This window comes from Ochotona curzoniae, unplaced genomic scaffold, assembly GCF_017591425.1.
Source record: "Ochotona curzoniae isolate NIBS_2020 unplaced genomic scaffold, NIBS_Ocur_1.0 scaffold_274, whole genome shotgun sequence".
NCBI lineage: Eukaryota > Metazoa > Chordata > Mammalia > Lagomorpha > Ochotonidae > Ochotona > Ochotona curzoniae.
Window position 1 is genome coordinate 4,484,217 of NW_024467101.1, and position 69,554 is coordinate 4,553,770.

The window sequence follows — 69,554 nt, forward strand, 5'->3', positions numbered from 1 at the left end:
AGGTGACACCTCCCTCATGGTCACCTCTCCCCTTTGCCACACCCCCCAGAGGATGGCATGATGTTGCAACTGGAGCAGTCCATGATGCACTGCTCCAGCTGTGTGCATCTACAGGGGAGACAGAGAGTGTGAGAGGTGCAGGGAAGGAGGGAGAAGGCCTCAGAGACCCTGCCAGGCTCACCATGGGGACTCATGCTCTGGGAGAGAGAGAGAAAAGGAAATAGAGAGACAGAGAGCAAGTGAGAGAGCAGGCAAGGAAGGGGGAGAGAGAAGGTCAGGCTTTACCACCTGGAGTGCCCCAGGCAGTGTGCCCGTGAGATGGAGTGGGAGGGCTGGGGCGTGGAGGAAAGAAGACCACTCAGCAGGGAGCTGCCCATTCAACAGGTGGCCAGGACTCAGGACAGGAAGGACATCCTCTTCCTCCCCAGGACCTGGTTCTGGGCCACTTTGGAGGGAAAGTGGTGCAGGAGCCCCTCTCCCTGGGGACTGTCCTCCGGTCTCAGGGGCTTCTCCGCTTGTTCCTGTGAAAGTGCACCTGCAGGCAGGGTGGAGCCAGGCATGGGCACCCACACTGGGGTGAGTACGAGGGGGTGTGCCTGCTCTGGAGGGGCCCAGGTCTTCAGCTGTGAGGGGGCATGGACCACAACACTGGCTCTCCAGGAGAGGGAAGTCTAGACATTATCCAAAATTGGAATGGCGTGTCACCGTGGCAACATGTGGGGAAGGCCAGGAAGGAGGATGGGAGGGGGCAGCCGGGCTGTGCCCCATAGCTGCATGGGGCAGCTGCTCGCTTTGGGAGGTTCCAGGGAGGCAATAGCAGAAGCAGCTGGCAGTGGAGAAGCCCTAGGGCAGGCAGGGATGGGAGGAGCTGCAGAGGCACCAGAAGGTGGACAACTCAGCCCAGGTGGGAACTTTATATTTTAAAATAAAAATAAACATGTTTGAGGGGTCGGTGCTATGGCTATTGTCAGCAGTGCTGACATCCTATATGGATGCTGGTTCATGTCCCAGCTGCTCCACTTCCCTTCCAGCTCCCTGCTTGTGGCCTGGAAAAGCAGTAGAAGATGGCCCAAGTGGTTGGGCCCCTGCACCAACAGGGGAGACCCGGAAGAAGTGCCTGGCTGCTAGCTTTGACCTGGTGCAGCCCCCTGGGCATCGCAGCCATTTGGAGAGTGAACCAGCAGATGGAAGATATTTTTATCTCTCCTTTTCTATATGTCTGTCTTTCCAATAAAAATGACCCCATTGCCCTAAGTCACCCTGAATAACGTCTTGACCTCCCAGCTGTGAATTCAGCTCCTTTCCTTGGAAATGCCTTAAATTAGGGTGTTTTGTTGTGAATTTGGGTGGACCACGCTGAAAATCCAACCCCAGGCTGGGCAAGGACGCTAGTTTTAGCCAGGAACCAGCTCTCAGGGCCCTGTGACCTTTCCAATGGCACCCCACCCCTCCCAGCTCTCCCACCACACTGAGATCTGCGGCTGAAGCCTGGAGGGAGGCTGAGCTGCTCCCCCCACCCCTCCCCACCATGAACCTGTGGTGGTGCCCAGCCCAAGCATGCCCATCCCCCACCCTGGCTCGACCTTGGGGGTCCAGGCAGGACTCCTTGGGGGTCCAGGCAGGAAGGTAGGAAGGCGCTATCAGAGACAGGCGCGAGGGACCAGCGTTTCAACCGGTAGGGGGAGCTGGGCAGCGGAGAAGCAGGTTGCAATGGCAGTCCCAGGGCAGCGGCCACCAGTGGACAGGTGGAAGGCCAGCACCAGGGCGAATGGGACGCAGGGGCCTGCGGGAGAGGTAGAGGCAGGGTACCAGGCAGCCTGCGGTGGCGACTCCAACCACCCAACGCCTGTGTATGAAAACCCAGGGCTTCGACCAGTGGTCCCAGCATCGCTCCGCCTGCCCGCCTGGCCGCTCCGGGGGTTGTCAGCTTCTCAGGTCTGGGGCTCTTTGTGCCAACGTGAACTGGTTCCAGGCCCACACCTCCCTCGCTCGCTCACTCTCTCGCTCCCCCTCCAATTCCCCAAGGCCCAGGCCCTAGCCAAGCAGCAGAGAGCTTATTATCCCAAGGCAGGAGGCTGCAGTTAATTGGGACTTCAGGCTTTTAAGGTGGAGCGGGCACTGGGGCGCATCCAGCTTAAGCAGCCACTGCTGGGACTTCAGGAAGGTTGAGCGCCTAGTCCAACTAGGGGCTCCCCCCCTCTACTGGGGGTCGGGTGGGAGCTGGGGGCATCTTCTTGAACCCTGAGCACTTCTAGAAGCGGGGGGGGGGGGGGGGGGGGCGGAGAATGTCCGCTGCTGACTCGAAGGCTTTGTCTCTGCCTTGCCAGGATCCCCATCCGTGCGTCTGTGGAGGGGTCTCGCCTCTTGGATGTCCAGTAGGGAGGTACACCAGAGCTGCATGCGCCAATAGCAGAGGGAAGGACAGGATGCACCCTTGGAGAGCTCCCCCAGCTGGACTCCAGGCTAGGCGGGGCAGGCTTTGGAAGGGTGACCCTCAGGAGGCCAGAGGCCAGGGTCCGTGGCGTCCTGGAGGTAGGACGCAGCCTCGTGGTGGGACTCTGGGTGCCTGACCACCAGCAGGTGACCGGTGCTGGCGGCTGGACTCCGCGGCTCTCTGCTGCCCTCTCCTGGTGCCTTGTTCTCTGCAGGCCCATCCACCTGCTAGGCGGCTGGTGCCAGGCGCAGGTAGAACGCCCTTTAAGTGGTGTGAAGCACCCAGAGGCTGCACTGACCCCCATGTCCAGCTTTGCGCCGCCTGCAGCTCCCGGTGGACTGTCTCTGGCTGGAAGTGTGGGGGATCCTGGAAAGGGAGGCTCACAGGGGCTGAGCGGTGGTGGGGTAGGGGGTGTCTGGGGAGGGCTCGGACACAGCACGCCTGTGAACCCCCTGCCCACCCCCTGCCCTGGTGACCTCTCCGTAGCTGTGGCTCTCTATCCCAGGTCTTTTATGGGTGGTGATGGGGGCGGAGCTTCTGAAGAGGGGCATGGGGGAGGGTCACCTCTGTGGCTTGCCTGCTTCCCTCCCCCTCCTACCATGAGGTTAGACACCCAGGCTGAGAGCAAAGGCCCTTAGCCATAGGTTCCTACGTGTGTCGTGGGCGTGAAAAAAATGGCTTCCGTGCATCTCAACGTCTTTAGAAGTCTCTGTGAGGTTAGGTGCAGGGGGTTAAGCCTCTGCCTTTGGCATTGGCATTCTGTATGGGTGCCAGTTTGAGTCCTGGCTGCTCCACTTTTCATCCAACTCCCTGCTTGTGGCCTAGGAAAGCAGTAGAGGATGACTCGAAGCTGAGGCCAGCTCAGTTCTAGCCGTTGTGGTCATTTGTGGCGTGAACCAGCAGATGGAAGATCTTTGTCTCTTTGCATCTCTCCTTCACTCTCAGACTTTCAAATAATTAAAGCAAAAATTGTAAACAAAGGAAAGAACCACAGTTTGAGTTACCCCTGAGGTGGGCAACCTTCACTCTACAACCCAGGCTCAGCCCGTGGGAAGGGCTGGGGACCCTGGGACATTCTCTGGCTTTCTCTGTGTCAGCCCCCTTCAGCCGGCAGTGTCTGGCAGGATCTCAGTGAACTGTCCCCCTCCCCACCGGGTGCAGGGTGGGATACAGCCTCAGAGTGGCCCACCCCTGTGTCAGTCACACACCTGGCTCTTTATTGCTCACTCCCACCTGTATGCCCACATGCAGGTTTCCACCTTGTCTAGAAGCCCTGAAGATGCCGCCGCCCTTGACAGCGGTGTCTGCCGCAGCCCAGAACCGGATCCCACCCTGCAGGTGGCCTGGTCCAGCTGTGAGTGACAGCTCCGGGGGACAGGCTGTCAACGCTTCTGTGTGCACAGTGGCGGCTTCTCCAGCTGGCACAGCAGGATGCCAGCCCAGGAACCGACGTGCAGAGTCTGGAGGTCAAGGCCAGCACTGATCAGCAGGGAGCGCAGACGACAGTGCTGGGCTGTGATGAGGCAGGAAGTTCAAGGCTGTGGACAGAAAACTGGGGCAGGTGCACCGGGATGGGGGGAGCAGGCCCACATGCCTCCTTTGTCAGAATCTGTTCACAGGAGCCCACATCCCATGTGAGTGCTGCTTCAAGTCTCAGCTGTTCTACTTCCCATCCAGCTCCCTGCCTGTGGCCTGGGAAAGCAGTTGAGGATGGGCCAAAGCCTTGGGACCCTGCACTCCACTTGGGAGATCTGGAAGAAGCTCCTGGCTTCTGGTTTCAGATCTGCTTGGCTCCAGCTGTTGTGGCCATTTGGGGAGTGAAGCAAAACATGGAAGACCTTTTTTTTTTTCCTCTGTAATTCTGCCTTTTCAATAAAAACAAATAAATCTTTAAAAAAAGAATTTGCTTGCAGAGGGGTGCCTGGGCAGCTGTTGTCCACCTGGCTTTGGGTTCCCTCCCCTACTCAGGGTTGTTCCTAGGGAGGAGGTGGAGCCTGGGGCAGCTCCATCCAGGCCCTGCCTGGGAGGCCACCATCAGGTCCCAGAGGGCCTGGCCTGTGGAGCAGAAACCTCACCACCCACGCCTAACTCTTACTTATTTGAAAGACAAAATTACAGAAAGAAGGAGGTGAGAATCTTCCATGCAGTGGTCATCCCCCAGTGGGGTACGGATTGGACCCAGAAGCCAGGAGCTCCACCCCGGTCTCCCAGGAGGATGCAGGGTCCAAGCACTCGGCTATCCTCCAATGCCTTTGTATTAGCATGAGCTGGATCGGAAGAGGAGCAGCCGGGATTCGAATGAGATGCGAGCATTGCGAGTGGCAGTTTAACCCACTCTGCCCCAGCACTGGTTCTCTGAAGTGCCCACACATGTGTGGGAGGTAGAACGTGCCCCCATGCTGCCTGTCCCACACTTCCATCCCCAGCAGAAACTGTGCTCGGCACCCCTGATTCAGGTGCGGGGACTGATATGAGCTCACAGGAAAGGAGCCTCCCGGGCGCGGGGCGTGGCCTCGAGCGGAGGGGCGTGGCCTCAACAGTGGGGGCGGGGCCGCGGCACGTATTTAAACGACCGCCGCGCGTGGGGTGGAGCCTCCCTGGGAGGGCGTGGCCTCAGAGTGGGGCGTGGCCTCAACAGAGGGGCGGAGCCGCGGCGCGTATTTAAACGGCGGCCGCCGGGGGAGTGGGAGGGAGGGGCGTGGCCCCAGAGTGGGGCGTGTCCTCGGCAGAGGGGCGGGGCCGCGGCGTGTATTTAAACGGCCGTCCTCGCGCGCGGGGTGGAGCCTCCCGGGAAGTGGGCGGGAGGGAAGGGCGGGGTCGCGGCGGGAATTTAAGCCGGGCGGGCGCTCCGGGCGGTTCTGTCATGGCTCTGCGGCGTGTGTGCTCCGTGCTGCGCCCCGGCGTCCCACGCCTCGCCCCGCTGTCCACCGCGCCCGCGGCCCGCGAACAGCCCGCCGCGGGGCCGGGGCCGGGGCCGGGGGTCGTGCCGAGCTGCGGGGAGGCCCAGGCCGTGCAGCGGCCGGTGCCCGCCGTGGATTTCGGCAACGCTCAGGAGGCGTACCGGAGCCGGCGCAGCTGGGAGCTGGTGCGCAGTCTGTTGGTGCTGCGCCTGTGCGCGTCCCCCGCGCTGCTGGCGCGCCACGAGCAGGTGCGCGGGGCGGGCGGGGGGCCGAAGCCGCGCGCGGGTCCGGGGGCGCCCGAGCATCACCCCCAGCCGCAGGGTGTCGGGGAGAGGGCAGCGATTCTCGCATTCCTGGCGAGTTTTCCAGCCTTGCCTGTGACTTATCAACCATTAACCAAAGATGCGGCCACTTTGGAGAGAGACCGGTGTGAAACCCAGCACCTCTCATTCCGTCCCTTGGGCACAGCTACGGAGAGTGACTTCAGAGTTCCCCCCAAAGTCCTCACTAGACATGCCTCATAAGGGCCGCCCTGAGCCATGCTGGGGCGGGGTGGGGATGGCAGAATGGGGAAGTGGCTCCTGTACCCATCTAGAACCTGGATCCTGAGAGGGCTTCCCCGAAGGTAAATGCACTCCTAAGCATCCACTCCCACCCCCCAGAGCTGGAGAATCTCCATGCAGGCATGGTGGGTTTCTCACCTGGTGAGTTTGGTGTCCCCCCTCGTCCCTCAGGAGAGCAGACGCGTGCGGCTGAGGCAGGTGGGAAGTTGAGGGCGACATGTGCCAGATCAGAGGCAGGTGTGAGCGAGAATCCACTTGGGAAGGGGGTGGTAGAAACAGGTCATGGAGGAAGGGAAGAGAGGGGCGTGGCGGTGTCTGTGGCAGCAGACGATGGTGTCCTGGCATGAAACTTCAGCTGGCTGTGGGAGAGCCCAGGCCAGCTGGGAGAAAGGGCAGGAGCTGGTGAGGGAAAGGAAGTGACGAAACCTCAAGAAGAACTCCAGCATCTAAGGGGAGCAGGGAAAGAAGCAGGCAGGAGGCAGGGAGGGAGGGAGGGAGGGGATGGTCGCCCACGGGGACCCAGTCCCTGAAGCCAGTGCCCAGGGAGGGGCAGTGGTGGCTGCTTGGGTAGGACAGGGAGGAAGGCCGGTTTCAGGATTTCTGAGGAGGCCGCAGAGCTGGGGTGTGGAGCTCCTGTGCCCTGCATTCTAACTGGGGGTGGGGGGTTGACCTGGCAGCTCTGCTGTTCCCTCTGGCGCCAGCTCAGGGGCAGACAATGGGGTGCATGGGCATTGCTGTGGGCTCCCCCCAAGACAACTCTGGATCCTAGGGAAGGGAACTCCTTCGCAGGGTGGGAGTCTCGCTGGTGCTGGTGGGCTTCTGTGCCTGGTGCTGGAGGGGATGAGGCAGAGGTGGGCTGGCCCTTGGTGATGTGTGCCCACCAGGTACCCAGGCCTGCGGGGGGAGGGTGAGAAGGCCTCCTGTGCAACTGGCTCTTTGGGCTGCAGGAGCTGAGGCCAGGGCCGGCACTCAGCCCAGTTCCCACTGGCCAGGGAGGCCCAGGTTCCCATGGCAATGGCTTCGGAGCTGGGAGAGGGACAAGCCAGTGCTCCCCACAGGCAGTCATCCGCAATCAAACAGTGCAACCTTTGTCTGTTACTAGAGCAGGATTTTTTTTTTTTAATTTGTTTATTTGAAAGTTAGTGTTAGAGAGGGAAGGAGGTCTTTTTTCCAGTGGTCAGGGGTTCAGTTCCCAGATTTTTATTGGAAAGGAGAAGACAGAGAAGGAGAAACAAAGATCTTCTCTCTGCTGGTTCACTCCCCAAGTGACCACAATGGCTAGAGCTGAGCTGATCCAAAGCCAGGAGCTTCCTCCATATCTTGCATGCGAGTGCGGGCACCTAAATGCTTTGGGCCATCCTCTGCTGCTTTCCCAGGGCACAAGCAGGGAGTTGGTTGGGAAGTAGAGCAGCGAGAACACAAATTGGCTCCCATATGGAATCCCAGCACTTGCAAGGCAAGGATTTAGCCACTAGGCCATTGTGCCAGGCCCGATTTTATCTTTTATTTGGGAGAGAATGAGACAGGTAGAGCCACCTTCTGTTGATTCACTCTGCAAATATTCCCCACAGCTGAGGCTGGGCCACGCCGAGGCAGGCACTCCAGCGCCTGAGCCCTCGCTGGAATTGGGGGCATAGTCAGTCAAGGTGAAAAGGTCCCGGCGCTGTGGTGCAGCACGTTAACCTGACACCTGTGATACTGGCATCCATATGGGCTCTGGTCTGAGTGCTGGCTACTCTGCTTCCCATCCAGCAAAGGCCTCGGCCACTCCCTGCCTCTCCCTCAGAGCCACCTCCCTTGGGAGAGCTTCCGCCCCACCCCACCCTTCCTCCTGTGTTTGCTGGCAGCTGTGGTGGCTGTGGCAGAATTAGATAAAGCCATGTGGAGCAGGGAGCTAGGCAGGAGGGCCATGGAAGGCTGTCCCTTGCAGTTTGTTGCTTGTGGTTCTCCCAGAGCTAAAATGGTCCGGAATTTCTTTCCCCCAAGCGCTGTGCTAGTTTTCTGGGAGCAAACCAACACTACGCTGCTTAACCTTGGTGGTTTTGTTGTTTTTTGTTTGTTTGTTTGTTTTGTTTTGTTTTGTTTTTGTCATTTCGCTTTAAAAAAGAGAGAGAGAGAGAGGAAGAGGAGATAGATCTTCCATCCCCTGTTTTACTCCTAAAGGGCCAGAGCAGTCAGGACTGGGCCTAGCCAAAGCCAGGAGCCACAGCTCCATCATGGTCTCCCACATGGGTGCTGAAGACACTGTCTGCCGCTTTTCCAAGTGCATTAGCAGGGAACTTGAACAGGGAGTGGTGCTCCAATCTGGGATGTCTCAAGCTGTGGCTTAACGTGCTGAGCCACAACCCTGGTCTCCCTGGGTGATCTCTGGGATGTTCCAAGACCCCTTCCCTCCAGTTGCCCTTGCACACTGCCCCCTTCCCCGGGGGTGGGTTGGGGATCAGGGCTGCTGGATCTGCCCTTCTCCTTGCCATCCCTGACTCTACTTTGGGATGGGCTGGCTCATCCCAGATGTCAGCATGTTCCTCTTCTGTTTTTTTTTTTTTTCTTTTTCCAAATTATTAAGAAAACAAAAAGCAATTTATTTATTTGGCAGTCAGAGTTACAGAGAAAGAAGGAGAGATGGCAAGAAAAAAGTTTCATTCACTGGTTCACTCCCTAGATGGTTGTAACAGTTGGGCCAAGCTGAAGCCAGGAGCTTCTTCTGGGTGTCCCATGTGGGTGCAGGAGGGTCCACGCACTTGGACACTCCTCTGCTGCTGCTTTTTCAGCAGCATTAGCAGGAAGCTGGGCTGGAAGAGAACAGTCAGGACTTGAATCGATGCCTTTATGGGATGCCAGTGTTGCAGGTGGAAGCTTGACATGCTGTGCCACAATGCCTGCTCCTCACCTTCTAGTTTTTATAGCATAAAAAAAAAATGAAGTTCACAGAGGCGATACAAAGGCACAGCCCTGCCCCTGGTGGCAGCCCTGCCCCTGGTGGCATCCCAGGGCTGTGCAGATGTGGTTCAGAGCCAGCTCGTGGGTATTCCCCTGTGCTCCCAGCACAGGCTGTGGGGACTGTGTCCACTGTGGCTCAGGACATTGGCATCAACACAGGTGGACATTTGGGAGGTGGCAGTCATAGTGGTGGTAATTTTCTGGGGGGGTGAGGGATAGTGGTACAGCTGACCAGCCCTCGGCAGCCCCTCCTGTTGGCCTTATGCTGCTCTGGGAGCAAGTATTCCCCTCGCAGGCCCTTGTGCACCGTTTTGGCTCCTGCTCCAGACTCTGCTTGCTCCAGCTGAACCTGACCCTGTTTAGGTTCTAGTATAAATCTTATGGGCTGATGCACGGTTAAAGGGACTTGGAATAAAAACAAACCAAGGGCCCAGCACAGTAGCCTAGCAGCTAAAGTCCTCGCCTTGCACACTCTGGGATCCCAGATGGGCATGGTTCTAATCCCGGCAGCCCCACTTCCCTGCTTGTGGCCTGGGAAAGTAGTTGAGGATGGCCCAAAGCCCTGGGACCCTGTACCCATGTGGGAGACCCAGAAGAGGCTCCTAGTTCCTGACTTTGGATCAGCACAACTGCAGCTAATTTGACCGCTTGAGGAGTGAATCAACAGATGGAAGATATTCCTCCTTGCCTCTCCTCCTCTCTGTATATATCTAACTTTCCAATAAAAATAAAATAAATCTTAAAAAATGACAAGCAAGCAAACAAACAAAAAACAGGAAAATATATCTGATCTTTCTCTTTGCCCTGACAGCTGCTGCACATGGCTAGGAAGTTACTGGGGCAGAAGGTGTTTGACAAGCTCATGAAGATGACCTTCTACGGGCAGTTCGTGGCCGGCGAGGACCAGGAGTCCATTCGGCCCCTGATCCAGCACAACCGGGCCTTTGGCGTAGGCTCCATCCTGGACTACGGTGTGGAAGAGGACTTGAGCCATGAGGAGGCAGAGCGCCAGGAGATGGAGTGAGACTGGGGGTGGGGAACATGAGCCTGGGCAGCCCACCTGCTGGCCTCCACCCTGGTGGGTGCTGGTGTGTGCCCGAGTCGGGTAGAAGCAGGGGATGGGAGCATCCAGCCCCGTGCCTGGTTTTACATGGTTTATGGTCCAGTGATGGGGTTCACGATGCAAGTGTTTTTGCAACATGATAGAAAATCCACATTGCTGTTGAGTTGGGTGCCCCCCAGGGCCGGTCCCTGTACATACATGTTGGTGAGCCCTGACTGGCTGGGCAGGTCCTACCACTCCACGCTCCTTGCCTACATGGTTTCTTAATCTGCATGTGGCTCTGTCTGGCCTCCTGCCCAGATGCCATGGAGATGGCAGTTGAGTGCTCTCCTTAAATTACTGCCCTGGGCAGCCCGTAGAGCACACAGGGTCCCAGGCCCCACACAGTGTAGTGCTCTGCTTCCCAGAGCACTGATTGGGGCTTGAAGGGCAGGTCAGGGCAAGGCTAAGTCCTGGGTGCTGTTGTCAGGAAGGCTGGCATGCTTTCAGGAGGAGGAGGAGGACCCTGTGACAGCAGTTAGTCCCAAGGCACCCTGTCAGGTCCTCTGTGTTTGCACTGCCCTGCCCCCTAGAGAAAGGCAGGTCACATGAGGCCACCGCCTGGGAACGGAATGTCTCCTCTTGTTTCCACTTGCTTGCCAGCCCAGTTGCTGCTGATTGGCTGGGGAGAGCCCAGCCTCTGCCCTGTGATTGGCTGTTCGGGAGGCGGAGTGTCCTGGCCCACTGGGAACCTCTAGCCAAAGGAGGTGGGGGCACTTGGTGGCAACCTTTGATGAGGCTGTTTGTGGAATATCCGTGTGCTCTAGGGCCTCCAGCCAGGCTGGCTGAGGGTGGAGCTGGTGGCCTGTATCCTGTCAGGCTGCAGGAGCCCCTCCCTTGGGCTCTGGGTTGGGAGGAGTTGCCCCTCCCTATTGGCTAAGGTTCACACCATCTCGTGCCCGGGCAGGTGTTGTGGCCTGGGGCCCAGCTCTGCCCACAGGGTGGCCTGCCACTGCTATTTGCCCCGGGTGGTGCCTGGACTTGTAAGAACCCCTCCCAAATTCTGTGCCATTCAGGGGCCTGCTGCTCACCAGGCATTCCTGGACGGAGGCGACTGGCTTGCAGGTTTCCTGCGCAGTGTGGGAACAGGGATCTACTTGGGTGTCTCCCTGGTGGGATGGGGTGGATGGACCTCTGTCTTTCTGACTTACCCTTCTGGCCACCAGACCTGTCGCCTGAGGCCACTGCCCCCAAATGAAGAAAGCCCTGGGGTTGGTCTTATAGCCTCCCTGTAGCCTCACTATGAGCAGGTGCAGGCAGGATGGAGGCAGCCACAGCAGGAGGCACAGGCAGCGTGGCCGCTGGGAGGAATGATTTCCAAGGACACTTTGGGACATGCACAGGCCTTGGGGGAGGGAGTAATCCCCCACTCCAACCCCAGAAGAGGAGCCCAGGGGGTCTCCCAGGGACAGGGGCCTGGGGATGTCTGTCCTATGAGTGTGAGAGAACACCAGCTCCCAGGTAGGGCGGCTGGCAGGTGTCTGTCTCAGCTGTGCAGCTCCTGGGCTGCCTGGGGCCTGGGACAGGTGTCTCCTGGGTGAGCCTGGGTTGCCTGGAGCCTGGGATAGGTATGCATATTTCTCCAGGGAGAGTTCCAGCAAAGGCAGCACATGTGTGCTGCTGGCTCAGTCCCCCTGCTTGTCTGGGAGAAAGTGTGTCCAGAGGCCCTTTGGGAGAAAGCTGTCCGGGCCTCATGAAATGTGTGTCACCTAGGCCGGAAGCTGTGCATGTCATGAGCAGAACCAGTTCTTCCCGTCTAGGGTCACTCAGAGGCCACAGCTGCCAATCCTGGCTCCGTGCGCTTCTGCCTGGGGTAGCAATGAGGCCACCTCCTCTGGCTCTTAGGTGGTCTCCTTTAGGTGCCTTTTTCCTGGAACTGGCCCTGCAGGTGCCACATCAGGGGCCTCAGGGGTGCCCAGTCCCTGGGAGTCTGGAGCTCATGTGTGGGGCAGCACAATGTTCCCCCTTCTCTCCTTGTCACAGCCATTGACCTGAGCCATGGCTGCCTGCCCACTGAGCTCCCAACCCTGGGGGGGTGTGGGTGGGAGGGGATGGTGGCCTTGTGGGCAGCGATGCCACTTAGAGGAGCTCCCCCTTGGCCGCTCAGGGGGCTGGTGGGGGCTGTGACTACTGGCTCATGACCTGGACCAGGGATTGCCCAGGGATGGGAAGGGGTGGACACACTCTGGCAGGTGATTTCTTGATCCCGGACTTGTTTCGCGAGCCAGGAGGGCCAACAGGCAGCACTGGGTCCACTGGTGTGGGAGGCATCCCAAGCACACCTGCCATCTGCCTTTTCCTTAGTCCCAGGGGCCAGAGCTTTCCTATGGGTTCCAGCTGTGGCTGGCTATAGAAGTCTTCACCGGCATCCCATATCTGGGAGCTCAGCTTTGATCCCTGCCTGTGGACCGACTTGGCTTTCTGTTTACACGCACCCTGGCAGGTAGCAAGTTATGGCTCAGGTTCTTGGGCTCCTGCCTCCTGCGTAGGAAACCGGGATGCAGTTCTGAGCTCCTGGCTTTGGTCCAGCACAGCCAGCACCTCCCCTGGTCCTAGTCATTGTGGGCATCCCTGGGGAGTGAACCAACGCATTGGCAGCTACTTTTTCTTTTGAAAGATTTATTTTACTTTTATTTGAAAGGCAGAGTTACGCAGAGGGCAAGATACAGATCTTTCATCTGCTGGTTCACTTCCCCTAAATGGTGGCAACAGCCAGGGCTGGGCTGCTCCGAAGCCAGGATCTAGGAACCGGTACTGTGTCTCCCAAGTGGATGCAGGGACCAAAGGACTTGAGTCTTCCTCTGCTGCATCCACAGGTACATTAGCAGGGAACAGCTGGGATACGAACAAGAGCCCTTGTGTGATGTTGCTGCTGCAGGACGAGGCTTAGCCTGTTACAACATGGCGCCCACCCCACCTTTCTGCCTTCCCAGAAGGAAATTTAAATGAGAAAACTCAAGGAGACTTCCAAATCCCAAGTCACATGGGAGACCGCTTGGGCCAGAGGGTTAGCAGGGAGTGATTGGTGGATCCTTTTCTCTGAATCCATCCCAGATGGAATAGCGCAGCAGTAGGCTCTGCCATGAGGATTGGTGGGTGGGTGGGGGGTGCTAGGTCTCTGCAGAGAGGTGAAGCAGGGGTGAGGCAGGGGTGAGGCAGCAGATAGGGACCAAGCAGAGAATCCCCCAGTAGGGAGAGTCACAACAAAACCAAATTGTCGTTTAAAAATGGCCTGCCAAGTAGCCCCAGGGGGGAGGAGGAGAGAGAGGTAACACAGGAGGGGCAGGGCCTTCATCACCTGCCTAGGAACCGTGGAGGTGAGGCAGCAGCCAGGGGCAGCTGGCAGGGGGAGAGGGGAAGAGGAGGAGGTGGTGGGGGTGGGGAGAAGCTGAGGGCTAGGGGGAAAGACCCTGTCTGCTGAGTGTCTTGTCTCTTCGGGGCGGAGTCCAGGGTAGAAGGTGCTGTATGCTCCAGGCTGTTCTGAGAACTCTGACACTCCTTACCTGTACTGGGGGCACTCTGTCTAAAACTCCCAACTCCCCAGGCCTGAGCAGGGGCTGGTTCCCACCCAGGCCAACCTTTTGGAATGGGCTGTCAGGTTCAGGGTCAGGTCCCTGTATCTCCAGGGCACCTGCAGCAATTGCGGTGACCCTGACCATGGTCTCTTCCTTCTGTCCACAGGTCCTGCACCTCAGAGGCAGAGAAGGATGGCAGTGGTGAGTGTCAGGGTTGAGTCCCCACTCTTAGGCACATCCCAGTGGCCCAGGGGAGGCTTGTTGTTTGGGGACACAAACCTTGAGGTAAGGGTTGGTGGCCAGGACTCCTCTCTGTGCACAGGGCTTCCAGCCCACCCTGTCCCCTGACTCTCTGGCAACACCTGCCAATGCCTTGGCTTGGGGATAGTTCCTGCTTCTTTCTATGACCTATCCTTTGGACCAAGTCCATTCTGCAGGTGCTGAGGGCTCGGGGCCACACACTGGGGGACAGGAGGGTGGCTCTAGAGCGGAGATCTGCAGGGCAGCACAGGACAGGCACCTGGGCCCCTCAGGCCTCATGGTGGTTTACCCTACGAGCCCATCCCCAGGGCAGCAGGGCTCTGGACATGAACTTGGGTGCACAGCAGTAGCCAGAGGCAGCACTCTGTGGATCCATATTCAGGCTGCATCTACCTTTCCAGGTACAAGCAAGAGGGAAAAGCAATACCAGGTTCACCCGGCCTTTGGCGACCGCAGGGATGGGGTCATCTGTGCCCGCACCTACTTCTATGCCAACGAGGCCAAGTGTGACAGCCACATGGAGACCTTCCTGCGCTGCATCGAAGCCTCAGGTGGGCCCTGTGTGCTGGCTGCACCTGCCAGGGCCAGCCCATGTGTGTGCAGGCAGATGCTGGTGTGGGAGGGAGGGGCCACAGCCCAGGTTGCACAGGGTTTGTCCACCTCCAGCTGCTTCCCGCAAAGGTGCCATCTCAGCTGGCCACTCTCACCCTAGGCACTATACTTTCTCCCAGGTGCCAAGTTGGGCATGGGTGGGCTGAGTAGCCCCCAGTATCATGCCCTGTCCCCTGCTGGCTCCTCCCTGCTACTGGGGTCCAGGGCCAGGTCAGGAAGTTGGTGCCACAGTCTCTGTGATGGTGTGCAAGTTAGCCAGGGGACCTCTCAAGCAGCAGCATCCTTCAGAACACACCCGGCAGAGCTGTCCAGGACGGTGGTTCTGATGTGGCAGTGGAGGCTTTTAAGCTCAGGGAGTGAGTTAATATGTAGTAACTGCTTGCTAGGTGTGGGAGTAGGGCACTGGGAGGGGCTGGCCAGTTCCTGGCTGCCAAGGCGAAGGGGCAGTTTCTTAGGACCCTGTGGACTTACAGGAGGAAAGGGGCAACAGAAGGGCCCTATGTGGCCAGCCTGCACGTGTCTAGGTGTCTGTTTTGGAGCCCACACATGGGAGACAACAGATTAGGAGAAGAGCTGGGAGGCACAGGGCAACCCTTGGAGTTGCCCAGCTGCAGGCAGGTCTGGCTGGGGTCTTCCTGACAGCAAACCTCCCGCTTCATGGGGGTTTCTGAAGGGGACCCAGCTTTGGGTCCAGCAGTGGGAGGCACTGGGGCTGCCATGTTCCCTGCTCAACCTGGCCCACGTCTCCTGAGAGGCCCTGCTGGCTCTTCCTCATGACAGGTGGGGCCAGCGATGATGGCTTCTCAGCCATTAAGCTTACTGCATTGGGGAGACCCCAATTTCTGGTAAGTTCTGGAACCTTTTGCCGAGGGGGTAGGATGGGGAGCAAGGGGGCTCTACCAAGGCCTCAGGGCTGCCCTCGCTGAAAGGGTATATGTCTGTGTGTCCGTGAGTTGGAGGCTGCCGTGATGGGGCAGGGATTGGTTATGTCCTTGGAGCCCACCCCCATCCTGGGTGAGGTGGGGCTGTTTGTGGGGTCCAGGCATCAGACCCGTGGCTCAGGCCCCACGTTTGTAGCTGCAGTTCTCAGATGTGCTGACCAAGTGGAGGCGGTTCTTCCACCAAATGGCCGCAGAACAAGGGCAGGCCGGGCGCGCTGCCATGGACACGAAGCTGGAGGTGGCTGCGCTACAGGTGGGGCTGTGCTGTCCTCCCTTCTTCCCTACAGGTGCCAGAGGGCAGGAGCCTGGAGCAGGGCGGGTGGTGGGGCTTGGAGAGGAGTTAGCTGTCTGAGGCTGGTTGGGGGCTGGCAGCCTTGGGAGTCACCGAGGAGGAGGGAGGTGGGAGGTTGTGGAGCAGCAGCAGGAGGAGGGAATACAAGTAGGGGGAGGAAGAGGGAGCAGAGGAGGAGGAGGGAGCGGTTATCCGGAGAGTGCTGACAGGGCTCTGAGGCCTGGGCAGCAGGGGCAGGTTGGAGCTGGCTCCTCAGGGCACACAGGGGGGATGGAGATAGCCACTAGGGTGGAAACAGGAGCCAGGAGCAGATGTTTGTCCTTGCTTGCTGCCACTGGGGCTGGCAGAGGTTGACACTGACCCAGCGCCTTCTGGCCCATCCAGGAAAGTGTCGCGAAGATGGGCATCGCGTCCCGGGCAGAGATTGAAGACTGGTTTACACCAGAGACCCTGGGTGTGTCAGGGTAAGAGCTGCCTTGCCTGGGCTGGAGCAGAGGGTGGCACTGCTGGGCCCGAGGCTTGGCCACTGCTGGTCCCAGCAGAGCCCCACGGGGTCATCTGGGTCCCTTCTCAGCTGTCCTGATTGTGAGGAATCATGGGAACTACCTCCCTATGTGTACAGGGGAGGGGTCTCTGTGGAACGGCCACCTGCTGTCTCTGAGTCCAACTTGGCTATGGTGTTCTCAGCAGAGTTTGAGGGAGCAAGAGACAGAGAACTCTTCTACCTGATGGTTCACCCCCTAAATATCCACAGTGGCTGAGGCTGGTGCATGCTAATGGTGGAGTCTGGAACTCCATCCAGGTCTCCCATGTAGGTGACAGGGACCCCACGTTGCACCATGACACCAGCCCCCATGCTTGCTTTTGATATTTGTTTTAAAGATTTATTTTACTTGAAGGTCAGAACTAGAGGAAGAGACAGATCTTCCACCTCTGCTGTTCACTTCCCAAATAGGCCAGAGCTGAGCTGAGCCAAAGCCAGGAGCCTAGAGCTTCTTCTGGGTCTCCCACGTGGGTACAAGGATGCCAAGGACTTGGGTCATCCCTCTGCTGTTCTGCCAGGCACATCAGCAGGGTGCTGGATCAGATGTGGAGCAGTCAGGACTTGCACTGGCACCCGTAGGGGATGCCAACCTCCCAGGTGGAGGCTTAGCTTGCCACACCACTGCACTGGCCTCAGATTTTGGTATTTGTAAATGCACTGAAGTGAAGCACCTTGGTGGCCACTGTGGCATGTGGGTTTGGGGCTACCTCTTGGGCAATGGACTGGTGTAGGCCAGGGCCTCCCAGTGTGTGGGCAGTGCTGCCACGCTGCTGATGCATGTGTTCCTCAGCACTGTGGACCTGCTGAACTGGAGCAGTCTCATCGACAGCAGGACTCGGCTCTCCAAGCACCTGGTGGTCCCCAACGTGCAGGTAATGCTCCGCTCCCCTCATTTCCTCCTCTGCAAGTCCTGGTTCTGAGAGCTGGGTTTACATGGGTGATTCCTGCTGTCCCTCTTGGGGACCCCATGTGGTCCATAGGGGATAGCATCCACAGAGTGTCCAGGCTGAGCCTTGCATGGGGCTTTGAGGACCCCAAGGAGAGGGTACTGGGAGAGCTGTCCCCCAACCAAGCTGTGTATCAGATCACCCCCAAACCTAGGCCTGGGATGGCTCTGAGTTGACTGGGTGCCTGTGTGTTGCACTCAGGGTAACCCTGCCTGTCATACAGCTGTCTGAGGGGTGCTTGGAGGGGTGTTGCTGAATGCCCATGGGTTCCCAGGGCAAGCTTCCATCCCCAAGACGAGAGCCAGGAGGGTGCCGAGCCAGGGCTGTCTTGCATGGGCAGTGAGCTCCCAGGGTGGCAGGAGCTGGCTAGCCACAAGGTTCCAGATAGGGCATCAATACATGGGGCTGTGTCCAGCCAGCCTGGGGCAGGGTGTGTGTGTGTGTGTGTGTGTGATGTGTGTGTGATGTATGTGGAGTGAGTGAAGGGCATCAGGGAGGGGATCCTCCTGTCCCTGTGGGAGGGGAATGAGTGTGGGTGCTCATGGGCTGGGGGCATCCATGATGATGAGACAGCTGGGGTGTCCCAGGGCTCTGTAGTACAACTTTGACCGCATGTTCCCCCATCTCCCACCACAGACAGGCCAGCTGGAGCCCCTGCTGTCTCGGTTCACAGAGGCGGAGGAAATGCAGATGACCCGGCTGCTGCAGAGGATGGACGTGCTGGCCAAGGTGGGGGACGGGTAGTTTTGTGGGATTCCCCCCCGGGGATGGCACCAAGCATGGGTACCTGTCCTGGCATGAGTCAGCAGCCTCTGTCTGTGTCTCTCAGAGAGCCGTGGAACTGGGCGTGCGGCTGATGGTGGACGCTGAACAGTCCTACTTCCAGCCGGCCATTAGCCGCCTAACGCTGGAGATGCAGCGCAAGTTCAACGTGGAGAAACCACTCATCTTCAACACCTACCAGTGCTACCTCAAGGTGGGGCTGGCTTGCTGCAAGGCTTCCTGTGGGCCCCACCTGGAGGCCCTGGGAGTGGGGAGACACCCCCCCCACCTGAGCCAAGGTGGGGGAGACTGATGGGACAAACAGAGCAGGGAGTGGGCCATCACTCTGCAGGAAGCCCCACTTCCAGTACCCCCTGTGGGTTCTGGCCATCCAGCCCTCAGTGCCTTCCAAGCTGTATGCTGGGTGGACACAGATGGACCAGAGGGGTGCGGGGTGTCCAGGCAGGTGCCTGAGTGTGCACATCTCCCTGTCAGTTGCTTCCTGGTGACCCCAAGAACTCAGTGACTACTGTCCCCAGGCTACGCACACACAGGGGGCAGCTACTGTCTTCCTTGCCTTCAGTATTCCATGGGGACAGAAGTCAAGAGCCCCATCCTTCAGCCATCGCTGTGTCCCAAGCTCCCCAAGCTGCCTCTCACCTGGCGGCTGCCATCTGGCCTTAGTGTTCCCCTGCAACCGTGCCGGATCACAGGATCATGGGATCCTGATGGTTGTCCTGGTTCAGCTGGGCTCTGTCCCTGCAGGATGCTTACGACAATGTGACCCTGGACGTGGAGCTGGCCCGCCGAGAGGGCTGGTGTTTTGGGGCCAAGCTGGTGCGTGGTGCTTACATGGCCCAGGAGCGAGCCCGTGCCGCGGAGGTCGGCTACGAGGATCCCATCAACCCCACATATGAGGCTACCAATGCCATGTACCACAGGTGTGCCTTCATGTTTCCTGGGAAGGGACCTGGAGAGGGACTCGGGACCCACTGTGCTGGAGTCAGATTCCCCTCCTCTCTGCTCTGGGGTCCAGAACTCTGGCAGGAGTGGGAGGTGGGTGTGTCAAGGCTGAAACTATATATACTTGAAACAGAGAGGGAGGGGAGATGGAGAACTCTTCCATCTGTTGGCTCACTGAAGCCAGAAACCTAGAACTCCATCTGGGTCTCCCACAGAGGTGGCAGGGACCCAAGTACTGAGCCCATCCTTTGCTGCTTTCCCAGGAGCATTAACAGGGAGCTGGCTTGGAAATGGAGCAGGCAGGACTCGAACCAGCACTCATATGGAATGTTGGTGCTCAGGCAGTGGCTTAAGTACTGTACCACAATGCCAGCTGCCGGTTTTGTTTTTGTTTTGTTTTGGTAAACCTAGAACAGAACAATAATAAAAACAAACAAAATTGGCCAAGTTTGACTCCTGTGGACACTTACGGGTGTGCCCAAGCCCTGAATGACCACTCCTTCCAGCTGTTTAAGTCACGCAGCATGGAATCTAGTGGTCATGTACCTGCTTTTTAGGCTCTGCTAGTCTTGGTGATTTTTTTTTTTAATATATTATCTTTATTTTAAATTTAATTTTAAAATTTTACTTTTTTAAAAAATTTATTATCATTTTATGATATAGTTCCATAGGCCCTAAGATTGATGTTTTGTTTTTTGAAGATGTATTTATTTTTATTGCAAAGTCATATATATATATATATATAAAGAGGAGGAGAGACAGAGAGGAAGATCTTCCATTTGTTGATTTCACTCCCCAAGTGACCGAAACGGCTGGAGCTGTGTCAGTCAGAAGTCAGGAGCTCTTCAGGTCTCCCACACGGGTTACAGGGTCCCAAGGCTTTGGGCTGTCCTCATTTGCTTTCCCAGGCCACAAGCAGGGAGCTGGATGGGAAGTGGAGTGGCCCGGCATAGGAACCGGCCCGCCCCCGTGATGATATTTTTATGTAGACTGCCTGTGCACACTCTGCTGAAAGGAGTGTGTGTGTGTGTGTGTGTGTGTGTGTGTGTGTGTGTGCCCGTGCGCCTTTCTCTTCCCTCACTGGTCCCAGCTCCCCTCCTGGCGGCAGCAGCAGCATTAAAGAGCCCCTGAGTGTCGACCGCCCCATCAGCTTTTACTGCGCTTTGCCCTTGAACGTCTCCCTTGTCATCAGTGGTGTTAGCTCAGCAGCCAGCATGGCGGTGTGTGCAAGGTCACCCGCACCTATCAGCAGCCTGTGTCGGGGGACATCCGGGGTTACTTGCACAGGGACCCTTCCTGTGCTGAACGGTTTTCTGGCATCTAGGGTGCAGCTCTTAAACATCCAGCTGAGCCTGCCCGAGTGTCCTCAACTGGTGGCAGTGCTGGGAGCACTGCCAGTTCCCTGGAGCACACAGTAGGCAAGCCCCACCAGAGACCTTCAGGAACTTTTTTTGTTTTTGTTTTTTTGAGAGCCTACACACACACACACACACACACACACACACACACGAGCATTTTCATGCACTAGCTCACTCCCCACACAATGACTGAGGCTGTGCTAGGGCAAAGCTGGGAGCTGGCACCTCCAACTAGGTCTCCCACGTGGGCGGCGGCAGGGTGTGCACTGGCAGAAAGCTGGTGTTGGGAGCCACAGCTGGGACTTGGAGGCTGTATCCGCTGCTGTCTTAGGCAGCAGCCCAAGTGCCTGGCTAGCTTTCTCGGCTTTCCTCACAACACACTGTCGGCTGTCTTCCCAGGGAACCGAAGCTGTCACCAGGGATGTGGGCCCCCTGTGGAGTGACAGCAGATCTGATTGTGGGATGGCAGCTGCCTGGTTCCAGCCGCTGCTTGCTGTTTTTTCGGCTGTTGATCTTTCTTAGGCACAAGGTTCTGACGGGGGTGGGTGTGGAGACGGCTGCGTTTCCGGCCCCTGATGCGCTGGAGGGGAGAGCAGTGGACTCATGCATTTTCTCCCCAGGTGCCTCAATTACGTCCTGGAGGAACTGAAGCACAACCCCAGGGCTGAGGTGATGGTGGCCTCCCACAACGAGGACACTGTGCGCTTCACGCTGCGCAGGTAGGCGCTGACCCCCACCCCAGCCGCAGCTGGAGCAGCTGTGGCCTTGGGGCGCAGGTGCTCGGGCTGAAGAACAGTTGCTGCGGCTTTAGCGCCCCTCTGCGGCGGGCCCCCGCTGCAATGCAGCAGCACAGCAGCTGTTGGCAGGACTGAAAATGAATCCTTATTGACGTTTCAAAGGCGGGGGGGACCTCATTAGGCGATTTCAACAGCTTATTGATGTGGGTAGACACGGCGTCAAGTCTCAGACTCCCACCCCCACACGAGACGCCTCCAGCGCACGGTCTCGCTTTATAAGCAATTTCCTGGAACATTTCAAAAAGCATTTTGGAATTTAATATTGTCTGTTTCTGCCTTAAATGTTTGTCCCGTGGAGCACGACTCTGGCAGAATCCTAACAAGTGTGATGCGAGAGAGGGAGTGGGAGGTTCTTCAGTGTTGCAGGAGTCCCCCCCACATACTTCCCCACCTCAGGCCCTGGTCCCTCCCCCCCACCCCCAGCCCCTTGATTCCAGGGGAGGCGGGGTGCAGGTGTGGCAGAGGGTTCAGGTCTGAGGCTCAGCGGCAGGTAGGAGGCTGGGAATGACAAGGTGGGAGCCTTCAGCATCTCAGACCCCCAGGGGGAAGTGTCCAGAGAGCTGGCCTGACACAACTGCACCTGCCCATGCCAAGATCTAAGCAGAGTGCCTCACACGCAGTGTGAACCATGTGTGCAAATTATTTTCTTGATCACATGCTTTTAACTTCAATGCGTTGTTTGTTTGTTTTTAAATGTTCTTACATTTTTATTTGAAAGGCAAGAGTTACAGAGACGGGGTGGTGGGGGTTGGGTAGAGAACCTTTCTGCTGCCAGTTCATTCCCCAGAGTTGTAACAGCTGGGGCTGGGGCAGGCCACAGCTGGAACCTGGGGACTCCATCTGAGTCTCCTGAATAAGTGCGAGGCCCTGAGGACTTGGAGCCATTTTCTGCTGCTTCCCCAGGCACATTAGCAGGCAGCTAGATCAGAAGCAAAACATCTGGTGCCCATATGGGATCCCAGCATTCCAGATGGTTGCCCCTTGATAATGCATTTGAATTACCCCATGTGCACAGAATATAAAGTGTCGTAGAAAAGCGATGTGTTGGCTTGCATGCTCATTCCACATAAAAGTCCCAACACCTTAGCCACAGCCTCCGTTGGAGTGTGGCTGCCTGCTGAGGCCTGGAGCTGCTGCAGCTGGCACACAGGAGCTCTGGGGAAGGATGCCACCTTGCAGCCCCCCAATGCTCCCCTGGGGGAGAGCCACCTCCTGGGAGCAACAGGGCAGCCCAGCAGGAAGATGCCTGGCTGTGGGGTATAGGAGAGGGGACAGGGGCTGGTGTGTGGACGGTGGGGTAGTGAGCTGAGGCAGGAGCCATGCCCTGCCCTGGATTGGGGTGGAATAGCATCCTAAGGTTGGCTTTCGCCTGTTTGGCCTCACTGTTTCACAGGATGGAGGAGCTGGGCCTGCACCCTGCTGACCGCCAGGTGTACTTTGGGCAACTGCTGGGCATGTGTGACCAGATCAGCTTCCCCCTGGGTAAGATGGGCCTCCCGGGTCGGGAGGGTGGGCAGGTACACCCTGGCTAGGTCAGGGACTCACGGCTGCGTGGGCCCTGTATATGTAGGCCAGGCGGGCTTCCCCGTGTACAAATACGTGCCCTATGGCCCTGTGATGGAAGTGCTGCCCTACCTGTCCCGTCGCGCCCTGGAGAACAGTGGCATCATGAAGGGCGCCCAGCGAGAGCGGCAGCTGCTCTGGCAGGAGCTCTGTCGGCGGCTCCGCACCCGCAGCCTCCTGTACTGCCCGGCCTAGAGCCCACGCCCAGGCACTCCGACCCCTCGGCCTGTGGAGTTTCAGCCTGGGTGCACTCCGGCCATCACTGTGCTGCACATGGATTCCAGGATTCTACACCCAAGACTCCCAGACCTGCTGAAGGCAGGGCTGGCTGCGCCAGAGGTCCCCAGTTCTGTTAATATGGGCCAAGTCTGATGCCTGCCTGAGCTGATGAGAGCTGTGCCTCCACCAATCCCCACATAATCCTGCCAGGCTCTGAGCCACAAAGCCCAAGGCAGGGGTACCCCACGAGGCCTGGGAGTGTACAGGCAGCTTGGTGGGAGGAGCCCACCTGCTCAATAAACCACTTTCCACCAGTTGCAAGGTCTCTGGGCCAGTTTGGGGGCCCTCACATGGGGTCAGCTCTGGCAGTGGAGGGAGGGGCTTGTGGACTCAGACCCGCACCATCAAGGTGCTCCTAGTGCTAAAGCCTGGCTCCTGGGGTGCCCTGCTTGGACCCCCGGAGTCCCACCTGTTTCCTCCTGCTCTGGTAGGTTTCTGCTTTCTCTGGCCCCCTGTGGAGCAGAGTTGGGTGAGGTCCTCAGCCAGCCAGGGCCAGGTCTCTGTCCCGTGCCGGGCTGCAGATGGAATGCTGCCCTCTGCTGGCTGCGGCTCAGCTGCACAGCTGTCACACCGGCCACGCACACGCCTTGCCCAGGCGCCTTTATTTCTCTGGGTCCCATGGAACCTGGGCCGGGAGCCCTTCCCAGGCAGTGACTGCAGCTGCTGGTGGAGGGAGCCGAGGACAGCAGCAGCAGCAGCAGCATGCAGCCTGGGGCTTGCAGAAGGTCGCAATAGTCCCGTGGAGAGAGAAGTGCTAGGGCCTCTGGGTCCCCTCTCTACTGAGTCGTGGGGTAGGTGGCGGCTGTGTCTCCTCTTCATGACACCGTCTTTGCATTTGGACACCACTTCCACACACAGGTGGGGGACACGCGCAGGCCTGTCACGGGCGGCTGGGCCTCAGAAGGAGAGCTCTGTGACTGAACGCTGCCTCTGGTGCAGGTGGGGCAGGGCTGCCTTCTCAGGTGTGCTGGGCAGGGGGCGTGCCCTGTCACAGGCCCCCCTTCCCCACGTGGCAGCCCCTCTGCTGTAGCTTCCGGATGAGCTCCAAGAGGTTCATCTGCAGCGTCAGCTCCTGTGAGTTAGGGGCACCCTGTGAGGCCTGGCCTCCTGTCACCCTTTTCTAGGGCTGGACACTGGCCCCAGACAGTGAGGCCATGGAGCCCACTTTTTCAGACAGGAAGCCTGGCCAGGGCCTGCCAGGAGGAAGAGGCCCCCTTCTCCATAGCCCTTAATCCAGGCCTGGGGCAGGAATCTCCCCAAGTGGAATCAAGGGACTGGGGACAGCCGGGCTGCGGGCAGGTCTGGCCAGGGAGCTGACCTGTGGGTTGGTGGTCACGTAGAAGCCGGCTACCCCTGCCTTCTCGAGCGTGCTCTGCTGGTCAGCCACCTTCCGGTCCAGCTCCAGCACAATCTTCCTGTCCATCGCCCGCTGCTCCTCCCGGATCCGATGCTCCACTGCCTGCCAGGGGAGGGAGCACCAGGACAGCTCTGGGCTCAGCTCGCCCTCAGCCTCCCCAGCCCCTTCCCACCACCTTCTTCCAGTCCCATCACCCATCCCCAGCAGCACCTGCTCACCCAGCCCTGAAGAAGGGTACCCTGCAGCCCCCTGGGAGAGCCACATGCTGGGACTCCCCGGGCTTCCATAAGTACCCCTTGCCCCAGGCTGAGGCCTGTGGCCACCAGCTCCCAATTCACTCAGGGCCCTTCAGCAGAGCTGGGTGGTACCTGCAGGAGGCACCAGGCCTGGGCACTGTCCCTGTACCCACCTACCTCCAGCTCACGCTGCTGGGCTGCCTGCAGTACTGGCAGGTTGTGTGGGCGGCAGGCCTGCTGGGCCTCCTGGTGCTTCTGCCGCAGGGCTTGTCTGAGCACTGGTGGGAGACGAGGAGAAAGGGGGCCCAGTCTGTACTGCACCCCTCAGCGCCTGCCCCTGGGGCCCACTACACAGCAGCCAAGCCAAAGGAGTCAACAGCCCTGTCTCATGACTGCCCCCCAACACCCTGGAGGCAGGTGGACACTGCCACCTGGTGGCTTCTGGTTCGGATGGCCAACACGGGCCAGTCTCAGGTGACATCATGCTGCGCAAGGACTAGAAAAGGTGGCAGAGGAGAGGGACCACCGTGCCAGGACACAGGCCTCTCCGCTCACTGGTTGAGAGCGGAGAGCTCCCACGGCTGCCCAACTCCAGCCCCAAGTGTGGCAAAGTCCAAGGTGTCGTGAGCCCACCGTCTGTGGCTCACCCTTTGGCCAGTGGGCAAAACTCCATGGCTGCTGGGCTGTAAATGAGGCAATGGGCATGGAGTGGGAGGGATGACAACACATGGCATGAGGACCTTGGGACCACCAGCCACAAGCATGCGCAGACCCATCACATTACCTCCCAGGAGGAGCCCTCATCTCCTGGGTGGTGGGGGGACAGGAAGCGGGGTGCTGTTCCACTCAACCTTTTCCTGTCCCACTCAACCTCTCCCTGTCCCATTTCTTGGCTTGCTGCACACACCTCACTGATCAGAAGCCAAGCACCAGGGACTTGAACTGGTGCCTGCTGGGATGCCGGAGATACAGGCAGAGGCTTAACTTGCTATGCTACGGTGCTGGCCCCAGAGGCAAACATTTGCAACAAGAGATGAGCAAATCAAAAATGGAATGCCCATGAAGAGGATAACCCAGCTCTCCCCAGCGTAACAGAGCCACGTGGCAGCATTTCAGCAGAGAAGATCTGACAGCTGTCTGGCGCAACTGAGAGAAGCACCCGAACATCGGGGCGGAAGGACACCACCCGGGGCTGCACATCTTTGGGGGGGACCTGGGGGAAGCCCTCTCTGCACAAATGCCTGGCCTGCATCGCACAGGGTTTCCACCTTGGCTGCCACACACAGAGGAGGAACAGGTCAAGTGACCGCACGATGGATGTGGAGGCAGGGATGTTCCCCCCCCCCCCCGGAAGCTCCTGCACGCTGCTCCGCAAGCGGCCACAACAGACCAGGTCACAAGGGGTCAGGGCAGGAGGGCTGCTCCGTTTCCAGGAGGGTCATGGGGGCCAGTACCCTGTCCCAGAGAGATGGCTCCGCTAAAGGCTGCGAGCCGGGGGGTCATGACCAGGGGAGGAGCATGCCCCCACTTCAGCTACACCACAGATGCCAACAGTGCCGGAATGCTGGGGTGCTGTGGGTTCCTGCGCACTGAAGGAACATAAGGAACTTAAGCGGATCTGGGGTGGGAGAGTGCAAGCACACCTGATGCGCTATCCTGGGGCTGGAAAAATGAGGCAGAAATGACGGGAATCAGGTGGTGCGAGCGCGGGTGCATGGATACCCGCGCCTTCGCACCTGGCGGGAACCTCTTAACGCGCACAGCTGCTGCGGAGTGTAGGGGCGGACCCCGTGCCCAGGAGCTGTCAAGGGCCGTGGCCCCGGGGGGGGGGGGGACCAAGCCCCAGGCCTTGTCGCCTGGAAGGCGATGGGCGCGCGGGAGGGGCCCGGGTAAAGGGTTTCTGATGGTGGGGAGAGAGAATACACACACAATTAGCCAGACGCATTGGTCACCAGAGGTCCGCGCTCTGGGGCGGGCCGCACTTAGGGACGCCGCCCAGGAAAGGGTCCGCCCCGCGCAGGGGCCCCGTCCGCCCCCCGCACCGTACCCCGGTGCTCGTTCTGAAGCCGCAGGCGCTGGTTGTACAGGCTCTTCTCAGTGAGGTGCTGGATCTCCAGGAGCCCCTGCACAATCTCGAACACGGTGCCGTCCAGCAGCGCGAGGGCCAGGTCGCTCAGCGTAGTGTAGGACAGGCGCTGCTGGAAGGAGCTGCGGGCATCGGGTGGGCACGGGAGGTGAGCGCGGCGGGGCCCGGGGCTGTCCTAGCCGCCGCCTCGCTCGCCCCCCAACCACACACACCTGGGCAGCTCCTTGACGAGGCTCTGCAGCGCGGACAGGAGCTGATAGTGCCGCTCCTGCTGCCGAGCCCCGTCCGCCGCCTCCTCCAAGGCGCCCGAGTAGCGATCCATGGCGCCCGCGCAGCCCCGCTTCCACAACAGTCCGGGGCGCGGCGCGTCCCGCCCCTTCCGTGCGCCCCGAGCGCGCCGTGCGTCGCTCCCTGACGCCAGCCCTAAGGGGCGGCGCGCCCGGCTTCCGCCCTGCTCCTCGGCGCGGAGGTTCCTGGGAGAATCCTGCGTGGTCAGGGACCACGAACCCGCGCGAGCGCGAACTGAAGGGTTACGGAAAGGGAGGGCGTGGGGCCGGGCGGTACCGGCTGGGAGGCCCCTTGGCCTCTGTCCTTTGTAGGGCGCTCCTCAGGGCTTAGAAATATGGCTGTGCTGGTCGGGGTGGGGACACTGGGAGCCCGCTGGGGCTGGGCGCCATGAAGGCACCTCCCTAAGAATTCTGTCTGGGTCCAGCTTGCTCCGGTGCCCTGCTGTCCATCCACGTGAGGCCTAGGTGTGAACGCCTACCCTCAGCCTTTCTTGTCTGACCTGAAGCAGCTTCCCCAAGCAAGCAAGCATATGGACAGGGTGTCCTCTTGCGTGGGGAGGTCCCTCGGTCACCTCCGGGGTCACGAAGGGCAGGCCTGGTCTGGAAAGAGGGAATTCTGATCCCCTGGAGCCGCAGCAATGGGTGGTACAGGCACCGTCTCCCTGGGAGGGGTGCACAGACCCTACATGTGGACGTGGTGAGGCAGCCAGCCACGTGTCCTGCATGCGAAAGCCTGTCCTTAGTGCCAGCTAGCTCTGTTGACACATCTGGCAGTTTAGACTTTCCTTGGAAATGAACATTTGGGTGCAATGTGTATTTATGGTGCAGACAATGCTAGCTTTTACTTAACTTTCTGAGTTCCCCGGGGGCACACTCAGATTGGGGCAGATGTTAGAATCCCACTGACAACAGTGTCTCGTCAGGGACAGACCTCAAGACAATATTGGGCAGTATTTTTTCACAGTCAACTGCAGTAAAAATGAAAATATTTTCTAATTAAAAGACTACATTATACAGGTGGATTAAGACTCAACAAACGCAGAATAACCTCAAGTGTTAGAAGGGACAGTTTCAGTTCTGGCTTTACCACCTGACAGAAGCAATGACTTCAGTGGGTCGTTTTCAAGACATTTTCAAACTATGTCTTCTCCTGCTCTAAAGAAGCCTCTCTTTAAGAATTGTCTCAGGCCCCGAGTGATAATCTAGTGGCTAAAATCCACGCCCTGCATGAACCAGCATCCCATATGGGTGCTGGTTCTAATCCTGGCAGCTCTACTTCCCATCCAGCTCCCTGCTTGTGGCATGGGAAAGCCTTGGGACCCTGCACCCACATGGGAGATCTGGAAGAAGCTCCTGGCTTCTGGCTTCAGATCAGCTCATCTCTGGCCATTGCGGCCACTTGGGGAGTGAAGCAGTGTGTCGCTGACCCACAGCGATGGACTTGGTGCACGGAGCCAGTAATAACACGCGTGGACCCTGACTGATGGTCAAAAGCCGGAAGTTTATTAGGGGCATCAGACTTTATACACTGAGAGTCTGTATGGGATAAGAGAGGAAGTATTGAGCTCATCAACAAAACCCATCAATTGTTTCCATACTCTTGATTGGAATTCCTTTTGTTTTGTATATTCCACCAGGTGTTCTCATTTACATGCTGTTTACTCAACTTATACAAATTATCTCCCATCAGGTATACAAAGGTAGCCATTGGCTGTTCTCTTTTTTTTTTAACTTTTTTTTTAAAGATTTATTTTTTATTGGAAAGGCGGATATGCAGAGAGGAGAGACAGAGAGGAAGATCTTCCATCCGATGATTCACTCCCCAAGTGAGCACAACGGCCGATGCTCTGCCGATCCGAAGCCAGGAGCCTCCTCCGGGTCTCCCACGTGGGTGCAGGGTCCCAAAGCTTTGGGCCGTCCTTGACTGCTTTCCTGGGCCACAGGCAGGGAGCTGGAAGGGAAGTGGGGCTGCCAGGATTAGAACCGGCGTGCATATGGGACCTGGTGCCTTCACAAGGTGAGCACTTGAGAGGTGCAACGCAACCTGCTGAGCATCACAGACATGACCTCCAGGTGGCGCTCTGTTTCCACCCAGCGGCGATGACATTGATTGCTTTTGTTCTGAGAGCTTTTTGTAATAGGATTACTTCAATTGCTTTTTCTGGGACGGAAGTGGGTAGGGAGAAAGGGGTGGTGGGGCAAGTAGGCACCTGCTCCTTGCTGTCAAACTACATCAGTACCCAGGAATGGAAATGGTTATCTGATGATGCCAAAGAGACCCCAATGGATAGTTCTGAGAAGTTTTCAGCCTTGTTGCACCAGAGTTGAGAAATTCTTTCCAGGGTCTGTTGTCTGACCAAGGTCTACTTGGGTGCAGCCACAGACTAGACATTTGCCGCAGAGCTTGGCCAGGATAGCTGTTCAATCTTCAACCTGTTCTGCTTTCCGTCTTTTGTTGAGGTACTTGATGTCCTCTGTTGTATTAGATGATCTGGCTGTCCTGCACATCTGGGCCTGTCAGCAACTGAGGTCGCTCACTCCAGAAACATGGACTCCAAGATCAGACCACATGTCCCTGAGGTGTTCCCTGAGGCCAGGGTTTGAGCCCAGCAATCTATTTGGGGACTCCCCCAAGAAAGCCTGCCCAGAAAACCCTCAGCTTTGATTCTTTGGTATGCCAGTTGGTACAGGGTGAGGGGCAGCTGACACACACATTGCTGGATGCATCTGCCCAGGATCGCCCATGTGACGGTGGATACTATGAATCAGGTTGGCCCTGCCCACCCTCAGCTCTGCCTTTCACACATGCTGGCGAGTTTTGTGGCCTGTCCCCCACCCCCCCACACACTCTGTTCTCATGTGCTCCAGTGAGTGCCAGCCTAGTGAGTGGGCCTAGCCCAGCCCAGCCCAGTCCAGTCCACCTCTGGACCTGGTTCTTGTTTGTGCAGGCAGGTGCTGCAGCTTGGCCAGCCCAGCCCACTTCCAGGCCTGGCTCTTCTTGTTGTTGCCAATAAGTGTTGTGGTGATGCTCGGCCTGGCTTATCACCAGTGCCAGCTCTTGCACACACTAGTAGGTGCTGCAGTTTAGCAGGGCAAACCCATAAATCTCCTACCAGACTTGTCCCTAGCTGCTTTTTTAACACGTGATGGTGGGGAGCTGTGGCCCAGCCTGATGTAGCCTGCCCATGTCCCAACACTCGCCAGCAGGTACTGTGACCTAGCCTTGCCCAGCCAGCGCCCAAGCCATGGCTTTTGCATGTGCTAGCAGGTGCTATGACCTAGCCCTGCCTACCTCTCATGCCTGGGTGGGTGCTTTGGCCTGACCCAGGCATACCCTCTGGATTCCTCTTACTAAACCACTCTGTCTCAGCTCCCTCAATTACCTGTGGGTATAGTAGCCTGGTCCATGGAAGCCCTCAGCACTTATTCCATAACTGTCCAACAAGCCCTCAACAGCCTCTTTCCATGGTCAATCTCCTCAACATGGCACTGCCTGGCAGGGTTTGGGGCTGAGGTGGTATGCCCTCATTTCTTTTTCTCATAGTAATTTTCTGAAAATGTTATCTGTTTCTTTGAGAGGCAGAGACTCTCAATAGATCTGCAATGCTGGAGCTACAGATGGGACCCATGCCTGAGGGGGCGAGTGGACCAGTTGTGGCATGCTCAATTTGAGCAGCGGTGGTGGTTTTCTCTGTGGACACCAGACCTAGCGAGGATGCGCAGACCTGTCTACCTAAACCATGTGGTTAACAACACTGTCTAAACGACTGTGCTAAGGAATATGAGATTTCCTCTATTAGCCCCCAAATTCAGAATTAGGGATAAGCATTACCAAGGTGACAAGCTCTGGCTTGACTCAAGGAAATCTGTCACAGAGGGCTGTTTACAGATACATAGGCGTGTCCTAGGGCCAGGAACCCACACTTTCGGCTGGGAAGTTCAGGCAGAATACAGGAAATAACCTGCACGTATGTCTGTCCAGACTGCCTACTCTCTTGAAATGCTAACCCTCCGTGAGATGGTCTTAGGAGATCTGGTATTGTGAGGCAGCCTTTGGGGTCATCAGATCTGGCACAAGTCAGGAGGGTGGGGCCATCAGGATGGGATCCTGGCCTCATAGGGGAGGAGAACCAGGAAGAGGGCTGGCACCAGAATCCAACCCTAGTGGCACCATTCCTGGCTTTTCCAGGATTAAGGAGGCCATCCTACCAGGACAGTAAGCCAGGGATGCAGTAAACAGTGTTTACCTGTACTCCAGAGGACAGTGGAGCAGGTTGATGCTGAGATTCAGTCTCCCTGAAGAAGTAGGATTTTCCTAGGTTCTCCGTCCTCTCTGCCTACCTGGTCCTGACCCCTGTAACTCCTGCACGCCGGAGCACTCTCCTACATGACAGCCCCCTCTCTCAGTCCTTCCTACTCAGTTGATTAACACTATTCAAGAATGACCTTGATGGAACCCTTTTCTCCATGACCTGTGCCTGCTCAAGTTTATATCCTAGGGGTCTATGCAGGAATAGAACAGGGAGCTTAGAGAGCATGAGGCAGTAAGATGGGAAGAGAGGCCCATGGGGATGGCTCAATTGGCTGATCATCCCCTTGCAAATGCTGGGATCCCACATGGGCACCAGTTTGTGTCCCTGCTGCTTCAGTTCCCATCAGCTCTCTGTTTGTGTCCTAACAAAGCAGTGAAGTATGGTTCAAAGCCTTGGGACCCTGCATCCGTGTGGGAGACCTGGAAGAAGCTCCTGGCTTCAGATCGGCTCAGCTCCAGCTGTTGCAGTCACTTGAGGGAGTGAATCAGTGATTGGAAGATCTTCTCTCTGTAAATCTGCCTTTCCAATAAAAATAATCTTTAAAAAAAAAGTTGGGAAGAGGGTGGTGGGTGAGCAGGCTCTGAATATATTCAGCTCAACTGTTCCAGGTGACAGCACTGACAAGCAACCCAGTGTCTGGGGGTACCCATGCCTCCTTACTGAGAGATCATTGGTGTAACCCATCCCTTCATGTCACAATTGCCTTTCAGATGTACTTGCAGACCCCTCCTATCCCACATCCCCATGCTGTCCCCACCTCCCATCTGCCAGTCCCATGTGCCCAGGCCCAAACCTGACAAGCCCAAGGACTCTGTAGGGCCTAACTACCTCAGTTTCCCTGACAGCATCCCCTGCACCTTGTCCTCATCTGAAGGTCAGGTGCCTGTGGTGAGATGTGTACTCTGATTCTGAAAAGATGGAATCTGGCAATTTCCCTGGGAGTTTCCTGTTTTTAAAATCCCCTAGGTCTGCACAGCTAGTGGGAACTTCTAGCTGCTTCTCAATGTCCAGCCAGACCCCCTGACCATCCCCCACCAGAGCCCTGACTCCTGCACACCTGTTCACTTGCTCCCCTGACGTCCACCTCCACATCCCTCGTTTTTGTCCCTCTCTTGTCAGTCTCCGGGACTCTTTATCCTGGGTGACCTATGAGGACTTTTAAGTGCCCAATGTGCTTTGCCACCTGCACCCTGCAGGAGGCCAACTGTTTTTGGTCTTCCAATATCTGCCTTTTCTCTAGACTCGGCCTTGAATGGGGGAGATGTTTAAATAAGGACTCAGAACTCAATGTGACATTCTTTGTGGAAGGGAGTCGATTCTGGGGCTCTCAGGAGGCAGTGGTTAAGTTCAGCAACAACACAGACATGGAATTCGGCACCTTCAGGGTGCCATGCACATTCCATGTGGAAAGAAATGAGAATACTATACAGGGAGATGGGCAAACTCTAGGTGATTTCAAAGTGGTAAGTATGAGGAACAGGGGTGTAATCGAGAAGGATCAAAAGCTCTACAGAGACCAAGGTGGAACTCTTGGAGCATACAGACAGGAACCAAAATGGAGCATTGAAAACCAGCATGTGGAAGTCTCTAGAGACAAGTTCCTATCCATAAGGACATGAGGAAAAGAAGGTTAAACAGTGGACACATGTGGTTGGCATCACTGGTGGGGAGGGAATGGAAACAAGTGTGCTAGTGTCATGCAGGGGATGGAAGGCAGAGCCGCTAGTCATGTACAGGATAGGCCACCCAGGGACAACAGCAACAAATCATTCAACACACAAAGTCGCTGACGCCAAGGTAGAGAGGCATAACACAGGAATGAGAGCAGACACAATCCCTGAAGGTCTCGATCCACCTCGGTCAGCCCTGGCTCTCTGCGGATGGTCTCTGCTAAGTAGCCAAGGCCATGTGCAGAGGTCACAGGCTTGACCCATATGCCAACTGTATCATATAAAATGCAGGAAAGACTCACCTTACCTGACAGAGCGAACTTCGCTTTTACCAAGGAATGAAAGAATAGCGTGAAGAAATGCTGGTCTTCCCACAATATCTTCTTCTAAAGATCAAAAGAATGAGAGCATCTCCTTTTTCAAAGAGGTTAAAAAACCGACACAGCAGATACACCCAACACAACAGGCTTAGTTACTGTGCTTTATTTTTTATTTTCTTTTAAAAGATTAATTTTTATTGGAAAGCAGATATATAGAGAGAAGGAGAAACAGAAAGATCTTTTGTCTGCTGGTTCATTCCCCACGTGGCCTCAACAGCCAGAGCTGAGCTGATCTGATCTGAAGCCAGGAAGCAGGAACTTCTTCCGGGTCTCCCATGTGGGTCCCAAGAACCCTCTACTACTTTCCCAGGCCATAAGCAGGGAGCTGGGTGAGAAGTGGAGCAGCTTGCACACAAACCAGCACCCATATGGGATCCTGGCACATGTAAGACAAGGACTTTAGCTATTAAGCTACAACACCGGGCCCAGTTACTGTACTTTAAAGAGAGCATTTCTTAACGATAAAATTCAAAGTGCTGAATGAAACATCAGAAGAGCTCAAAATTGAGACTGGGAAGTTCAGAAAACACATCACGTGACTATATCAAGACATGAATCTGAGTCCTGACAATGAAGCCTTTGAAAGAAGGATATGTGAACTGACCATAGATAAGTAGGCCAGACACGGCTAGAAGTACAGCCAAGCAGAAGGAAAGTCATCATGAACAGAGAAGCAACTGGGAGTAAGGCATGCGCAGTTTGAGTTGGCAGGTATGTAACACATATCAAACATCAAGGGAATTAACCAAAAACGCGTCCTCGAGGACCAAATGGATCTTGCTCAACAAAACTGAACATTCCAAATTTCACAGAAGAATGTTTAACTGTAAAATTAAGATCTCACTCTCGACTTCACAGGTGACCCAATGAGTTGGCCAAAACAGATGTAGGAGATCCACAGGCAGGTCTCCCCTCACGAGTACAGTGAAAGTCACAGCAAGACTATGACGATGTCTCCAGGGTTGGGTCCAGGAAAACATGTGTGTGTGGGAAAAATAGTAGTTGGCCTCACAGAGTCTCACCAGACACCACACAGCGTGATACATGGAGGAATGAATGGGGAGATCAACTATCCTGCCTGAGATCACAGCTTAAAAAAAAAAATAGCGGTCTAGGACATGGGCTGTAGTAGCCAGAGTTTTCCTCACCAATGGATATTGGGATAATAAGTGAGTCCTGGTGAACAACATATTGGAATGGCAGCGCATGGCCCACAGGAAGACCAGTCATTTGGCCAGCCTGGAATTCATGTGTTTGGTTCAAGCTCAGTCAAATAACACCCTAGGGACCAACCCGAATCCCTAGTGAGCTGCACAAAGGGGTGCTCTGCTCTGACGGGGTCCTGCTGCATCCTGCCCCACAGGCTGGGGAGGCTGGTGCCTGTCCCTACTCTGGTCCTTGCTACCTTCCTGCTTATGTGTCTCCTTTGAGTCAAGCATCGAGTCCTGTGGCTTTGTCACCCAGGGCCTGTCCAAGGTGGTCCTCTCTCTGATCCTCCCCTGTCCTCCTCATGCAGAAGGGAAACCTAACATCGGGTGAGTGCAGAAGTCCATGCCGGGACACCCACGGGACAGGCTGCATTAAATGGAGGAAGTCAATGGACTGGGACCCTGGCTTCTTTCCAGGTTTCTTGAATCCTGCTGTGAAAGAACCCACCTGCCCTCTGTCTCCCACCTCCATCCCAGGCCCTGGGTCAGGTCAACCTTGGGAGGGGCACAGTGGGTGATCCTTTGCAAACCCAGGGGTTGACAGGCTTACCAACAGTCCAGTCTCAACTAAGGAGACCATTTTCTGGAATTTAGTGGCAAGTCCTATTTGTCTTGGGATTGAACACATGCTCTAAGAGTTGCAAGCCTGCCACTTGGCTTTTGCTGACCATAGAGGAAAAGGAAAACAAAGGCGGGTTCAGTATGCTTTTACACATACAGGCCACTCCTTCTCCTGGCGGTCCTGTTGGGGATCCCTTTTGGCCTGAGACAGTCTGGCCTGGTGGGTGTGTCCCCACCCCACTGCACTGAAGGAGGGTCATGCACATGTCATAAGCGACAGTGGTGTGACATGTTCATGTGGGACCCTGGTGTGCCCTATAAAAGGCAGAGCGGCCTGGGCACCAGCTCGGGCCATACTAACCTGTGGTCAGGCTCATCAGAATGACGTGGAAGCTTCCTGTCTTTACTGCAGGCCAAGGCCAGCCCTGTTCACCTCTGGTGTCTTTTCTCCAACCTCACTGTCAACCTCTGAGGCCCACCCCTAGTCCTCATCTGCCATTGGCGCTGGCACCATTCTTGTGTCAACTCCTACCAGCAAGGCTTCCTCCACTGGTACCTTGCCTTGACAGCCACAGGCTCACTGTGACACCACTGCCTCCTGCCTCCCTTTTTCTGTCACAACCACTTTCCTCCTCTTAACAAGGATGCTTTTCCTCAAAGCCAACCTCAGGAGCTGCAAAGCTAGGAATCTTTTGACATCCAAAGAGCTCCCAGACCCACCACCCCTCACTGTATCCACTTCACCACCACCTGCCCATCATCTTTTAATTCCCTGTGCCCCAGTGTCTGGCAACAAGCTAGCCACTCCCACCCAAACCCGAGCGGTGGCAGGTCTCAGCCTGGAGAGATGGCTGCTTCCCATGCACACAGCTCAGGGACACTTGTCCCCACACTGAGTTTCAGGAGCCAGACTGAGTGGACATGGAGGGTAGGGAGGAGGCAGGAGCATGGCGAGCTCTCAGCCTCTAGGGGCGCTGACCCTCACCCCGGCCCACATTCTGGCTCTCTCATTGCCCTGTTGGGCCTGGTCCCCATCAAGAGACTCCTGGGAGTGAGCAGAGGGGCCTTTCGTGCATCCTTTTCACCAACAGGTCGGGGCTGGGCTGCTGCTGAGCCCGCCTGCAGGAGGCTTCACATCTATATCTTCTCAAGTCGGTGTGTGTCAAGATGGGTGGCACTGCAGCAGACAAGGAGAGTACCAGGAGGGACGGCGGTCAGTTCCATGTGGATCAGGGTAGGTCCTCTGGTTAGGCCTGGGTCTCAGGGCTCAAGACACATGCGCACTTTGCATTGGGAGGGGACTCTTTGGGGGAGGGTAGTCATTAGTCCCCAACTCCTCTGTCTTCCACAGGAAGTTGCTTCAGCTACGGAGCCAGCAGAAGGCTGTGACCATGGGACACAATCAAGGACTCTTCGCCCCAAACCTCATCTGTAGCTCCTTAGTAATAAACCCTGGTGAACTCTCACTTCAGTCTCGCTTCTCATTCCCTTTGCAAGTCTTTGTATTCTGCAGGGAATATGGTGTGTTCAGGTTTTTCCCTCATCAGGTCGGTTTCAGTCTCTTATTATTGCCTGAGACCTTGGAAGAGTCTGGCTGCTCCACATGCCAGATGCTCAGCCCAACCCCAAGTGCACAGCCCACATGCCCAAGAAACCGCGAAGCACAGCTGGGCCTCTCATGGAGCCCTGGACCCACTGGCCAACCACCATGCCATGATTGTTATGATCCAGATTCATCAAATAGAAAGCCAGGCTCAGTCTGCACCCTCCTGGCTGTGCCCCAGGAACCACCTCACACTCTGCCTCAGAGAAGCAGACCTGCTACTGTCCCACAGGCCTCTTTTGCTCACTGCCCACACTTCAGCCACTACAGCTCTGGTGGCTGCCCCATGAACAGGCCCATCTCCCATGAGGGCCAGACAGCTCCATCCCACACCCGTGCCTTACTCCCACCCTCCAAACTGTGCTCCTCCTCCTAGCCTCTCTGCTGTGTGCCTGGGTCTCACAGGCTTCCAGCCACCCTGCTCCCCTACAAACTGCTACCCCAACCTTCCCATGCAACGCTTTCCTGGCCCAGCTTTGTTCAAATGCCGATTGGATCCCCTCAATGCCGTGCTGGTCTCCATCCATCAGATTTCAGGACAAGCCTCTTATGTCTGACTCACTCCACACCCAGCTCCCTCACACGCTGAGTCCCTTCTCACACCCACGTGCCTTCTAGAAACAGTTCTGAGCCTACACTGGGTCAGGTTCTGTTAGTAGGCCTTAAGCCGCTTTCTTTGCTGCCATTTCTGAAGAAATGCATTTCCTAAATACAGCCTGCCGTGTTCCCTTCTTTGCCTACACAGACACAGCTCTTCTCTCGCAGCTCCTCTACCTCTGCTGTGCCCTGGGCAGCTGGAGTCCACTAGAGCTGGGTACCTGCAGAGATGCTTGTGCCTCCACTCTGCTTAGACCCACTTACACCTCCTAAGTGCTATCTTCAGGGACATCAACTCCAATTCTGCTGAAACGTAGCACATTCCCCATGAATCCATAGAGTTCCCAAGGGCAATGACTGACTGGACTGTGCCTCTCTGGATGGTGAGTCCCCAGAGACCATCCAGCAACTCTGACCCTGGAGTCGCCATGGGACATCTGGCCTAGGCCAGATACTCAGTAACAGCCTAATAATGGGTGTTGAACCTAAGAGGGTCTTAGAAGCTTAGAGATAATATGTCAGTGTCAAGTGAAAAAGTTTTGGCCTGAGACATTTTCCCTAGTGCCTGTGTCTTTGCACCACTGAAATAAAGAGTGGGAGGGTCACCCAGGCACTGTAATGCACAGTGGGCCGATACCTTAATGCCTGAGACTTGCTCTGGGCTATCAAAGTCAGAACAGCCTGGGTTGGTAGCAAGAACAATCTACTGAAAATGGATACGAAAACTTTTTCCAGGGCCCAGCGGCGTGGCCTAGTGGCTAAAGTCCTCGCCTTGAATGCCCGGGATCCCATATGGGCACTGGTTCTAATCCCGGCAGCTCCACTTCCCATCCAGCTCCCTGCTTGTGGCCTGGGAAAGCAGTCGAGAATGGCCCAAAGCTTTGGGACCCTGCACCCATGTGGGATACCCAGAAGAAGTTCCTGGATCTTGGCTTCGGATGGGCACAGCATCGGCTGTTGCGCTCACTTGGGGAGTGAATCATCGGACAGAAGATCTTCCTCTCTGTCTCTCCTCCTCCTCTCTGTATATCTGACTTTCCAATAAATATATAAATCTTAAAAGAAAACTTTCTCCAGTTAGTCTTGGGCAACACCAGCCTCATTTCCCTAGAGCCTTTTCCAGAACCTCGCCCTCCATCCAGACCCACCATGAAGTCCTAATTGCTGCTGACATGAATGTTGGTGTATTTCTGCCATCAACCTCCCACCAGTGAGGCTTCCTCCACTGGTACCTTGCCTTGACAGCCACAGGCTCACTGTGACACCACTGCCTCCTGCCTCCCTTTTTCTGTCACAACCACTTTCCTCCTCTTAACAAGGATGCTTTTCCTCAAAGCCAACCTCAGGAGCTGCAAAGCTAGGAATCTTTTGACATCTAAAGAGCTCCCAGACCCACCACCCCTCACTGTATCCACTTCACCGCCACCTGCCCACCATCTTTTAATTCCCTGTGCCCCAGTGTCTGCCAACAAGCTAGCCACTCCCACCCAAACCCGAGCAGTGGCAGGTCTCAGCCTGGAGAGATGGCTGCTTCCCATGCACACAGCTCAGGGACACTTGTCCCCACACTGAGTTTCAGGAGCCAGACCAAGGCATGAAGGAGAGAGAGCTTTGGGATTCGGTATGCTGCTTGGCGTTCCAAGATAAATCACTCTACCAGGAGTTCCTGGCTTGTGATAAGCCTCCTTACCCATAGATACTCTGCTCCTTTACGTTTGGCAATCCATACACGTGCTTCTCAGTCCTGGCTATGCCTTCTACCCAATAGTGTATCCCAATCTTCTGTAAGCCCCTAAATGCCAGCTGGGCTTCACATGAAGTCAGCTGATCCCCGTGGATGGCTCCGAGGGGCCAACACTTGACAGCTTAGTCTGCACCCTCTTCCCCACACACCTCATTAGTTCAGAAATTTGGGAGGTACAACTAAAACTACATGGTAAGGCAGGAAGAGGGAGGGGTAACAGGGCTGGGTATTGTTGGAAAGATCTAGGAAAGGGGAAAGCGAGTTCCACTGTGCTAATCACCAAGACTCCACGGAGTGATGAGAGCACAGCATAACACATACGCCTGTAGGATTAAATATCTAACCATTTGCTATACAGGCATGCATGCATTTTGATTAAGACAAGCTGCATACATTTACTCTATGCGTGTTGTGGAAATGTGAAGTACCATCAAATAATAATACATGTATATTGCCATTATGCAACAATGCATAATACTTATTGTCTTCCTGAGGATCTATGCAATAATTGGGAAATAATGTGTATGGCATATGTACAATTTTAGAGCGAAGGATGAGAGGAAACATATGCAACAGTCCTTTCTCTTGATTAAGAGAACCGTGGTACCAAATTCAGCAAGAGAAATTACAAGGAAGTGGAATTTACAGCCAAAATCTTCTTTCTGCATGCTGTTGCCAAAATATGAGCAATCTTGGTTCGGAGACTTTCAGAAGGAAATTTCATAGTGAGAGTTCCATAGGGCTGATGAGAGCAGGATCCTTTTGGGAGTAATGAGGCAAGACAGTCCCCTGGGGTTAGTGGAATGGACAATGGGTGACACGGGGATGGGAGTCCTGGGTGAGGGCCATAGGCTGTGGCTCTGTAGGGATCCCTCTCACAATAGTGGAGACTTCGTATCCTTTTCTACTGCAGAATCTAAGGAGACCAGTTGTCTGTAACTGTGATTAAGGACGCAGAAGGCAGGGTCCAGTAGTAGCAGACTTTCATCGTGGCTGCATCAAAGTCTTCAGCAGAGCATTAAGCGACACCATAGTGTTTACAGACCTAACTCAGCAAACTACCAAATACCAGACCGTATATGGTCATGAATCCAGTTTAACAGCATTAACTGTTCACCCAGAGTTGGTCAGCTGAAAGGAAGCTATTTTTTTTGCATGTCCAACTGTCATGTGACAGTTGGTTTGGAATGCCTTGCAATCCGAAACAGTTGGAGAGGTCAGGAAGACATTGGTCACTTGTCCTGGTCAACGGATTACTGGAATGTTCATCATGAATCAGTTAACAGTGGGAAGAAACTGAAGGAAGATGTCCAAAAGGACTTACCCCAGTTCTTCACAAAGGCTTCATCTGAAGTAAACTGCATTGAACTTTGCACCAGAGTTAGAAATGTAGACACAAAAGTCTGGCAAAAGGGTTTGAGCCATTCAGCCATCTCTGTGGGTCAAGGTGTTCTGAGAATGAGGAAAGCTCTTGGTTTGGAGGTCCATCCTACAATCTAGAGACCTCAGATATGCAGGTTTCTGTAATTCTTTGCCAGATCCATTCTTCATGAGTGCTGTGGCTCTGGCATGTCATTGCATTTGTCTAAATGTCAATGTCCTCAACTGCAGAATATGTATCACTGTCCCCTTACACTCACAAGATCATTAACACCAAGAGCCCAGAGCATAGAAGGTGAACAGGAAACATCCACCCTGTCTTGTTAGTTGTAGTCATCTAAACCTCTTTGTAGTCAACCACTTGTGAGGGCTTAGCTATACTATTTTGGGTGTTTTTTTTTTTTTTAAGATTTATGTTTATTGCAAAGTTAGATATACATAGAGGAGGAGAGACCGAGAAGATTTTGCGTCCGATGATTCACTCCCCAAGCAGCTGCAATGGCCAGAGTTGAGCTGATCCAAAGCCAGGAGACCAGAGCCTCTTCTGGGTCTCCCACACGGGTGCAGGGTCCCAAGGCTTTAGGCCATCCTCGATTGCTTTCCCAGGCCACAAGCAGGAAGCTGCATGGGAAGTGGGGTATGCAAGGCGAGGACTTTTAGCCACTACACTACCATGCCAGGCCCTATCCTAGGCTTTTTGAATTAGTTTTTGCAAAGGTTTATTTTGAAAGAGGAAAAAGACAGCTGGGCTCTTCCATCCACTGGCTTATTCCTTGGATGATCACAACAGCTATCATTAGGATAAGCCAAAACCAAGACAGCATCAGGGTCTCCCATGGAAGTAGCAGGGGCTAAAACACCTCAGTTCATCTGTTGCTTTTCCTGGGCCATTAACAGGGAATTAGACTGGAAATGGAGCAGCAGCGACATGAGTAGAGTGCCCATGTGGGATGCCAGCATTGTAGGCCAGGGACTTTAGCCTGCTCTGCCTCAATATGAGCCTCTCTTCTAGGCATTTTGTAACTGAAACATTGATCATAATGGACCAGTTTATTTTCTCAATATTCTCATATCACATTATTTTATCCTAACACAATAATACGCTACGAGAAATAAGCTCACCTGAGACCCCCTAGCCACTCGAGGACAGACTCAGAAACATGAAGGAAGCAGAGACCTGATCTAGGGCGCAGTACCCAGCAGGTGCCAGCAGGTGAAAGCAGATACCTACTTCATAGGCTCAGTTACTTTATCCCTGACATTCTCCCTGGTTATGAAACTTTGGGGCTCAGTGCCGTGGCCTAGTGGCTAAAGTACTCGCTTTGCATGCACCGGGATCCCATAAGAGTGCTAATTCTGAATCTGGCGGCCCCGCTGCCCTTCCAGCTCCCTGCTTGTGGCCTGGGAAAGCAGTCAAGGACGGCCCAAAGCCTTGGGATCCTGCACCCGTGTGGAGGACCTGGAAGAACTTTCTGGCTGCTGGCTTCGGATTGGCTCAGCTCCAGCCATTGCTGTCACTTGGGGAGTGAATCATCAGACAGAAGTTCTTCCTCTCTGCCTCTCCTCCTCTCTGTATATCTGACTTTGCAATAAAGAAAACAAAACAAAACCAAAAAAGAAACTTGGGAGGTACATCTAAAACCACATGGTGCTTCTGAGGGAGGGGCAACAGGGCTGGGCATTGCTGGGCAGATCTAGGACAGGGGAGGGGAGTTCCACTGTGCCAGTCACTAAGACTCCATGAACTGAGTGATGAAAACACAGTATAAAATAAGAGACTGATAGAATTATGATTCCTTATGAAGGACTACACTATTGCAACAGAATGGGAAAAATCTGACCGGAGGTGGGGGGCGGTGGGAGTTGGGAGGGGGGAAATTCCAGCCTACACAAAATTGTACCACACAATCCAAAATTCAAAATAAAAGCATATTTAAAAACAAAACAAACAAAAAACACAGTATAGCAGATTACAGAATTTCTGAAATCTACAAAGACAACAACAAGTGGTGCAGGTTTGTAAAGCAAGCCCAGCAGTTGGCCTGCCTTGGGTTTGCAAGCCCCTATCCTACATGCCACCAAGCATCAAGGCCACACTAGTGCTAAGCCAAGTCTTTCATGGCCATTTCTCACATAGATAGGCTCTTCAAGGTCTAGACCTCTGTTTCTTGAACCAGTGAGATATCAACAGCTCTTTCTATTATGAACTTGCTTTCCGGGATCTTGCCTGATTAATTCACAGGGAAAACCTCTTCCTCTGTCAGGGATGTATACAGCCAAAATAACAGCGAGTCAGTAAAAAAGACATCCTAACACACTGTAGAGTGCTCTCACAAATGACCCAACTTCCTGTGGAAATACAGTGCTTAAGCTGATATAATTAATTCTTCAATGCCTCATGCTTCTTAAAAAGGCTAAGTCATATTTTTTAAAGATATATTTATTTTTATTTGAAAAGCAAATTTACAGAGAGAAGAAGTGAAAGAAAGATATTCCATCCACTGGTTCACTCACCAAATGGCCTCCCTGGAGCTGAGCCAGTCCGAAGCCAGGATCCAGCAGCTTCTTCCAGGTCTCCCACTTGGGTTTTGAGGCCCAAGGACCCAGGCCACCTTTTGCTTTCCAAAAGCACATAGCATAGAGCTAGACTGGAAGTGGAGCATCCAGGTCTTGAATCAGCCCCCACATGGGATGCTGGCATTGTAGCTGATGGAGACTTACCCCACAACACAGTGTCAGTCCCCAAAATGCTAAATTATATTATTCCCAGGATGCTCAGATACCAGTTGACTATGAACATGAACTGGAACACAGCTCTTCCTAAAATACTGTGGCTGGATTCCTCTGAAGTTACCACACATCAATATTTAGATCATTCAGACTAAATAAAAAATTTCTCCCAGAGCTTCCCCAATGATTGATACATCCACATGGTACACTTGTTATAATTCATTATTAATGCAGTTCCTTTATCCACATGGTGATTTACTTATATTGTGCTGCTGTTTTCATTTGGGGACTTTTCTGACAAGCAGCTAATTTAGCCTTGAATGTAGTCCTATAGTTTTAGGCCTACTTCTTTTGCTATTAACTATCTCTCAGTGGTTCCATCTCCCCTTCTTTTTAAATACCCAGAAACTGTTTAGCCCACAGGTTAAGGTGCCTATGTTTGACTCAGAGAGCCTGTGATGGATTCCAGGCTCGACCTCCAGACTCCAGCTTCCTGCTAATATGAACAGGGAGGCAGTGGTCACGGGTCAAGCAGCGAGGTTCTCGCAATCACTGGCCTGTATCAGCCCTGACCATCATGGAAGTCTGGGTAGTGAGCCAGCAGAGAGGAGTTCCCTGTCTTTTGTCCCTCACAAGATTTAAATAAAAGTGGTCACATCGGGTTTCAAACAATATAAAAGAATTTTTTCCTCAGCAGCAATTTCTCCTTGTATTAAGAATTTGGTCATTGCCAACCAAAATAAACTTGAGAGATTTGTCCAAAATAAATGTTCCTTACGTAAATGTCCTAAAGGCCTGATTTGGGGCCCTGAACTGACCCATTTTTCCACTCCATATTCCAAAATTATCAACAGCACTAAAGACTTGAGAGGTGCAGCCCAGCACGTTGGGTCCTCATAATGCTTCCTTTTCTGTCCCTTCAGAAAATGGTATGTGCTTACTAAGGAAAAATCTGGATGAAAGGGAAAGTAGGGCATTCCTGCTGGCATTGGTCTGGACAGCCACCCTGACCCCAGGGCCTGCTACAAGTGAGTACTGGGGTTTCATGGAACAAACTGTGCCTTCCAGTAAAGAACTGTGGCCATTCTCCAGTCCTCAAAGCAGCTGTGTGCTCATTGTGTGGTGTGTGTCTCATGTGTGAGTAGGATTCAGGGGTGTCTGTGCGGTCTGGGAATGTGGAAACATGTAAAGGCAAGGTGTCCCCTTGTAGGAGATACATCCCACTTGCACAGCGTAACTGCCAGGGCCGACTGCCCCAAACGGAGTCCAGCCAGGAGGTTTGTCTTCCTCTCTGCTCAGAAAAGGAGGTGCAGAGGTGAGCCACCCAGCTCCTGAGCCCTGTGTGAGTGAGCGGAACAGCCTCGGCTCTGGAATCCATCATGTCTTCCCACCATCCACGTGTTTTACCTGAAGCTGACAGTTGCTTCCAGGCACTGTCACAACACAGTAGTTGCTGGCTACAGCCTCACCCTGCTATCATCTATCAATGCATGATTACCACGGGTGTGTGTGTGTGTGTGTGTGTGTGTGTGTGTGTGTCTGTGTGTCTGTGTTTTAAAGATTTAATTTTTATTTTTATTGGAAAGGCAGATTTATAAAGAGGAGAGAAAGAAAAAGCTTCCACCCACTGGTTCCCTCCTCAAATGGACACAACAGCTGGATCTGTGCTGGTCCAAAGCCAGGAGCAAAGAGCTTTTTTCCAGGTTGCCCACACAGGGACAGGGTCCCAAGGCTTTGGGCCGTCCTCGACTGCTTTCCCAGGCCACAAGCAGGGAGCTGGATGGGAAGTGGATGGTATCCCGTTGAGCCATTGCATCAGGGCCCACAGGTTCTGGCATTATCATCAGTAAGAAAAGCGCACAGAAAACTCAGATGTTTCTGGCCAAAGCAGGGCATCTGGATCAAAACAGATTTAAGAAAAGCTATAAGGAGGCAGGCATTTGGCACAGAGCTTGAGATACCAGTTGGGATGGCCACATCCCATACCAGATCTGCTTCCAATTTTAATTTCCTGTTACCTTGCATTCTGGGAGTGATGTCTTACATTATTTGAGTTCCCTCCACCCCACGAGGAAGATCTGCACTAAATTCATGGCTCTTGGTTTCCACCTGGCTCATCCCAGGTTGTTATGGGAATCTGGAAACTTAAACAGGGCCTGGAAGACTTCTACTGTCTCCTAGTCCCCTCTCTCGTGTGCCCTGCCTTTCAAATAAAATAACAAAACCAATATCTAGGAGATACTTAAAGGGTACTGGATAACACTGTAACTGCATAACCCGGAACCGTTCAAATCCCAGGAGCACAGACAGGCAAGAACTGACAACACCACCTGGTTACCAGCCTGGCTTCCAGCAGCATCTGAGCACCAGCTCAGAGAGTGCCCTCTGTCACTCTCAGCTGGTCTGTGTGAACAGACAGCCATGACCAACAAACACACAGAGAGGATAAGAAACCCAAAAATAGATGCCAAAATTTCACATTCCCCAAATCAGTGGAGAAATTAATACAGCAAAATTCATCCATGGTTTCCACATTCAGTTTAAAATATCTGGGACTGGGCCCAGCGCAATAACCTAGTGGCTAAAATCCTCGCCTTGAGCACGCCAAGATCCCATATAGGCACTGGTTCTAATCCCAACAGCCCCGCTTCCCATCCAGCTCCCTGCTTGCAGCCTGGGAAAGCAGTGGAGGATGGCCCAGAGCCTTAGGATCCTGCACCCATGTGGAAGACCTGGAAGAAGTTCCTGGCTCCTGGCTTTGGATCAGCATAGCATCGGCCGTTGCGGTCACTTGGGGAGTGAATCATCAGATGGAAGATCTTCCTCTCTGTCTCTCTTCCTCTCTCTATATATATATCTGACTTTGTAATAAAAATAAAAAGAATATTTTAAAAAGATATAAAAAGTCTTTAAAAATATATCTGGGACTACTGACATGCAAGGGGAAATTTGTAAATGTATTTTTTAAAATAAACTTCAGGAAGAAGTGATAGGTCAATATTTTCAAATTACTGTGACTTTTTTTTTTTAAAAGATTTCGTGAATAAATGGTATCCTTCAATTGGAATCAAATCTAGACTTCACCACATCCTATAATGTGAGGTTGCTTTTCAACCAACTGTACGATCTTACAGAGACAAGCACTGGCTTGTATGCGAGCTCCGGGAAGCTCCAACGGTCTCAGAGCTTGTCCAGAACATAACGGTATTTAAGTCAGAATTCAGCCCAGGCAGGAAAGGCAGGTGGGACTCTGTAATCCTGACCATATAGCTCAGTGTCTCTTGGGGACTGAACACTGGGCATGGATTTTTGTAATCTTGAGCTCCCAAGTGGAGATATTTGTCATTTCTCTCTGTTCCTTTGTCCAGGTCCTTTCCAGCCAAGACGACAGCCTAGCTGTTCAGGCTGGTGGTGAACCAGGCACCGCCATCCACCCTGGTCCTGGGTACACACTAAGCAAGGCCCGAGTATTTGCTAAGCAACAGCCCTCAATCCTCTGACGGTCACTTGGTGCTCCCATTTCCCACAACAGATTTAAAACCAGGGAAACTAGAACTTAGTTAACTGAGCAGTTCTATGTGCAGGAATACTATTTTTGTCTAAGCCTGGGAAACGGTTGCTGGGATACGGTCAGGATTCTAATCCAGGTCAGCCTGATTCTACAGCTTTCACATCTAACTGCTACATCAGAAAACCCTTTTGCTGTTGTATATCCAGTGTTATTAATATATATATTTCTGGTTTGTAAAACACATACTGTAGGGTCTGGGTCCCCCAGCCACGTGGCTGTAGCTGGTGGCTGGGGTACCTGTGCCAGCCCAGGCTTCCTGCTGGGGATCCTAGTTCTTCACCCGGGGACTTGGGGATACGGAATTACTGCCTACGAACATCCATGGATAAGATCACAGTACGTGTAGGAAAAGAAAGAATCCTGAAGGACGCCCGATGACGGGGCTATGTACTTGCAGGTAAGTGAGGGGACTGAGACCTGGCAGTTTGTAGGGGAGAGACATAACAGTAATCCATCCAATCCACCACCACAAATAGAAACCGTCAAAGAAAACCTCACAATTGTCGGCTCCACCATGCGGCACCCTCACACTTCAACAAGACTTACCTCATGCAGGGCGAGGATGGAGAAGTGGCGTCCACCCGGCAAAGCTCTCCAGAACTGGCGGCATATCTTCCCCGTCACCTTGAACACACCTTAAGAAATGCCCTTGTTGCAGTAGGGCACCTCCTTGCCCTGCAGTCCAAAACCTGTCACGCGCTACACCGTCCCATATGGGTGCCGGTTCGTGTCCCAGTGGCCCCGCTTCCCACCCGGCTTCCTGCTTGTGCTCTGGGAAGGCAGTCGAGGACGGCCCGAAGCCTTGGAACCCAGCACTCGCGTGGGAGATCCGCAAGAGGCTGGTGCAAGCGTGGCGGGCCTCACGGGCTGCCCCTGCTCGAGGCGAGGAGGGCGTCACGAGGCGTCGTCCTGAGGGGCCGTTTGTCTGTGCAATGGAGCGGCAGCTGCGAGAACACGGCCCTGAGGCCTGGCTGCCTGCGGAGGGCTCACCTGAGCGAGCCAGGCGCGCAGGCGGCATGCACGCCTGCCACCAGAGGGGCGAGCTGCAGTCGCCAGAGAGGAAGACCCCAAGCGGCCACATTGGCTGGAGCTGAGCCGATCCGAAGCCAGGAGCCACGGCCGGTACTGCAGCAATCTGCAGCCAGCTCCGGTGCAGTTAGGACGAGCCGGACAGCGCGAGGTTCTGGACCCGCGGCCATGCTGTCGCAAGGGCGCCCTCTGCAGGCAGCCAGGCCTGGAACCGCTGCATCACTGCGCAGGCGCACATGGCTCCTGCCTGCGCCTCAAGGGGCCGTAGGCCAACCGATGAACGGCCACAGTGGCAGCTACGCATGCGCCATCGCAGGGTTTCCTTTCTGATTGGTTGACGCCCTTCCGTTTCATCCAATCAAAACGGAGTTGCCAGGAGCCTCTCTGAATTTCGAGGCTGTCGCGTCACCGCTGGGGGCGGTGGCCGCCATCTTGTCTTCGAGGCGTCCTGTGCTTTGCCGTTGTCTGTTGCCTTCTGCTGGAGCCCGTTGGGCGCCCAGACAACCGGGTTCGAATCCCAGCAGCTTCGGGGAGGGACGGTTGAAGACGGCGTGAAGCCAAGGAGCGGCCTGGGCCTGGAGGACTTCCCTGGGCCGCTGCCTCAGGCCTGGTGAGCCCCGACACTAGAAGGGACTCAGGGCCTGGTGCCGGAGGGCTTCACGCGTGTTCCTGGGCAGGCCGTGGGCCACGCGGTCACTCGAGGTTTCCTCCTGAGCGGCTGCAGGGAGCCGTTTAGATCCTGAGCTGGAGCAGAATGAGGGTTTCCATGGCCCTGGTTGTGGGGGCCTTGCTAGCTTTTCAGTAAGGGTTTTTTTTTTGTTGTTACTGTTTTTGAGGTTTTTTGTTTGTTTGTATTTCTCTTATTAAGGTATATTGTTGCTTTAAGTTCTGTTTTGTTGTCTGTTTTGTGAGGTTTTCTTCAAAAGCTTCTGGTTTTGGTGGTCTAGGATATTGTTAGTGGAGTCTTGGTGTATCGTGTGAAACTTGGAGATCATTCTTTTGGGGAGGGGGCAGATCATCCAAAATAACATGGTCAAAAATAAGAGAAAATTTTTTTTTAAAAAAAAGAAAATGAGTGGAAATCAAGAAATCAAACCATTTCCAGAGACTCCTCAAATTATCCACTGCAGCAGAGCATGCATTAGGAATCCTCCCCGTGTGTTAGTTCCTTGAGGTGAAGTTGCACGCAGCGTGGAGTGCCATGGGCCATTAGTAATGCACGCATCAAATCTTTGTATGCAGGATGAAGTCTGACGTGCCACTGGTAGTAGACATGTCATATCGGGCTGTGCAGTATGAATTGCTGTTATTCACTGGTAGTAGACACGTCATATCAGGGCACACAGTGTGTCACTGGTGTTGCACACCTCCTATCGTCGCACGCAGGATGAAGCCTGTGTGTCACCCGTGACACACTTACGTGGGGTTACACAGAGCCTCCCAGCCTGAGCGCCTCTGGAAGCAGAGCCCTGCTTAAAAGTACGCAGTGATGCTCTCACTGTGGAGTGGCTTGGCTCCCCAGACAGGGAAAAAGCCGCAGAGCAAGCAGGCACCTGCCACGACGTCGCAGTGGTGGCTGTTAGACACGTTTACATGCTTGACAGGATTCAAGGGCCTGCTGCCTTTGCTTCATTGCAGTGACTTACAAAGTTAGAGGGAACTTGTTGGTCATGATCCCATCTCTGGATTGTTTTTCTTCCCTGGCTTCAGATTAGACACGGTCTGTCTTGGATCATGAGGTAAATGTGGTTGTGAGCTTCATAATGAAGGAGTCCCCAAGCTTGTGTGTCACACACACACTTCCAGGGAGAACAGTGAGGATGGGAGGTGCCAGGTGTGCCAACTGCAGAGTCAGGAATGGGTCCGACCAGACTTTTCCTTCTGTTTTGTGGTTCTGAGTTTGGGAGAGCGCTTCCCCAGGGAGATGCAGCTTCTTGGATGTGTCACCTATGTTGAGCCTGCAGGTGATCGTGTCATCTGCTGCTACTGGGGACAGCTCAGATAACTGTGCACAGGGACTCGGTGTGGCTTTGTCATGTGCGAGTACTCACTGAAGGGAAACTTTGCTCATGGTGCTGGGGTTGCTATTTCTGTAGTTTATGGGTTAAAAAAAAAAAAAAGCTAGAGGCAAACAGGGCAGGCATCTGCTGCCATGCTGAAGGCACTGTCCCAGATCCTGGTGTCTGGATTTGAGTCCCAGCTTCACTTCTGATTCATTTCCTTTTCATGCATACCCTGAGAATCTTCACCTATAGCTCAAGTGCATTCAGCCTGCTTTGAGCTCCAGGCTCCTGGCTTCTACATTAGCCCATCCTGGCTGCTGGAGACATTTTAGGAGTGAACAACTGTGTGAAACTTTTCCCTGTATCTGTCAGACTATAGGCCTCCCGAGTTGACAAAAACTAAGTCTGAAACAACTGCGTAGCACAAAACCAGAGTTACTGGTTGCAGGGACCAGGAAACACAAGGAGGAAGGCCTGGAAACCCTGGGCTGGAAGGAACTTAAGGGAGAGGCTCCTAAGGTAATGCCATTCACTGAAGTTTCAGGCATAGTGTGTTTAGGTGGGATTATCTGTGGGAACATTAGGGTCAATGAGTTGTACTGTTGGTGCTCCAGGTAGAGGTGACAACATGGTGTTTGTGCTTCTTAGCCGTCATCAGAAAACCTGTCACTACAGTGAAGCCCATTTCAGGTGCTTTCCATATCATTCAGGAGAAAATTTTTTAAAGATTTATTTATTTTTATTGAAAAGGTAGAATTACAAAGAGAAGGAGAGACAGATTTTCCATTTGTTGGTTTACTCCCAAAGTGGCTGCAGTGGCCAGAGTTGACCTCACCTGAAGCCAGGATCCAGGTACTTCTTCCAGGTCTCCCATGTGGATACAGAGTCCCAAGGCTTTGGGCCAACCTCCACTGCCTTCCTAGGCCATAAAAGGGAACTGGGTGGGACCATGGCAGGGACACTAGCTTGTGCCCATATGAGATTTTGGCGTTTGAAGGAGGAAGATTAGCCAGTTGACCCATTGTGCCAGGCCTATGAGGAACTTCAGAAGAGTCTGTGATCATGAAGATTTATGCCCATCTTCTAATAATTTTCTCATTTTGTATTAATACATGTAAAATTTGAGCTGATTTTGATAAAGCTTGTGAGTTTTCAAGTATGTTTTGCCATCAGAGCCGTGGCTTTGTTGATGAGGTAGAGAGAAAGAGGAGAATGGAGGCAATCCAAGGGTCTTGGCCTGCGTAGCAGGGAGAAGGCAAGGTGCGGAGGAGTGAGTGTGGAGGGGAAGACTTGAGAACCTATTCTAGACATGCGTATCTCAGAAAAACATCAGCTGCCCGGTGGAGATGACTGGATTCAGACTGGACATACTAAGCATCCCATCTCATGTGCCCTTCTCAGGGCATGTGCGCTTGTGTGGTTGGGTATGCAAGACATGTTTAAAGTAAAGAGACCAGTAGTTAACTTGTCTGGAAGACTCTACACCTGCTGGGATACAGAGATTAGAGAGAGGCTAGCCAGTTGCCTAAGATTTATGCATGCCTGCACCCCTGTGCCATGTGCTATCTGCCCCTGAGTCCTTACCTGGTTCTCCTGCCATCCTGAAAGCTGCCTACTGTCCTTGTGCGTTTCCCAGGTGATGGAGACAAAGAGGGAGGAAGGCATTCTCCTGAGATTAAAAGTTGTTTGTGATAGGGTTCAGCATGATAGCCTAGTGGCTGAATCCTCACCTTCCATCCTCCAGAATCCCATATGGGCACCAATTTGTGTCCCAGTTGCTACACTTCTATCCAGCTCCCTGCTATAGCCTGTGAAAGCAGTAGAGGATGGCCCAAAGCCTTGAGATCCTGCACCTGCTTGAGAAACCCGGAAGAAGCTCCTGGCTCTTGGTAATGGGTTGACTCAGTTTTGGCTATTGTGGCTACTTAAGAAGTGAAACAGCAGATGGAAGATCTTTCTGTCTCTCCTTCTCTCTGTAAATCTGATTTTTCAGTAAAAATAAATACTTCTTTTTTAAAAATGTTATTTGTGATACATTTTGAACTTTGATTTGTTTAAAGGCAAAGCGAAAGAGAGCGCACACAGGCTCCCATCTGCTGGTTCACTGCCCAGGTGCTCTCATAGCCAGGAGTGGGCCAGGTCAAAGACTGGAATGTAATCTGAGCCTTCCATGGAAGCAGCAAAAATCCTTGAGCCATCATCTGTTGTTTGGCAGGGACTGCATTTGCAGGAGGCTGGAATTGAGTGTCCCAGGGTCTGCAGTATGGGATACTGGCAGTCCCAACTGGCATCTGAATTGTTGAACAGGAACCCCTCATACGGTTATCAAGTAGCTGAGCTGGGACCAGTTGGACCCAGATCGGGCCCTGTGGTCACCAGGGGAGGGGGACTTCTGGCAGTTTAATTTGCTTTGTCCTTTTTAGTACAGTGTGGGTTCTGTGGGGTGACCTATTTTTCCTGTAAGTGTGAAAACCTCCAGTAAAGCTGTGCTATGCTGTGCTCTGCATCTCATGTGCCACCACCTTTCAGGAGAATGGGTAGCCGCTGACCAGGTGTCCCCAGCCTCACCCCCAGAGTAGCCACTGCCTCGCCAAGGGCAGGAGAAGCAGATTCTTTGTGGAGAATGATGTTGACATGGCCAGAGAGGGTATGGACAGGTGGTGCTGGTCTCTGGATCCTGCTGCTACTGTGAAATGGTCCTGGGGACAGGCTGGAGTGGCCCACAGTCCTGATAGGCTCTGGGCAGGGAAGTGGCTATTTGAGAATCAGTATCCATGCACTGGTTGTGCTGGGAAGGTCTGTCATCCTGGCTTTCTGACCCAGTGTGGGTGGGGAGTAACCCCAGCTGCATGGCCTGGAGTGACGGGGGATGAGGGACTGTGTGCTAGAGCTTGAAGGTCCCAGGTTCAAGCCCCAGGGCTGTCTCTTTTCGGCGCAATGGAAACATTGAGACATTTTTTTGTTTCTCCATATGGCGGTTTCTTTACCTGGAAAACAGGACTGTGGTAGTTATTTGTTTGGCTGTGTGTCACACACTCAGTAGCAGATCATTCGGTCATGTTGGCATCAAGACGTAAGCAGCTGGCTCCAGAGCCAGAGGGTCTGGGTTTGGTCCTTGATCTCCATACACTCCTGTGTGACCAGTGGGATAATGACCTTGTCCCCTTGGAGAGCAGATGTGGGACTCGGCGAGTGCATGACATGCTTAGCAGGTCCTGGGCACACACGCATGAACTGTGCTGTTGTTGCAACTGTTACTGTCATTGTTATCATTCTTACTATTCTGTGTGTGTTTGAAAGGTAGAGTGACAGAAAGGGACAGAGACCAAGAGAGACCTTTCATCAGCTGAATTACTCCTCACTTGCCTGTAACAGCCACAAGTGGACCAGGCCATGAGTGGACCAGGGTGAAGCCAAGAAGCAGGAATTCTCTGCTGCTCTCCAAGATGGAGACAGGGCCCAAGCATCGAACCATCCTCTGCTGCCTCCCAGGTGAATCAAAAGGGATGCAATCAGGACTCAAATCCACGTTCTCATTCGGGATTTCAGTGGTGCAAGTGACAGCTGACCACACCGAGTCACACCCTGTTGGCCCCCAGGCTGTGTTTCCTGTTTTTCACAGCTGTAAGTATCAAAGGCTGACATTTCTTCTGGTGGCTGGTTTTGCCTTCCCTTCTCTCTTCAGGTTTTCACAGCCATCTCCTGTTCATATGGCCCGAGACATGCAGTTCCCTGAGTGACTTACAGAGCTCAGGGAGCTCACGATTCCCTGGTGCGCAGTGTCGGGGGACAGGTGGTATTCCCTGCTCCTGGGATTTGTCTTTCAGGAGCCTGAGCCCCTGAGCTGTGATCTCAGCAGGTGCCTCTTGGTGCTGTGCTGTGGGCTGAGACAGAGGGATCTAGAGCTGGGCCCATCCCTCTGCTCTAAGAAAGGCTACAAGGGTGTAGGTTCAGAAATCTTCCTTCCTGCAGCCCACAGAGCCCCGTGCAGGAGCCCCGTGGGTCAGGCTGTGCTGAAACAGTTTCCCGTGCATCTCAGACTCTGAGCAGATGCTGTGGTGCCTCCATTTCTCCCCAGCCATGCTGGGACCTTGTGTGCAATTGTGTCTGTTCTGCACCCTGAGGTAGTGAAGTGACCTGAACCCAAACTCCTCAAAGTGTGAGTGGTTCCCTGAGATTTACCCCCTCCCAGGAGCAGGCATCAGGCACGTTGGGAAGTCACTAGTTGGGATGCCTGGCCAGCTTCCAGCTTCTCTGCTGCTGATCCAGCTTCCTGCTCAAAGCACAGCCTGCTGGGCTACAGGTGCCAGCTGAAGTGCTTGGGTCCCCACTAGCCACGTGGGAGACACAGATTGAACTCCAGTCTCTTGGTGCATTTCAAATGAGATTTTAAAGTTTCGATGAAAACCTTGTTAGCTCTCATTTTTAGAAAGGTGGTGCCCTCTGGAGTTTTCAGCTCTCAAGCTTGTCCACATTGAGCCCCATTAATTCCACCTCCACCTGGTATATGGTTTCCTACCCACACTAGCATCACCAGAGACCCCTGCTCAGTGAAGCTGTGATGCTCTGCACCTGTGGCTCATGCCCATTTTTGGAGATGTGGTCCATGACTTCACTTCTCTGATACATCCAAGAGGAGTTGTTGATTTTCACTTTGTCAAATTTCCTCTTGGGGGTCTGGGTGCTAGCCATCAAGGTTTCATACATATTGATCCATTAATTGGAAATCTATTATTACCTCTTCAGAAACAGTTTCTTTTTTAAGATTTATTTATTTATTTATTGAAAAATCAGGTTTACAAAACAAAGACAGAAAGATTTCCAGCCACTGGTTTTCTCCCCAAGTGGCCACAATGGCTAGAGCTAAGCTGATCTGAAGCCAGGAACCAAGAGCTTCTTCCGGGTTTCCCACACAGGTGCAGGGTCGCAAGGCTTTGGGGTGTCCTCTATTGCTTTCCCAGAACGCAAGCAGGGAGCTCAATGCGAAGCAGACCAGCTGGGGCACGAATCGGCACCCACACGGAATCCTGGCACATACAAGGTGAGGACTTTAGCCACTAGGCTACCACGCTGGACCCAGAAACAGTTTCTTTGAAAAGCAGAAAGCAGGGGAGATACGGCAAGAGATCTTCTGTCCACTGGTTCACTGCCAAAGGCCTGCAACAGCCAAACTGGGCCAAGACTGAAGGCAGGAGCCAGGAACTCCATCCTGGCCTCCTGTAAGAACTAGGCCACAACTGCTGCTTCGCCACGCATTTAGAGCAAAACTGGGTTGGAAGTGGAATAGCTGTAACTTGAAATGGTGCACAATTCGGATGCCAGTGTTGCCAGTGGTAGCTTAAGTGGTAACCCCACATCTCTGGCTCCAAGTCCCTTTTAAATAATGGGCATCTAACTTGGCCAGTTTCCACTGCAGATACTCATTTACACCCATTTCCTGAACAGAATGGAAGAGGGCACTCATAGAGCTCTCGCTTTGGCAAGTGGAATGCCCCAAATCCCTTATTTCTTAAAGCTGGTCTGAGTCGCTGAGCAGCGGGGGCTTTCTTGCCCCGTCCATCCCGGCCTGTGAGCTTGGATGCCAGCTCCATCCTCTCTGGCTGTGATGTGTGTAGGGATTTCCCCAAGACAGAACGTGTGCATGTGCGGGGTGTAGACTCCTGGGGTGTGCAGTGGGTGATGTGTGTGGCTGGAGGTCAGGCAGGAGGAGAGAAGTGGCAGCTCCCACAGCAAGGATGAACCCTGCTATCTCGTCCTGCCCTGGTCTCCCTGGGTCCTGGCCCCCATGGCTTCAGTTCCAGCCACAGCCTTCCTGCTCAGGTGCCAGTCATCACAGCCGTGAGTTGTTCACCTCACCAGCCTCAGTTAGCTTCACCAGAGGAAATGGGCCCATAGGATCAGTTTCCTTGCTGGTCAGCACTCACTCAAACCAGTGCACCACTCAGTCTATGGAACACAGAGATATACAAAAGAACAAGAGAGCCCAGTGGCTTTCATATGTACACGGTTTGCAGTATCATGTGGTGAGGAGCCAGCTGAAAAGTAGTTGGCCAGGGGGAGGAGTTGTAGCATGCTACTGGGTGTGGTGTGGTGGGGAAGGCAGGGCAGGTCACACGGGAGGGTCAACATCCATGGGTTCTGGGGAATCCGATCTCAAGGTCCATGGAAGAGCAGAAAGGGCAGGTGTAAAACTCGCCCAGAAGCCAGCAGGTGGAGTGCCTTGGGGCTCAGGTGGTGGTGTTGTATCCATTTTCTCATCCACATCGATGATGTATGGACTTGTATCCATTGGCTCCTCTGCATCCTCAATGAATGGAGGGGACGTATCCATCGCCTCATCCTCTTCCATGTACGGAGGCGACGTGTCCATCGCCTCCCAGAGATCTTCTGTTGGAGGTGACGAGGTGTCCATGGGCTCCACATCATCCATTTGCTCCTCCTTTGATGGAAGGCTCTTTGCGCCATCAGTTGTGCAGGCTTGCCTTCTCCGCTTCCCGGGGCGACTGGGCCCCAAAGGAGCAGGTGTTGGAGGAACAGTTCCTGCAGAAGGCGCAGGGGACAGGAGGGCTGGGTATTCTCTGTCCATGATGACCTTGACCTCACCCACAGAGCTTTCTTTTTGGATTTTAAGACTTACGTTTTTTTTTTGATAGAAAAGTTAGAATTCAGAGACCAAGAATAAGAGAGGGATTTTCTTTATCTACTGGCTCCCTCCCCTAATGGCTGCAAGGCCAGCACTGGGCCAGACTGACGCCAGGAGCCTGGAACTCCAGGGTCTTCCACCTGGGTGGCAGAGGCATAAGTACTTGAGCCCTCTTTGTCAGCCTTCCCAGGAACAGAGCAAGGAGCTGGATCAGAGGCTGAGCAATTGGGACTCAGCCCAGTACTTATGGGAGTCTGGTGTGCTGGGCCAGTGGCTTCCCCTGCTGTGTGAATACAGAGGTCCCCTGCAGGACCCCCTCCTCCACAACTGCCCTGGAGGACCCCATTCCCCTTGGAGCTCTCCTGCAGAACCCCCTCTCCTACAAGGTTTTTGTTTTAATCCCTGGGCCCCAGTTACCTGGCTGTCTGGATGGTAGATTGGTCTTCTTCCCTGTGCTCCCTACGCCTGAGCACCTGACTGGGTGTCTCTTCCTGGGCCCACAGATGGAAATGAGCAGGGCCAGGATGGCGCTCAGTGATTTGAGGAAAGGACAGGGTTTTTTGAGAGAGGGGCTCTGGGACCGTTGATGGATCCTTAAGACACTCCGATGATTTGGCCATTGACCATTTGGTCTGCGGCCAGAGAAGCAAGCGTGACCCCGACCTGGGCACGTGAACCATTTTGGCCGGTGGCCACCCCCCATTACTGGGGTGTGGTGAGAGGAGTAAATTTTACCCCCCCCCCCACAATATATTTGCGATAAATAAATGCAAAGAAAGGTTTCCCACAGTTATGGGACACACAGAGCCTTAGCTTTCAGCTGCTTACTGCAGAGAAATGCTAAGTGGAGAATGCCAGGCGCAACTATGGAACTTGGATCACAGAGTGTTACGGTCACAGAACCGCATCACAGAGACTGGTTCCTAAACAGCGGGCACGCCCAGGGCGCCAGGCCAACAATGGTGTGAGACACAGATGCCATGGGGTGGCCCGCCTGCAAATGATAAGAAAGTACTGCCAATAAAGGCTGCGGATCCCCTCTGGACGTACCATGTCAGTTTCCTGCAGAGGGTGGAGGGTGTTTGCCTTTAGTGCCATGGGCTCCTGGTAGGACCACATCCCATCAACACTTAAGCAGGGCCCAGGCCACAGCTCAGGTCGGGGAATACTAGGGTGTAGTCTTCCTGACAAGCAGGTCCCACAGAAGGTGGCAGCATTAGGGTCAGCCTCTGTGTGTCCTCCTGCCCTGGCTGGGAACACTGAGGAGAGTCCCTCAGAACAGAAAGGCAGGAGCCCGTCAGAGCCTGCTGGGCTGGCAGCTGAGGTGGGGGCCAGGCATATGACCCAAGGGGGTCCATATGACCCGAGATCCCATTCCTGCCAGTTTCCCTTGTGGCATCTTGGCGCTGCTCCGGTTCATGTTGTAGGTCCTGAGGGGATGCAGCTTTTCTTGAATTTGCCTTTGTCTTTCAGTTGTCCTGGAGGTAGCACTGTGCATCCTGATGCTTTCCCACTCTAATTGGAGTCCCTCTTTCTGCAGTCAATGGAGGAGAGAAACCTCAGGCCCAACCTTTCTTGCTCTGTGTTGAATATTCCTCCTGGTGCAGCCTTTCTGTGAATGGCTCACCACCCTCGGAGACTGTGCTCTACAGTTTGTTTCTCAGATCAGGGGCCTGTTAGGGCCTGGAGGAAGGACAGTGCAGCCCAGGGCACAGTGACTAAAGACTTGGTTTCCCTTGCTCCTCCTTGATTCTGAGTACCAGCCTTCCCTGGTGTGGCACAGCACTTCGGCCTCGGAATTGCTCCCACACCCTCCTGTGTTGATGGCCAAGTGTCTCATGATGGTTTCTCTCAGTGTTCCTTCATCTCCATCATCCTTCACAGTGTCTTGGCTGCCTGGAGAATCCTGGGGCTGGTCCTTTCACACTTGGGGGACAGGGTTCCAATTCTATTCTGACCTCAGTATTTTCTGATGAGAATTGGATCCCTTTCGTTGTTAAGAGCATATCTGTGGTTCTGGGTGATTTCCAGATTTTTCTTTCTTCTTGTGGATTGTTCAGGTGTCCATGTGAGACTTCTGCGCTGCTTGGGGCTGTCTGTCTAAAAGGATGATGTTCACGGCCATCGTCTGCCTTCAATACTTTGTGCTTCATTACCTGCTCTCTGTTTCATCCTCCCCAGAGTTAGAACTCACACATCTCTAGGCTGCAGTCACGTGGTGAAGCTTCTTCCTTCTCTCTTTGTTCTCCTGCTTGCACTCCTCTGTTAACCGCCATCATCAGGTCTTTCCCCTTTCTCCTCCCTCCTGGAACTGAATCCACACATTGCATTTCCGTTCCACATTACAATGTTCCGCATTCAGCCGTGATCTTGCCATTGTCTTTCTCTACTGAGAGCTTTTTCTTTCCATTAATTTCCAGAACTTTTGCCTTTCCTTCTTTGATAATGGTTGGAAGAGATACTATCTCATCATTTCTCCACATGGGCAGTTTCATGGTGGAATTGTTGTCTTTTCCTTGGATAACTGATTTGTCTGTGTGTTGAGTGTGTACATTTTCATGGTATCCTGGGCAGCGTGGTAAGACTGTGTCAAACCTCAGAAGAATGTTTCATTTTCCATTGCTTTATGAAGCAACCCACAAAACCCAGATCCAGGTGCCCATAGTGCTACCTCCTGTCCCCAGCTGGTGCACTCTCAATTCAGTTTCTAAAACATTTTCAAAAAGTTGCATCCACATGGACCTTGTACCTTGCGGGAGTCTCCTGGATGTCAAGGGCTTGGGTTCCGGATGGCTCAGCTGTCAAGGCCTTTCCTGTCCCTTGGTGTGGCCCTTGCATGTGCAGCTCAGGGAGAGCCCACAGTGAATGCCGGTTCCTCTGCAGACTCTTATCATCCCCTGCTGCTCTCTCCCTGGCACAGTTCTGGCCTGACCAGGGCCGCTCTCCTCTGGTCCTTTCACAGATGTTGATCCCACTGAGCTGTTGTGCAGTCCCACAGGAAGACCACCTGTGAGGGAAACAACACAGGAACACTAAGAGTTTCCTCCTAGTCCTCGGGCAACACAATTCTTACTGTTCCTTCAGGCAGTAAAATAAGTAGTTTTCAAGGTTAGGTCCCTGTGCCACTGCTGAGGGTTAGGGCAGCTTTGTCACTGGAGGCTGAGGAAGAGAACAAATGGAAATGACATCACCTTAACATGTCAAGTCATAGAAAAAAATTTAAAATAAATAAATAAATAACACGCCAAGTCACTAGTCTGGAGGGAGATAATGTTTTCATCTGGCCTTCCCCGTCTGGTTCACCTGCTTTGGAGAAAGCTGGGAGGAAGTAAGACAATCCCACCCTGCCCCATCTCAGGATGTTCTTTATATTAGGACTTCCGTCCCTGTCTGCTCCTCTCTGGCGCCTCCTCAGGCAGTTCAAGGACGTGCCCTCTGCCATGAGGTGCAGTCTGTGAGCGTTAGGTCCTGTGGGACTCTCCACCTTGGCCCTTGCAAACATTGCAGCTACTCTCCCACGGGTGTGTCTTGTGTTGGGGGAGGGGCAAGATTTGCTGCTCACTGAAGGGAAGCTGGTGTTCCTTGGATCCCTGCACTGCAGTGCCTGTTCCTTCATCCATCAGTGGGTGTGGGGTTGTTTCCGTGCCTCAGGTGTTGTGGATGATGCTGCAGTGACCATGGAAGTGCATAGATCTTTCCACCCCAAGTTTAGTTCTTCTTAACATGTATCCAAAAGTGGGACTGCTGGGTCATGGTAAGTGAGGTAAACTAGTCACAGGAGGACCAGTTCACTGTGATCTCGTTAGAGAATGTGTATGCATGGTTCATCCATCAAAGTCATAGAAACAGAGAGTAGACGGAGAGAGGGGGACTTCTCAGGAATTGGGGTGAGAATGGTAGCTTGGTGTTTAACAGGAATAGATTTTCGTTACACAAGAGAATGTTCTAGATGCCTGTTCTGAGCTGTGCCCCTGTGGCTCACCATATTTGTGCAGAGGCTATATGCCATGCCAAGTATTGCTCCCACCAGGCAATTCCTGGTGATCAGAGTATAATTGTTGTTTATAATTACAGTGCAACACACTGAAATAGCAAAGTGTATGATCAGGCAATTTCCAAGAAGTAGTAACTAGGGATGATTAAAAATGTAGGAATGAGGTACCCACTGGCATACATTTGGCCCAAGTTGGGGACAAACCAGGCTGGGCCAGTTCATATCACCAGAATGGAGTGTGGGTCAGGCTGAGTCAAGTCAGGCTGGGTCACAACACAAACCAATTCATGTGAGGGCCAGGACTGGGGCCCAGATGGTCTGGGCTAGGCTGTAGCCCCCAACAGCATAAGTTGGAATGCCAAGGGGAGACAGGTGATGCCAGACTGGACCACAGCCCCCAACCAGCACACGTGAAACCCAGGGAGGACATGGTGAACCCAATAGGGGGGATGTGTGGGACTCCCCTGCTGGACCACTGCTCCCCCTGGAAAGCATGAGAGCTGGGACTAGGGGCAGATTGGCCTAACAGGGCTACAATACCTGTTGGCCTCATGTGAGCTGGATCAGGGGAAAGCCAAGTTGGGTTGACTGTACCTACTGGTTCAGGCATAAGTCAGAGTGAGTGTGGGTTGATTGGGTTTTACCACAGTATCTGCTGGCAGAGGCTGGCATGGGGGGCGGGAACAAATTGTGTCAAGTTAAACTGCAAAACCATCTGGAGAGTGCAAGATCTGGGAGTGGCCCAGTAAGAAAACAGAGGGCACCTCCCTCTTGGGTTGCCACTCTGACTGGTGAGAATGAGAACCCGGACTGGATAGTGGGGATGGTTGGGTTGAACTAGGCCTCAAAGGCCATTGAGACATTTGAGAGCTGAATGGGATGTGGGACAGATTGGACCAGTCTGCTGTACATACTGGTAAGCACGGGAACCAGGGCAAAGGGCGGGCCTGGTGGGGTTTTGTGGATTGATCAGACTAAGCTGCAGTTCCCACTGGTTTGTGTGGGGGCCGAGTGTGTGGTGGGCAGGATCATTCGGCTGCAGTAACCATTGGTTTGTGTGAAAGGCGTGGCTGGAGCCAGAACCACCCAGCAATTGCAACTACCGCACATGCCTGGGCTGACTGGGGCGATGAACTGTACTGGACCCCGAGTTGGCAGGCACAGGAACCAGGTCTGGGATCACCTCAGATGAAATTTCTTTGGGGAATCCCCCCAATTGAATCGTTGGACTCAAAATTCCAACCATGGAGAGAATTGCAGGTTCCATGGTCTGACCATGGAATGCATGTGTCAGAGCTGAGCCTCTTCAGTGGCTTAGATGAAGCAGTGGACAGCACATCCAGATGCAAATGGAGAATTTGGCAGTACACTGCAGCCTGCAGAGGACACCTGGTACCACAACAGAGGACGGAGGACAGAACAAATTGATCAAATACCACAGCCACATGTTGGGAGTGAATATTCAGGCAAATGGAGACTGTTAGGTGGACTATGTCAACCAGTGGATTCTGGAGAGATTTTATCATGCTTGGAGTGGCGAGATCAGCAGTAATTCAGAACTGTTGAACTATAAAAACCTCTTGAGAAAGAATCTCAACTGAACTTGAACTGTGGTAATGCAACAAGGTGGAGGAATCCAACATGGGGGAAGGGTTTGGGGAGGGGTGGAGGCAATCCCAATACCTATAAAACTGTGTCACAAAATGCAATGCAATGTAATTAATTTAAAAAATTAAAATTAAAATATACTTCCACTAAAAATGAAAAAAAAGAAAAACTCTTGAGCAGAACCCTCACAGCATGCTCCACATCGGGAACCCTGGGATGGTGTCAGGTGGCTGTCCTCCATCCCAGGGTGTGGAGGCGGTTGGGAGGCTGGGTGTGACTTCTTCCCTTCTCCCCGCCTCCCCCCAGATATAGGAAAGAAAAAAGAGAATGTGGAAATAATGGTCTTACCCACCTTCCTGTAGCCCTTGATCCTTTGCATGCTAACAAACTGAAAAAAAAAATCAAAAATAAAAAATATTTTTAAAGATTTTAATTTTTATTGCAAAGTCAGATATTCAGAGAGGAGGAGAGACAGGGAGGAAGATCTCTGTCTGTTGATTCACTCTCGAAGCCTCTGCAACGGCTAGAGTCACACCAATCCAAAGCCGGGAGCCTCTTCTGAGTCTCCCATGCAGGTGCAGGGTCCCAGGCTTTGGGCCGTCCTCGACTGTTTTCCCAGGCCACAAGCTGGGAGCCAGATGTGAAGCGGGGCCACTGGGATTAGAACCTGCACCTATATGGGATCCCGGCATGTGCAAAGATGAGGACTTTAGCTATAGGTTACCATGCAGGTTCCCCCCCCCCCCAAATTTTTTTAATTGGTAATGAATGATGGTTCTCTGAATGTGCCATCTGAAAAGAGTGAATTTATAAATCCACAGAAGAAATTATAATGGTTATTGATATAAAATCATAACAGAAAAAAGCACTGGGGATTTTGTGTGTACACTTAAGTCTATTGATTTATAGTTTATTTTTCTGCAATGTTTTCTAAAGGCATTATTTGGGTAATTTTTCAAAAGCTTAGGAATTTTGATATGGGATCTGCCATGAATTTCAGTTAATTTAGAACGTTGGACTCATTTGGCCTGAGGAATCAGACTGGCAAGAAAAGGAACAGAATGGGAGTACTAAAAAAGTTCTTGAAAAGGGGGAATTACAAGTGAAGCCTGACTTGGTGTCAAAGATTTCAAAATGTGTGCATACAAAATTCTTCCAAATGGATTTCATGAGGAAGCTATGCATTGTTTTCATGGTTGTTTGTTGTTGTTGTTGTTTTGGCATCAAAATGTGCTTTTCTTTTCATTGCAGTTTCTCATACAGTTTTATTTTCCGACTGGATGTCAGTAGCAGGTTCAGGTTCAGAGTCAGTGCAGTGGCTGCCTGTTCCCAGCTGGCTGTGGTCCAGGTGACTCAGCCTGTCACTGGGATCACTGAGATCAAAGGTCAGCAGAGGGTGGGGACCTGCCAGCCTCATGCCCAGAGCTGCCAAACCCCAGTGACTGTCACTTTACCCCATTACCAGCAATAACAGCTCATCGAAGATCAGTCTGTTAAGGACCAAGATAATTTGTATCCAGGGTGTCACATGAGGAGTTGGTTGGGTAAGACCTGGGTCAGAGCCCTGTGGCAGCCAGGCACAGTTCCCAGGCCACCTGTCCTCTGTGCTCAGACACCTCAAGCGGGTGGCCGAAAGCCACTGGGTAGAGGTTTCTCTATTCTCTACATCACGGTTAACACTATTTATTTCAAGCTTCCAGCCCCCCTAGTGTTGCTCTTATCCATGCTCCCTGTACGTGAGAACTCAGTCTTGCTGCTTGCTCTTCTGAGTCTTTTCTCTCCAGAGCTAGCAGCATGATGTGACAGTTACTTCATCAGGCTCAAGTGATTGGCATGAGCGGGACATTGGAGTGGGGAAGGGGCATGTTAACTATGTGGACAAATGGGACGGATTATTTTTGTCAAATCCCTTACGTGCCTGAGTTTTGATGGCAAATGTGATCCATTCCTCTCAAAGGTTTTGGTTCCTTTCGTGTTAAGGTATTTTCAGATAAGGAATATATGGTCAGAAATGTAGATGGCTATAATCAGATCCCTACATTTTTGTTTTGTTTTGTTTTTCTGAAAGCCAAAATGAGAAAATGGTGAAGGAAGAGGGAGAAGGGTTAAGACAGCATTCCACACTGTAGCAAGACCGATTGTGTGTCTGTGGAAGTAGGCTAGTCGGAGAGAAGACTGTCTCCGTCTCTGTGTTCTTCGACTCTTCATATGAAACGAATTAAAAAGTCAGGCCCGGCAGGATAGCCTAGTGGCTAAAGTCCTTAGCTTGCACACACCAGGATCCCTTAGAGGCGCTGGTTCGTGTCCTGGCTGCTGCATTTCTAATCTAGCTCCCTGCTTGTGGCCTGGGAAAGCAGTCCAGGATGACCCAGAGCCTTGGAACCCTGCACCTATGTGGAAGACCCAGAAGAAGCTCCTGGCTCCTTGCTTTGAATCAGCTCAGCTTAGGCCATTGTGGCCACTTGGGGAGTAAACCAGCAGATCTTCGGATGGAAGATCTTTCTGTCTCTCCTTCTCTCTCTAAATCTGACTTTCCAATAAAAAAAAAATCTTTAAAAAACATGGTTTTTTTTTTTTTTAAGTCATTAGTTCCTGTTAGAGTAAGAGAGGAGAAACAGGAAGATCTTCCATCCGATGATTCACTCTCCAAGTGACTGCAGCAGCCGGTGCTGAGCCAATCTGAAGCCGGGAACCAGGAACCTCTTCGGGTCTCCCACACGGGTGCAGGGTCCCAAAGTCTTGGGCCATCCTCAACTGCTTTCCCAGGCCACAAGCAGGGAGCTTGATGGGAAGTGGGGCTGCAGGGATTAGAGCCGGCACCCATATGGGATCCGGGCACGTTCAAGGTGAGGACTTTAGCCGCTAGGCCATGCCGCCAGGCCCACTGTTAGAGTAATTTTGTCCTTGTTTTCACCTCTCAGGCTGTCCACGTGGACCCCCAGCAGTGCACCCAGAACCATTCGTGGTTTCCTGTCCAGCAGTAAGCTGCAGGAGAGACACCTCTGCTTGGTTCAGCGGGGATTCTCTGCATCTGCCGGCCAGTCCCCTAGTGGAAGAGTGGGTTGCCCAGGATCTCACTTCTCTGGCGGGTCCAGAGGAAGAGTTGTTGATTTGCAAGTTGTTCAGCTTTTCTATTGTGAGGCTGCAAGTGCTCAGCCAATAGGCAGTGACAGCTCTTTTCTAGAACAAAGGGAAGAGAGATACCAAGAACTCTTCCTTTCAAAGTGTGGATGCCCTAATTCCCTCAGGCATGGGGGACATTCTAGGATGAAAGCTGCCCTTGGTCACTGAGCAGCGGGAGCTTTCTTTCCCTGTCCATCCCGGCCTGTGAGCTTGGATGCCAGCTCCATCCTCTCTGGCTGTGATGTGTGTAGGGATTTCCCCAAGACAGAACGTGTGCATGTGCGGGGTGTAGACTCCTGGGGTGTGCAGTGGGTGATGTGTGTGGCTGGAGGTCAGGCAGGAGGTGAGAAGTGGCAGCTCCCACAGTAAGGATGAACCCTGCTGTCTCCTCCTGCCCTGGGTTCCCTGGGTCCTGGCCCCCATGGCTTCAATTCCAGCCGCAACCTTCCTGCTCAGGTGGCAGTTGTCAAGGTCAGCGTTTTCCTCAGTCCCCATTAGCTGATCCACAGGAAACTTTCCCAGTTGGATCTTTCCTCCCCTGCTTGCACGCACACCAACCAGCACTTTCTCACACTGGACCTACAGAGAAAACACAAAAACAAGGGATAAAGAGACTTCAGTGTTGACTACGACTAAAATCACAGTGCAGCCAGTAGGAGGCCATAAGATGACGCTCTGGCCAGAGCATGAAGCCTGCCAAGGGTTGGAGAGAATAAGAGAGTGGCAGACTTGGGTGTCGCATACAGAGTGGGTGTGAAGGAAGGGCCTGGAGTTGAAGAAAGGCAGGCAGCCCAACAAGAGGTGATGCATGTGTTGCCACGTTCCCATCACAGCCACTGGCTGGGTGGTAGGAAATGAGCAGATGTGAAGGTCGAGGTTTGTAGCAATTAGCGAACCCAATCCAGAAGTGCAGGAAAAGGCAGGAGGGCAGGCAAGGCAGGCAAAGCATGCCCACCCAGGGACAAGAGCAGGCTCCAGAGGAGAGGCTCACAGGGTACAAGTGTCCATGGGTTCTTCCTCCACGGCCTGGGCAGCGGCCCTACTGACTTAGCCACTTAGCCTTCGTTTCGCGTATCCCCCGGAAAGAAAACTGCCACATAAACAGGTGCTGCAGCAGGCATGGGCAACAGCAGGAAGTCTGTGTGCCTCAGGTGGTCTGGGCTTCAACCCCAACCTGCTCTTCACGCACTGGAGCCCCTTGTCCTCTCTGCCATGTCGTCCCAGGTGGCCCCGTGATCTAGCATGGTAGTGGCTTTGTTCGTCGCTCTTTGCTGGGTGTGTTTACTCAGCTACGGGAGGCATTGGTGAGTTGTTCTGCCAGTGGAGCCTGCAGAGAGGTCTCATGGTGGCACGGCAACCTTGAGGTGGTGATCTGAGAGACCTACAACACTGCAGACAGATCCTCGGGTCCTTGCGTGATGATCTGCCCCTCTGTCCAGAGCCATGGGCTCATGCTGACCCTAACTGGTCAAAGGGACTCTACAGGCTGCGTGAGTGGAATCAGGGCAGCTGAGTCCTCTTAGCTGGTGCCTGTTCTCCCTCCCCATGTCAGGGGCAGAAGTCAGGACTTCTCAGACTTGTTCTCAGACTGCCCTCCATGCTCACAGAGTTCTAGCCAACACTTGGAGAGACAGCTGAACTTTCTCAGCCAAGAACTCCACCAAAGGCTGAACAAACAGTCCTGGGGCTCTTCGGGACACAGGGCTACCTTCTAAGTCAGGACTCATTTCCTACTGGTCCCAAAGTGGTCATAAAACATCCAGGAGAGGTAGGCCATGTCCATGCCCTCCCCTTCTGGAGCTTGTGTGAACCAAGGTCCAGCCCTGACCTGAGACACTGAGAGCTTCGTCACTGAAGCAGCCAAGCACCAACCCGCAGGCCACCATCCCAGCTGCTGGCTCCTCACTACTCACTGTCCAGCTCTGGTCCCTTGAGGTGGTGCTAACTGTCTGCAACTGTCACATGGGCAGTTGGTTTGGAATGTCCTGGCTTCTGACTGTTGGGAGTTGAGCAGTGTACTGGTCCCTTAGAGTGGGCCCTTCGCACAGGGAATCCTCGCTGCAGGGCGGTAGGTTGGTTCTTGTGCTGGGGCGGGGGATGGACACCTGTGCCCCCGTGATCCTTTCGTGGGGCTGCTTATGGGGAAAAGAGCAGTGCATTTTACTCAGAAATTAAGAGGCAGAGCCAAGAGTGAGTCAGGATGTGGGACTAGGTATGTCCTCAAAGGCTTCAGTTGTCTGCAGCCTCCTGGGGGATTTTTCGAAAGTGTGAGAGGACACTCCTTTGTTCCCTGAGGAGGGTGCCATTTGCAATGTCAGGTGTTCTGGGATCTCCAAGCCCAGGAATCCAGCTGGACTCTTAAGAGTTGCTAATCATCACTTGTGGGAAAGTCATTCAGTCTCACTCCATTTCAGAGCCTTGGAACTACCAGAGAGAAAGGCACACCTGCTCTGCCTCTGTCTTGTCCATGAGCTGTAAAACTCACTGCCATGCCTCCTCCTGCCCTGCTGGGTCACTGGCCATGGACCCTCCTCGGAGGCCACCAGCTCCACAAGCCTTGCTGACTCTGGTTCCAGAGGCTGAAGAAGCAAATGCTTAGGTCAGCGGTGCTTATGAAATAGCAGCCGTTTGACTTCAGGCTTTGCCATTGCCTGTTTCTAACCTGACAGCCATTCTGGTCAGCAGGCCCTGTTGGCATTTGCGCACCACAGGGCAGGGAGCTGAGGGGCGGAAGGCTGAGGGACATGCTCAGGTCCCTGGGACTTTGATGTCAGGTGGCAGCTCCCACGCTCCTGCTCACTTTCTCCATGGTCCCATGCAAATGTGCTGAGCATTCCCTAATTTCACCTGCACTCCTGACTGTGAGACCATCCTGTCAGCCAACCCCGAGCCAGGGGCTTCCCCAGGAAGGCTGTAGCAAAGAGAACTAAGGTTTGGCCTGGGGGTAAATCATTTCTTCTTTTCTCGGAAATGTCCGCAGCAGCCCTCTCGAGTGCACGCATTTCCCAGCACCTTCTTGCAGGAATCTGAACAACAGCAACAAGATGACTCAGTTGTCCCTCATGGCTTTGTGGCCATTGGCCCCAGAACTGCAGCACACCACCACAGTCAGCAAGATCCACAGGTATCCATGTCCCTTATGTGTAAGTGCCATGGAGTCAGAAGTAACTGTGGACATGTCCCATGTGACTCCAGTCATCCCACGTGCCTATACATGTCTAAAGACTATGAAAAGGAATATGTAAAAAATAACAAGTAGAAGTCCAAATGATCAGGAGCGATGCAATTTTTTTCTGAACATTTTCCATCTATGATTGTTTGGATCTGCAGGTGCGGCGCATGCCTGCGGAGTCATTGATGAAAGAACTGAACCTTGTGGGGATTGCTCCTTAGAGAGGGACACGCAGTCCAGCCCTGTGGAGCCCAGCAGCATCAGGTGGACTCTGGCAAGACCAGGGCTAAGCCTCCAGCATCACCTGCTGCAACGTGCACCATGGAAGTTGGTGTGGGAACAAGGTTAAGGTGACTATAGAATGATGACTGTGGCCTGTTCAGCACACATCTTAGGAGATGCATTCTACGGGGATATTTAACTCATATCTTTTTTGTTGATGTGGAACTCACACTCCTTTCCATCCTGTATTTAACATGTACAGTTTGCTGGGCTTAGTTTATTCAGGTTTTCCAGTCATGCAATTTCAGTACATTTCTCACCATCTCAAACACTGTACCCCTAGTCAGACAGCCTCGTTCATTTTTCTTGCCTCCCCTGGCAATGTCCGTCTCCCCTCTCCGTGGATAATTGTCCTCTTCTGGGTGCTTTCAGGCAAAGAGAGCTACACAGTGCATCATTGTCAGGTCTGTCTGCTTTTTTTGTTTGTTTGTTTTAAGATTTTGTTTTATTGGAAAGGCGGATATACAGAGAGGAGAGACAAAGAAGATCTTCCATCCGATGATTCACTCCCCAAGTGAGCGCAACGACTAATGCTATGCCGGTCTGAAGCCAGGAGCCTCTTCCGGGTCTCCCGCGCGGGTGCAGGGTCCCAAAGCTTTGGGCCATCCTTGACTGCTTTCCCGGGCCACAGGCAGGGAGCTGGATGGGAAACGGGGCTGCCGGGATGTGAACCAGTGCCCATATGGGATCCCGGGCGTGCAAAGTGAGGACCTTAACCACTGCGCCATCGCGCCGGGCCCAGGTCTGTCAGCTCTCAATGATCCAAACACATCCAAGATTCATCCATACTTTACCATAAACACTCAGGATCCTTTCATGGTTGTGTGAGTGTAACGTCCTGTTACATTTCTTTCTTTCTTTCTTTTTCGTTGTTTTTAAAATTTATTTTTACCAGAAAAGCAGATCTACAGAGAGAAAGATCTTTCATCTGCTGATTCACTCCCCACGTAGCCACAATAGCCAGAGCTGAGTAGATCTAAATCCAGAAGTCAGGAGGCTCTGCCATACTCCACTACTTTCCCAGAGAAGTGGAGCATACAGGACATAAACTGGCACTTAAATGGGATCCCAGCACTTTGCAAGGCAAGGATTAGTCAATTGAGCCTTTAAGTTGGGCCCAGTTAAATTCCTTTTATTTATTTATTCTTTATTTTATTTTTATTAGAAAATCAGATATGCAGAGAAAAAGATCTTCCGTCCGATG

The 69,554-nt window shown here is 53.5% G+C and overlaps 2 protein-coding genes across 3 annotated transcripts; one reads left to right on the forward strand and one right to left on the reverse strand.

Moving 5' to 3' along the window:
- Window positions 1–5,297: 5,297 nt before the first annotated feature.
- LOC121172023 (proline dehydrogenase 1, mitochondrial-like) lies at window positions 5,298–22,689 on the forward strand. Its single transcript, XM_041003791.1, has 14 exons — window positions 5,298–5,582; window positions 9,649–9,857; window positions 13,621–13,655; window positions 14,117–14,266; window positions 15,108–15,172; window positions 15,405–15,521; window positions 15,945–16,024; window positions 16,895–16,976; window positions 17,688–17,780; window positions 17,881–18,027; window positions 18,579–18,754; window positions 20,755–20,853; window positions 22,325–22,413; window positions 22,502–22,689. Exons 1-14 carry the CDS (start codon window positions 5,298–5,300, stop codon window positions 22,687–22,689), a joined length of 1,815 nt encoding a protein of 604 aa, XP_040859725.1.
- Window positions 21,614–26,826, reverse strand: DGCR6L (DiGeorge syndrome critical region gene 6 like). 2 transcript variants are annotated; one of them, XM_041003793.1, is made up of 5 exons: window positions 26,665–26,826; window positions 26,414–26,574; window positions 24,544–24,644; window positions 24,092–24,232; window positions 21,614–23,845 (listed from the first exon to the last, which is right to left on the reverse strand). In XM_041003793.1, exons 1-5 carry the CDS (start codon window positions 26,772–26,774, stop codon window positions 23,762–23,764), a joined length of 597 nt encoding a protein of 198 aa, XP_040859727.1. In that variant the 5' UTR covers window positions 26,775–26,826; the 3' UTR covers window positions 21,614–23,761. The 2 variants fall into 2 exon arrangements, with proteins under 2 accessions (XP_040859727.1, XP_040859726.1); XM_041003792.1 differs by having other exon boundaries at window positions 24,092–24,259; window positions 26,665–26,788.
- Between the last annotated feature and the right edge of the window lie 42,728 nt (window positions 26,827–69,554).

Coding starts and splice junctions, on each gene's coding strand:
- LOC121172023 (XM_041003791.1), top strand. CDS start 5,298: ATGGCTCTGCGGCGTGTGTGCTCCGTGCTGCGCCCCGGCGTCCCACGC. Junction 9,858..13,620: donor GCAGAGCGCCAGGAGATGGA/GTGAGACTGGGG, acceptor TTCTGTCCACAG/GTCCTGCACCTCAGAGGCAG. Junction 17,781..17,880: donor GGATGGACGTGCTGGCCAAG/GTGGGGGACGGG, acceptor TGTGTCTCTCAG/AGAGCCGTGGAACTGGGCGT.
- DGCR6L (XM_041003792.1), bottom strand. CDS start 26,774: ATGGATCGCTACTCGGGCGCCTTGGAGGAGGCGGCGGACGGGGCTCGG. Junction 26,575..26,664: donor CTCGTCAAGGAGCTGCCCAG/GTGTGTGTGGTT, acceptor CGATGCCCGCAG/CTCCTTCCAGCAGCGCCTGT. Junction 24,260..24,543: donor CCCAGCAGCGTGAGCTGGAG/GTAGGTGGGTAC, acceptor CTGAGCCCAGAG/CTGTCCTGGTGCTCCCTCCC.